The following is a 70,702-nucleotide window of genomic DNA, read 5'->3' on the forward strand; positions in this document are numbered from 1 at the left end:
CCTAAACAGGCGAGGAACGATAAGGCTACGAAGACCCGTATACACATAACGAACGCAACATATAGTGAACAACCGACAACCAGAGGGGAAACAGAGGGATATAAATAGCCACAGCCAAACAAAACACACCAGGTACAAATCAGTAATTAGGACAGACAAAAATGCATACAAAAACACCAGAGGGCGCCAAAGGGTCGCTCCACAATAAGATTGCTTCCCCAAACCTTACAGTGCCCTTACAGAATTTGGAGGAGTGGGCTATTATGTGTGTCACTGCCTATGCTCTGTTTCTTCTACAGGCACCTATGGAGTCAGTCTTGAATTGGTCCGACACTTCAGTCTCAGTGTGCAGAAAAATACCTACAGTAAGTGACACTTGTAATTATGGATATTAATTATTCATGAAAGTACTTGTGCCTTTACTGAGTTTCTATGAAATATGATAATCTCCCTCCCCCTGCCTCCCTTTGTCTGTTCTCTGTAGAGTATGTGAACGCACAGGAACTGTCCACAGATATGACGTCCGTCACAGACAGAGCTGCTCAGACACTTTTGTGGACTGAGCTCTTCAGAGGCAAGACACACACCTGTCATACACACACACACACACACTATACTATACTATACACATGAAACAATATCTCTGTGCTTTGAACTCACCTCAGAGCAGAAGCCTGAGAAGCCAGATTTCATGATGATTAAACTGTCTTTATCTGTACACACACACACACACACACACACACACACACACACACACACACACACACACACACATAAACCTGCAGGATTAGCGATGACTATGAGTTACCTCTTCCGTGAGCCTGCCACTATTAACTACCCATTTGAGAAGGGTCCCCTGTCTCCGCGTTTCCGTGGCGAGCATGCCCTGCGGCGGTACCCCAACGGAGAGGAGCGTTGCATCGCCTGCAAGTTGTGTGAGGCCATCTGCCCTGCCCAGGTAGACCACACACACACACACACACACACACACACACACACGCAAGCTTAAATAAATAATAACAAATGGCCAAATTATCACAACTACTCTTTAATTTGGTAAATGAATAAAGGTCATTAATTTTCAATGACCTACATAAAACATCTGGGTACACTCTATTCCAATAGTCAGCAACTCAACTGTGTTTGTTCTTTACATCCTACTGGAGAAAATGAAAAGCGTTGGAGTTAAACAATTGGAGTTTCAAAACACTTCCTGAATTGATGGAATTGAAAATGAATGTTGCCCCAACCCCGCTGCTCATGTCAGGTCATGCTAAGCCCAATCTACTGCTCTACTCTCTGTGTTTGCCCCAGGCCATTACCATCGAGGCAGAGACTCGGGCAGATGGCAGCAGGAGGACCACTCGCTATGACATTGACATGACCAAGTGCATCTACTGCGGCTTCTGCCAGGAGGCCTGTCCCGTCGACGCCATTGTGGAGGTGCGTTCCACCATGTTCTGTAACTTCACTGAGTGGCAGTGGACAGGCTATGACACAATTGTTCCAGTGTTCCAGATCCTCACTTATCTAGGAATTCTCACAGACAATATTTCCCTCTACCCCCCCACCCCCCCCCCCCCCTCCCCCACAGGGACCAAACTTTGAGTACGCCACAGAGACCCATGAGGAGCTTCTGTACAACAAAGAGAAGCTTCTCAACAATGGAGATCGATGGGAGGCTGAGATAGCTGCCAACATACAGGCAGACTACCTTTATAGATAGTTTGTCCGTATGATGGTCGATCTGTAAAGGTAGCTACTAGACTATGATAATGGACAAATACTATGTATAAACAATAAACAGCCTTTACCTTTACAGAAAATCCAATGACAGACCCACAAAGTAATAGATAATACTTGCAGCCTGGGGGCCTGTTGTCAAAGGCACATAAACACGCACAAATGTATACGCACTAATCGTTATTTTATGTTAGTGTTTGATTTAGGTGCATAAATTCTCATATTGTCATCAATGTAATCTTGCATCGTTGGTTCATAATCAACTTGTAGACCTTTCTTGTAGGCCTTTATTTTTTAAAGAAAGAATGTTCTGAGGGCTGTTTTTGGCAGTGTTCACAAATATTATGAGTTATGTATTGCTATCACATGGGTGCAACTGAAGATGAACCTGAATGAATAAAGATTTCAAATATATGTACAGTATGCATCCATATGTATTTTTTTGAAGGAAATGTTCTGAAGGTCTCTTTTCAGCAGTGTACACAAAATAATGCAATTCGTGTTTTAATTATATCATATTGCAATCACGTGATTGTTCATAGGACATCAGTCAATATGAATTTACAGCTGATCTATATGTCATTTAGTGGAATTCAATTAGTTTGGCTACATATGAATCGCTTTATTAAAAATACATTTTATATTGTGTCTAGCGAGAACATTCCATGGTGTATTGTGTTTTACACATGGTGTGTTACGTTTTCTAAATAATATCTATTGGCTAGACATGAATGTTGCATCAAAGTAGTTTGTGCGTCACAACAAAACCAAAACGCAGTTGAGCCATAGATGTTACCGCTCGAGAGGATCACGTGATATGGGCGGAAACTGATTCGCTGTCCACGCTGAATCTCCCGCGAACGCTGCCATTTACTCTTTCCCTCTTCGCTTCAACGCCGGGTGAGTCTCAACATTTTCCCTGATGTCGTGTTAGATCAAATTCAATTATTAGTCATTGTGAAGCAAAATTGGAACCTTTAGATACACACCGGTATGTTCTGTATGTAGTTGTACACTCAACGCAATAGTTACTTTTGTCGACGTGGAAAGTTATTAACCCAGCTTTTCCGCTATTGATTTCTCCAACCATGCTACCACGTTAGCCTAGCTTTGTGATAACAAGAGTGACTCCCGTTGCCTTGCTAACAGGATAGCATAGCGCACTTTACCTCGTTGGATTGCATTGTTCGGGCTCGATCATTCTTGATTGTTGTGTAAACAAGTTACATTTGCTACAAGTTTAACGGTTTTAACGGTTGTTAAGAGAACAACGCCTTTACTGAAAGCGCATCTAGTTGGTAAAGCAGGTAGATACTGTTAGCTGGCTATGGAACATGTTTGTGTGCTGGACAGACATTGTTCCAGTCGAAACTAGAAAAGTGCGGCAGCTTGCTGACTGTGGCGCACTCCTCGGATGCTAGCTAAATGCTACATGCTACCGCTAGCTCTGCCTGTCTGCTCGGCTAACCAGCTAGCTTGGCTACGTCAGTTTAGATAAAAGATTGAGAACTTCAATTAAGAATAGTTGGTCGCATTCAGGACATAACGTAGGCCGCGATCACCCACACTGCCAATTAAATTCTATATCATATTGGTTGACTGTCTGACACAATTTGCGCCATGATTGACTGTTGCATAAGTTACTAATACTATTACCGCCCAAAAAAAACAGAGCAGCTAGCTACGTAGCCAGCCTAGCCAGGGTGCTGGTCTGAAAGCGTGCTGCTGTCTCGTTGTCCAAACAAGTTAGCTAGGCTACTAGCCTGATTGTTCCAACGCTAACTAACCATCCCGCCCGGCTGTGTTTCAGGAGACCATCACAAACTGCAACAGATTAAATAATGGCAGAAAGCGAGCCACAGGTCCAGTTCAAGGTGAGCATTTTCATCATGTTGACACGTATCGGCCCCCTCAAGTTCAACAGCCTTGTTCAGCTGTATGATGTTCGGTGTAGCTTCCCAATGTGGAGTTTGAGGAGAGCTTAGCTAGCCAAGCCTGACAACTCTGTAACCCTGTCCTAGCTCGTGTTGGTGGGAGATGGAGGAACCGGAAAGACGACTTTTGTGAAAAGACATTTGACGGGCGAGTTTGAGAAGAAATATGTTGGTAAGTTTGTATTTTCCATTAATAACATGTATCATTGTATGTAATTACCAATGCCAACTCTGTATAAGAACCTCTGCTACTCCTACATGAAGCTAGGTGTTGGGCCTCTGCACAGCCCATAGTTATAAAGTGCTTAATCATAGTTTCAATCATTGGAAGAGAGCCATGTTGGCAGATTCAATTGTCAATGCAGAGGCATCCACTAGTGAGGATTAGAAACGTGGAGGCATCTGATAAGAATGTGCCGCAAGGGTGAGAAATCCAAAATGGAATTGAACAGCCAGCATTTCTCAGCAAATTGGCTGGTAAACATTTTTTTTACATGGATTGACTCTTCTCCTTGCCCCTTATCCTGTGTCTAATCACCCTATTTGATCTTTTTTCTCTCCGTCGGTTAGCCACTTTGGGAGTGGAGGTGCACCCACTGCTCTTTCACACCAACAGAGGGGCCATAAAGTACAATGTTTGGGACACAGCCGGACAGGAGAAGTTTGGTGGGCTCCGAGACGGCTACTACATCCAAGGTATGCCCACAAGCAGACCTCATGCACTGTGCCTGTGAAGTGTTAGCCAGTTCTCTAAACCTCGGGATAATTGGTTTTGAATTATTTTCACCCTGATGTTCGACACCCACATTGTTTAATTGTCCTGAAGCTGGATACTTGAGATACTAGCACTGCTCTAGCACATTTGAAGTTGGCCCACAAGGCCACAAAACGCTAGTTGGGACACATGGTGACTGGCACAAGCACTTCTTACATTTGGATAACTCTTAATTATTAATAACTTGGCAGTTACGGTGCAGCTATGTGTTAGCCATGTTGACGCCTTTCTCTTGCTTTTTTCTGCCGCCCACTCCATTTTTAATTCTTTTGTTCTTTCTCCTTCTTGTCCCCACTCTCCCTCACCTTCCCAAATTCTATCTAACCATCTCCTACCCTCTCAGCCCAGTGTGCAATTATTATGTTTGACGTCACCTCCCGAGTCACCTACAAGAACGTCCCTAACTGGCACCGTGACCTGGTGCGCGTCTGTGAGAACATTCCCATAGTCCTCTGCGGCAACAAAGTGGACATCAAAGACAGGAAAGTCAAAGCCAAGAGCATCGTATTCCATCGCAAGAAGAACCTGCAGGTAATACCAACACCTTTAGTGTTTTTGTTTTGTTTCATTTGTGATATTGAGGTTGTGGACTGGTGGCCATTTTTGCTTGACTACTCCATTGCATGATTGTGACGGGAACCATTCTTTCTCTCTCCCTCCCACAGTACTATGACATCTCAGCCAAGAGTAATTATAACTTTGAAAAGCCCTTCCTGTGGCTAGCAAGGAAGCTGATCGGCGACCCTAACCTGGAGTTTGTGGCCATGCCCGCCCTCGCACCCCCAGAGATCCAGATGGACCCCTCCCTCGCCGCCCAGTACGAGCATGACCTTAAAGTGAGTATGACTGCAACACACGTCTGTTGCCTCACGGCATCTACAACGTACAGTGATCGATACTAGACGAAACTGGATATGAATAATTAATTAATATCAGAAGTTAGTGCACCATATAGATGCCGTCGATGGAACCGTTATCAATTTCTTTCTCTCTCTCCTACCCATCCCCTCAGGTGGCATCAGAAACAGCGCTTCCAGATGAAGATGACGACCTTTAACCTGTTACCCAAGACCCCCCTCCCCTGGCGGTGAAGCATGAAGTTGCTGGAGTTTGGCCCCTTTACTGTAAAATCCCCGTTGCAGATTTTTTTTATTTTTGAATTATTATTTTTTTCTGTTTCGTTTGTGTTTTAAACCTCAAAAACAAAAAGACAAACTTGGTGAAGTCGTGTGGTTCTCTAATTTCACTGTAAAACACACCCACTTATAGTGTTGGCATGGCAATGTGCTGTTTGTCATCATCATCTAGCACCATCCTCTGACCTTACCCAGCACATACGCTGGAGTAAGGCCAACCGGAAGCACTAGGGGGAAATAAACTTTGAATAAAAACATTCTGAATATAAGATGCTTTTTCTCTGATTCTTTGAGTGTATGATTATTGGAACATAACCCTATGTTAGTGTATACACCAGCCTAGGATGGCATTCCATCAATGTTGCCAAAAGAAAATCCAGTCTTATTCTGATAAATTAGTTATCAAAAATCAGCCTGGATTTTCCTTAAGCGATGTTGATGGAATACCCCCCAGGTAGACCGCAGTAGGTATTCAATTATTGCCCATGATAATCTGATAATCTCGGTGGCCCTTTTTCAATTGTAAGAAACTAAATTCTTCACCACCTCTCCTGATCCTACATCTTGAGTAGGAAGCAAGTGCAAGAATCGAGTTTAACAACTGAAAGTCATAGCCACCTCTGCACTCTACAGCAGGAAGCAATAGGGACAAAAACTGTTAGAGAAACTTTGATGTCCTCTGTCCCCCTGTGTTTAGCCCGAACCTGCCACTGTTGGCAATGCACTTCATATTGATGCCTGTGCTTTGATATGAACGATATGAACACCCTGTCAGGTTTCAAGAGCAGATGTGATGACCCGGGACCCTGGTGAAATTGGGTGAGAAAGGTTCAGGTGGAAGGCAGGTAAACTAGTGAAAAGTGGAATATATGAACATGTGTATTGAATTAGAAACACATTATTTTAATCGCCTGAAAGAGCTACGCTTAAATATTAATTTCTACATCCACAATACTAGTGTCCGTCACTTTTGTGGTATACTGTCGCACATCATTACCTTGTGATTTTATGCTTATGCTTTTTTTTTTCTTTTTTCTTTCCTAACACCAGGGGAGCCACCCCTCCTAAATTTCGTTGTTTGGTACCTGTACTGTAGCAATGACAAATAAAGTCCATTCCATTGTGCTTATTAGGTTGCAGTTCCACACAACGGCCGCCAGGCGTCTGTCTTCTAACAGTTTGCACACAGAAACCACGATTAGTATACACAAAATGTATGAAGCTATCATTTTCCTCTATCCGCCAGCAATTTGGATTTGAGATCAAATTAGGCAGAAGTAAATACTACTACTAAAAAAGTGAGAATAAGGTCTTATGGTGAATGGTGTATTTTAAAGAAGCACAACTCCGGCTCCTCAGTCCACCTAGGCGACATTCAGTTAGAACTTCCAAATAACAACATCATTCCTAATACAACCCCCCCGAAATTGACTTGCAGTGTCAACCTTAGCTGTTGTTTCTATATGCGCGCACGATTCTAAGAGACAGAAAGGCGAAAAACAACGAGTCCAGTCCCCTAGGACACCGCTGGCCAGATGGAGTTATACTGTATACACAAACCATGTGGCGTACCTAGAGACACTCCGTTTTATAAAGCGCTTGTTAGGACCAAAATAGCGTTCGTAAATGAAACATTTCTTTAAAGGGATCTCATTAGAAAGCGTGAATGTTATATTGTATGCACCGTCCCGGGTCAACATCTTTTGTTGTAGCCTCTGAGAACTCTCATTCTTTATGTGATTCATACATGGACCAGGATTATACTTCATCATGGAAGCATCAGAATGAATTAAGACGTGTTTAAAAACATGCTATGAGTCCTTTGAGACGTCACCACCTGGTCCATCACTGTCACTTCACATCACTTCACTATCTATGCAAGTTAATAAAGGTGTCCGATTTATTTATTTGGGTTTTAGTTATTTTAGATTATTTTAAATAATTGTGTGTGCGCGCGCGCGTGTGTGTGTGTGTGTGTGTGTGTGTGTGTGTGTGTGCGTGTGTGTGTGTGTGTGTGTGTGTGTGTGTGTGTGTGAAAGAGGGAGGGAGAGAGAGAGAGAGAGAGAGAGAGAGAGGAGAGAGAGAGAGAGAGAGAGAGAGAGAGAGAGAGAGAGAGAGAGAGAGAGAGAGAGAGAGAGAGAGAGAAAGCCATGTTACATCTCCAACCTTCTGTTGCCTGTAGCTTAGCCATTCCTATTAGTGTTGGTGCCATGATACACAGCAGCTATGGTCACGGGTAGTAATAAATGATTTCCTTATCGGCTTAACAGACAGAGAAAGAGATGGCAGATGATGTGTGTGTGTGTGTGTGTGTGTGTGTGTGTGTGTGTGTGTGTGTGTATACGTGTGTATGTGCGTGTGTGTGTGTGTGTGTGTGTGTGTGTGTGTGTGTGTGTGTGTTTAAGGGGGACGGGCGGTTAATGAACGTTGGAGTCCCGATTAGAATATAGGCTATAAACATCGATTTTGTGGTTATCTAATTACGCGCACACTCCCCGTGCGTAAATACGCATAGCCCATGCAGAGGCGTCTCTTGTTTGTCGACAGCTCAAATGCCACACACGAATCATATGTGAACCAGCTATTTTTCCCTTCTTTTTCTCTTCTTGTTTTTAGTATATTAGTATTTTTTTTCCTAGCACCAGGGGAGCCCCCCCTCCCAAATTTCGTTGTATGGTACCTGTACTATATCAATGACAATAAAGACCATTCATTCATTCATTCATTCATTCATTCATAATGTCACAATGAAATGGAAAAATGTTTGAGGCTGCGTTCCCTTTAACTTGGCACGGTCGGTCAACACTCAGGTATCACACTGGCCAGGGCGTGGCCGCATGGACGACAAGTGGACGAGGAGCCTCTGCGCATGCGTGATCTAGAAAGTGCGTTTTAGAACGATTACTGGGGACGAGCGAAAGAGAGATTATACGGGCTGTGCACAACTGTTGTTTTAATCCCCGGAGTTGAGAGATTTAGCACAAATAAACACGGTCTTCTTGCCCGCAGCCATATTGTATGGACAATTGTCGGAAAAGCAGTAATTTATCAGCAAAACAACATTTAAAGCAGAACCTTGTTACCAATAGTTTTAGAATAGTTGACTTTCAACTCACTGGCGGTGGGATACCGTTCTACGGCTAGCTGTCCAGCTGGCGGAGGAATTGACAGTTCGAGGATCAGACCTCATAGTTTATCGTATAATATATCTAGATTAATTTATTTGTTTTAGCTTGTTTTATTTATAGTCGGCAGGATGAAGGACCGATTGGAGCAACTCAAAGCGGTAAGTGTCGGGATGTTGCATTTGGAGTGTTAATGTTAGTGACACCTTTTCCTGAGCGAGACAGATGTTTTGTATTCCAATTATTTGGTCTGTTGTTCAACAACATCGGTACTTATTCGATGCAAGCTGATAGTACTCTACGGCATTTGAAGCCCCAATGCATTTTGATACGATGACATAACTACATCCTCGGAGATAATCAGCCTCAATTTAATCAAAGAGGATTGATTCGCAATTACATAGAGAATAATGGTCCCGGGAGGTTCGTTTTGTCGGTGTGTCTCTTGGGGGCATGATGACACCCAGGACAATTGCAACTACGGTAGGGGTTAAAACAAGGTAACGGGTGACAACAAGTCTGTGTCGTCCCTCGCGCGATATCCATATTTAACGGGAAATATGGCATAGCAGTGCCCACGTCATCAGTTAATTATTATTTTAGGCAGGTAGGCCTGACAATACAAGTGGACTCATGCCATCGCCACCTTGGACAATTACAACTTTACTAATGTTGTAGTAGGCTACCCTCGTTGTTTCAGTGTATTTTTCAATGGATTCGTTTACACCACCCAGGCTACTCAAGCTGATCGCTTGTTGGCCGAGTTTCCAATATACAATTGAACCAGGATGTATAGATCTGTTGTTCTGTTGTAAAGTGGTTCATGTGGGGTGAGGCTCCCGTTCTGATCCAGCGCAGCAGCGTCAGGATGTGTTGCCATGGCCACCTTTTACTTGTTGGCCAAATATTTGCAATGTTTAAGTTAGTTTGTCAGCGCTGTCCACAAGCATTGTTATCTTACAGGCAGCTGCAGTTGGTGTCCCTCAGGATAAGGAAAGCAAAATGGAAATGCACGCATGGTCCATTAGTTATTTGTTTACAATTGAACTTGTTGAACAACCATTTACATAATATCTGCAAGCCATTATGCTGGTGGTTTAGCTCTCTCTCTCTCTCTCCCTCTCTCTCTCTCCCCCCCCCCCCTCTCCCTCTAATGTTTAACTTGCTGGTGGGGTTGTATTGTTGAAATGCATGCTCATGTCAGGTGCATGATCAGGTCAGCTGACAGATGCTGTAGACTAGGGAACAGTCTGAAACAGGAAGCCACAGTCCAGTCTCCACACCCAACAGGTCAGTCAACAGGTCAGTCTCAGGCACGCAGTGTTCTGTACCAAACTCTCTAATCGGACTGCCGAGAAACCACTGTCTGTACAGAGACAGATTGCATTATACTGATACAGGACTGAATATGTAGAAGACGTGCCAACTGTCAAGAAAGAAGGAGTATCTCCATCACTCCACATTTAAGTGCAGTCTCTCACAGTATCCTTCCACAGAACTAACCCCCAGTGCAGTGAGTGTCATACTGTTGCACAGTACATTAGAAATGGCTTTGGAATTGCATAGCACTAATGATGTTGAGTAATTCCATATGCCATACAATTACCAAACGACTACAAACCCCATGCTAATACAAGTGTGACTAATGTGGGATCATGTGTTTAATGCAATCTCTCACAGTCGTAGAGGTCAGCAGTGGGAGAGGAAAAGTCTTTATCGTAAATCAGTTAATCGTTAATCACACAGTGTCTCACATTATTTCTTTCTATCTGTGATGGAATTCAGTCATATTTTACAGGACTGAATCTATCATATGAAAAATGAAAATAAAAAATGTAATAGTGTCAGGAAGAGTGGGATGAAGCACTGTGAAGATTTTATGAAAAGAGCCAATGAAAAGACACCATTAAGGAGGACCCTAGAGTCCAATCACATGCCTTAAGAATCAGTGAAGCACCACCATTGGCCCAATCCCATTTCTTATTTTTACCCCTCCACCTCGTTTTCGAGTGCCCCTCACTTTTTTGACTTGCCCCTTGGAACAGAGTTACAAGGAGTAGTGGTTGAAATAACCTTGTTAGTGGTTGAAATAACCTTGGTAACGCAGGTAGCTAAGAGGTTAGAGTGGCCGGCTAGTAATTGGAAGGTCGCTGGTTCGATCCCCACCTCAGGAGGGAGCTGCATGTGAGCTGGTGACTGGAGGGTTGCTGGCATCATATCTAAGGTGTTGACCACTGCCATTGTGCCCTTGAGCAAGGCACTTAACCCCTAATTGCTCCAGGCTGACCCTGTGCCTCGAGCAAAAAAATAATTTTGTTGACTGCAATGACAAAAAGGTTGAATCTAATAAAAATCTTCCCTTATGAAATGGGATGACCCTTCAAGACCCTGATACACCATCAGTAGTATCATAGAAAAGAATGGACGTTTGTGGTTCGTTCACAACATTATATTATATGTTTCAAGCTATCAATCGATCGAACAAGTCATCAGATAAAAAACAACAATGCTTCATTACCAGGCCACTTCATGACAGAATAGTGGTGCTCTGTAGGCTAGCAACCCGTGCTCCTACCCTGCCAGTCTGCACTGATATTAGAGGATCATCGGTAACAAGTGCAGCAACTTCGCTTCTGGACTTTAGTTAAATTCTGGGCGTCATATGCCATCAAAGGGGGGAAATGCGACATGGAAATATGTCAAAATGCAGGACTGTCATGCACAAATCAGCCTTAAAACAATGTTGTAACGTTAACTACCTAGCTAGAGACATCAGCATACTAGCAATGTTTTGTTGTGCTTGTCTATAATACATTGAAATGACATTAAATTATAGATAATAGGATGGTTATCATAATTTGAAAATCTTTACTACCGAAGAAAATACATTACATTTGTGTTTTTCTTTTGTTGCTTGTGCATTCACCACTATCTTGCCGATGATTCGCAAGGCATTCTGGGAGATTTTAGCATAACACTCGATTTTGCGTGTGCCTCTGAAGAAACTCAGTTTGGAGGGCCATGTAGCTCGACCTCTTCGCCCTACCCCTCTATCCCAACAACCCCACCCCTAACTTGCAAAATGGAGGGGTAGGGCTAAATTGTACAGGGGCAAGGGATTGTCCCGTTGAGGAGAATGTGGCTGGACGTAAATGTCTTGAGGTTGCACAGCAGAGAGGTATTATCTAATCTCAATAGCAGGTGAAGCGAAGTGAAGTCATAATAGTCACAAGATGACTGAGGTTTATGGGGCCAGTCATGAAAGTTTCCTAACAGACAGATGACTAAAGGGAGACACTGAAACCTTCATACCCCGTGGTTTCAGTGTCAAACTGACACAACTCGTTCTCAATGCGTTCTCTCTTTCTCTCTTTCACTCATTTCATTCCCTCTGTCCCTCATTTTTGCTGAATGAGTGAGACTTAGAGCACAGGAAGGAAATTGTGCTTTGACTAGTCTTATCTCACTACTGCAGCTGTGTGTGTGTGTGCGCGTGTGTCTGTCTAAGTGTTTTCATTAGAATTGTAAGATTCATACATTGCTATTCAAAGTGGAGAAGAGGAGGTTGACACTGAGCACTAAATATGACCATGTAGGTATAGTGATTTTTTCTGTCAACATCAAATGTCTACTCCAGCTATATACAGTATATGGTTTCAAAAGTGACTATATTTGATTGCTTTTCAGGAGATGAAGCCCCAGGTTTTCATGTGGGCCCTGTAAGTTAGTTGTACAGTTACAGGAGAATCAGCTGACTCAGGACAGTGTTGGATCTCAGCTGATGGGTGTGTGAGGTGGAGGAGGGAGGAGGGAGGAGAGGAGTGGAGGGGAGGGAACAGAGAGAAGGAGAGAATGAACACGTTGCTCTATGTCTCCTTGTCTTGACTTTGTTTTCTGTTGTTTGACCAAGAAAGTAAACTACTCCGACTTTGGACTACCGTAGCCCTGTAAGACATAAACGGTAACATCGTAACAACAGTAAACTGTTGTAACTGTTGAACAGTGCATGCATTACAATGAGCCTGTCCTCTGCTTTCTACCTCCACCAGCCTCCATTGCTAAGCATATGTATTGCCCTGAAAGTAATACAAGAGTGAAGCATTTTTTCTATCAAACAATGACTGAGGTTAAAGTAGAATAGATTTTCACAGCTTTTATTGGGTTCATATTTGTGTACTGGTTTCACCCTTTAAAGTGGCTGATGATTAGGGTTATTATGTATATCTTTACTAGGGTTTCTGGTTAGTCAGGTGTGTTCTGACACATCATTTGTGTAGGCATAAGAGAGTTGTCAATGTCTAGTATTGATTCTAGGCGTTATGTTTGCCTTTGGAGTCTACTATTATGTCTGTCAACATGAGGACCAAAGAGATGTCAATGAAGGTCAAAGAGAAGCCAATATTAGGCTGAGCATTCAGATAAAAAACTAGCAGAAACATACCCAAAACCTTAAGGCCAATGCACACAGCCCCGATTTTGTCGCACCTCTGAATTCGATTCCATTGTTTTGAATGAGACAATGCACACGGCGTGCAATGCGATTTTATCGCACGACAACATTCGATTCTCCATTCACACCAATTGAAATAATTCAAAGAATTGAGAATCGAATGTTGTCGTGCGACAAAATCGCACGCTGTGTGCATTGGGCTTAGGCTTGCCCAAATCAACAGTTTGGAACTAAGCCTAATTTAAAAGAGAGACAAAAAGAACTGGCGAGCTTATATCAAACAGCCTGGTAGGCCAAGGAAGACTTGTACAGTGGATGACTGAAAAATGTTCCCCAAAACAACTGTCCCACAAATCAGGAACAAGGATGCAAGCGTGAATATGTCAGAGACTACCGTTTGCAGGATCCATCCCCAGCCGAGGGGTTGTTGTGGTTCGGGGGCCTGTATAGCTGCCACTAGAACTGGCTCACGTCGTAATAATCGATGTAACTATCTACAGAAACATCATGTCTGCTCGATTGCAAGTAAATGCCCTCCGGATGAATTTGAAGGCGCTTTATCATTCAGTAAGACAATGGCCCAAATGATACTACAACTAGGGAGCTTTTCAGAGTGTAAAAAGTGGAAAGTTCATGCATTTCATTTCTGGATGATAATGGCTACATAATGGCTACAGAACAGGGCTGGCAGCTCATCACTACAGAATATGCCCAGCGGCTGGTGGAGTCAATGGGTCGCAGACTTCAGCCATTGTTATTGCATACAAAGGATTGTCGACCACATTTTGGTGTCCTGAAATAGGGGGGGGACTATGTATAAAAAGTGTCAATTCAAAGTGGTGACACCCATATGCTACGTATTGTAATTTTGTCATTAATACCGTCAAATAAAAGCTGATCATCTATAACTTTAACCTCCTAGTAATCGTTTGATTTCAAATCCCAACTTTTGGATTATAGAGCCTCCCTGCATGCCTGCCCTATAAAACGATAAGGGGGGGCTTGAGATAATCTTAATCATCTCCCAAACTCGGTTATGTAATGGCTAATACCCTCCTCCCCATCCCAATAGGGCACTCTTTATCCAGTGACCCTCCCATTCTCTCCCTCTCCAATTCTTTCTCTCTGTTTTCACCCCTCCTCCTTTTGTCTCTACCGTTCCAGCTGACAATACAGCCCAGTATTCTGTCTGTTTACCCCTTTATCTGACATTTATCTGACGTTTATTTAAGAAGGAGAGGTCAACTAAGAACTGGTTCTCCTCCTTAGCTTTGCCCTCGCCCTTCATAGTGCAAATATCAGCACGGGGTGGGTGGGTGGGTGGGTGGGTGGGTGTGTGTGTGTGCGTGTGCCACACTCAGCACCGATACACCATGTTGTGTGTGTGTGTGTGTGTTAGTGTACTGATGCCAGTTTCTGTTCATTTCAGACATGTGACGTTGACGACGAGGATGTGGAGATCGCTGTGGACAACGCAGCGTTCATGGACGAGTTCTTCTGCCAGGTGGGTGTGTGTGAATGTGTGTGAGTTTATTTTTTCTATTGACGTACTGTGTGTGTGTGTGTGTGTGTGTGTGCGAGCATAAATGCATATGTACATAACTCTCTCTCTCTCTGTGGTTCAGATTGAGGACATCCGGAACAGTATTGATAAGATTGATGAGAATGTGGCTGAAGTCAAGAAGCTCTACTCACTCATCCTGTCTGCCCCCACGTCAGAACAGAGTAAATACTGCCTATGCCGTCTCTCTCTCTCTCTCTCTCTCTCTCTCTCTCTCTCTCTCTCTCTCCCCCCCACACCTCCCTTTCTACCTATCTCTCCTTCTCTAGATTTCTTCATCTCTCTCATTTCACCTCCATCTCTTATCTCTTTTCTTCTACTGTGTATGACTCTTCTGCGTCTCCTCCTCACCCTCCACCTTAGCTTCTCTTGTTCTCTCAGTGTATTATCTCCTTCACTGCTTTCCCCACAGAAACACAGGATGAGTTGGAGGCTATCACCACCGACATCAAGAAGATGGCCAACAACGCCCGCAACAAACTCAAGAGTGAGTCAAACTCCCCACAGGACGGGACAGAAACTGAGTGAATGCTCATTGGCTAATAGTGATTTTACTGAATAGTTACTGGTTGATGAATCATGGTTAATCAGGCATGTTGATTGGTTCTCAGCCATCGAGAGGAATCTGGAGTCTGAGGAGGAGGAGAGAGTGTCAGCTGACATGCGGATACGTAAATCACAGGTCAGAGTTCATCTCCCCTCACCCTTTAACCAGATCTTAAGCCAGCAGTCCGGTTTGAGCCAACAGTCCAGTATAGTCTTATTGGCCAGGCCCTAAAGAGCCCCATGTAAGATCTAGCTGTCCAACACCACAGTGTAGCAGGATTGTAATGCAGTGTAATGCACTTAGTACAAGGTTTCCCTAACTGGGATCCAACAGGGGTACAATCCTACCTAACGTAGTCGGTCGACAACTCGGCATTGTTGGACCACGACACACTATTTCCCTCAACACTGAGCCTGCCGCCCAAATGTAAGCCTGTCAGTAGGGTCAGCATTGCTCCACGTGACCCCCCCCCCCCATCGTCTGTTTCCTGTTTGCCCTCCTCCCAGCATGCCGTGCTGTCCAGGAAGTTTGTGGACGTCATGACCAAGTACAACGAGGCTCAGGTGGACTTCAGGGAGAGGAGTAAAGGACGCATCCAGAGACAGCTGGAGATCAGTGAGTTGCATGCACGGACGCCACGCACACACACACACACGCACGCACGCACGCACGCACGCACGCACAAACACACACACACACACACACACACACACACACTCGCACACACACACACACACACACACACACACACACACACTCGCACACGCACACACACACTTACACACTTACACACACGCACGCACACTCGCACACTTACACACACATTTATGAATGAATGAATGAATGGTCTTTATTGTCATTGCTACAGTACAGGTACCAAACAACGAAATTTAGGAGGGGTGGCTCCCCTGGTGTTAGGAAAGAAAAATAAAAAATAAAAAAAAATAAAACTTTAAAATCTAGGGTTGTCATATTGCACATAGTGTTATTGCACATTTATTTAAAGTGTCGCAGTTTGCAGGCTTGAAATGTACATATTTGTGCCTCAGCACTCCACCTGATTTTTTCAGTCCAGCAGCTGCCATCAATCCGTCGGACGGCACACACACACACACACACATGCACACACACATGCACACACTTGCACACACACACACACACACACACATTTACACACACACATGCACACACACACGCACACACTTGCACACACACTCACACTCACACGCACACACACACACACACACACACACACACACACACACACACACACACACACACACACACACACACACACTGTATGACATGTTTCAATTTTCTTCCCCTCTCCAGCTGGTAAAGCAACAACAGATGAGGAGCTTGAGGAGATGTTAGAGAGTGGAAACTCAGCTGTCTTCGCGGCAGGGGTAAGTGTGCGTGTGTGCGTGCTTGTTTTGTCTGTCTGTATATACAGGGTTCCCACGGGTCCTTGACATCCTTGAAAGTTTGTGAATTTGAGAAAAAGAAATCAAGGTCTTAAAAGATTTAGAAAATAGACATGGGTTATTGAAAGTGCTTGAATTCCCCTCTCTCTCTAAAAGAAATCTATTATTCAATTTGTTTTTTTACATTATAGTAGATAAGTCTCTGTATTGCTTAACTTAACACATTAACTTTACACATATTTCACAATATATTGTTTTGCTGTGCTGTGGTAGAGAAGGCAAGAGACCATCTAGTGTTCACACATTCAAGCCTCTCTTTTTAATTGTTGTCTGTGAGTGGATAGTTCCTATTATATAAACTCTCATCTAGATCTGTCTCAAACTATGCCGTGTTGGGTCCTTGAATTTGAGGGAATTGAGTCTTGAAAGTCATTGAAAGGTGCTTGAATGTGTTGTTTCAGAAGATGTGGAACCCCTGTATATATCTTGTGTGAGTGTGACCTCTGACCCTCTCCCTCCCCTGGGTAGATCGTGGACTCCGGCATCTCCAAGCAGGCTCTGAGTGAGATTGAGTCCCGGCACAAAGACATTGTGCGTTTGGAAAGCAGCATCAAGGAGCTGCACGACATGTTCGTTGACATCGCCATGCTGGTGGAGAGCCAGGTACACTTCCCTGCCTCAGTCATCCATCCCTCTATCCACTCATCCATCCCTCTATCCACTCATCTGTCCAACTATGCACTCATCCATCCATCCATCCATCCATCCAATCATTGGCCCCACATGTTTACCCTGCTGTGTTTAACTTTGTTTCTTTCCTGTTTCTCTCCTTCCCTCCCCTTTTTCCCCCCGTTTTCGTCTGTCTGTCTATCTTCCTGTGTCTCTCTCTTGTCTTTCTCTACCTTTTCCAGTCATTCCCTGGCCTTTGTCCACTTTTCCTGCCTTCCTCCTCTCTTCACACACTGGCGTGGGGCTCCCTTGATCTTTCTCTCCATCCGTACCTCCCCGTCACTCTCACCTTCTCATCACTCCGACATTTTGGAGAAAGTCCATGAGTTTAGTTAGTAAGTCACATCTATTCAACCACACACTGTAAACTAGTCACCACTGCTACATGTATGTCTCTGTAACCGCATGTATCTTGTTGGTTGTCCTATGCTTTCTGAGGGAAAGCCGTGTGTAAGGTAAGAGTCTTACGTTGTTCCTAAACTTTCATTCTTTCTTATGCTATGTTTTGTTGCTTCTCTTATGCAATCAGTTATGTTATAAAATCAATAATCCTGCTTTGTTGTTTTTGCTTGGTTCCTGTGTGTGTGTGTGTGTGTGTGTGTGTGTGTGTCTGTATCTGTGTGTGTTTGTGTTTGTGTGCGTGTCTGTGTGTGTGTGTTTTTCAGGGTGATATAGTCAACAATATAGAGAACCAGGTGTCCAAAGCTGTGGACCACATAACAGTGGCTAAGACAGAGACCAAAAAAGCCATCAGGTACCAGAGCAAAGCACGCAAGGTACTGTACTCCATCTTTACCCAAGCTACGCTCTGATGGTGGTCTTCTGCTCACTCTATCTCTACTCTACTCTATCCCCTTTACTGCAGTACAAAGTCTCTAGACAACATATAAAAACATTTCGGACACACACAGCAACGTTTTGGCATGCTTTCATATTTTAAAACCACACACACTATATAGTAGAGCGAACATGCACACTACTGGTCTCACACACACACACACACACACCACCGTAATACAATCTACATGTCTTCTGCTTTTCTTCTGCACTTCTTTTCTCCTCTTCTCTTTCTCTTTCGCTACTGCTCCACTCCCTCCCTCCTCCGCACATCGTTTTTCCTTCCGACGTCCCGCCCCCTTGTCAGGGCGGAATGATTGAGAGGATTGAGAACAACATGGACCAATCGGTGGGCTTCGTGGAGCGGGCGGTAGCTGACACGAAGAAAGCCGCCAAGTTTCAGCAGGAGGCCCGACGCGTGAGTGACCAGAGGAAGTCCCTAGCCCCGCCCCCTGCCTCTGATGCCCCGCCCCCTGCCTCTGATGCCCCGCCCCCTGCCTCTGACGACCCCCCTCCCAAGGATCCTACAACCCCTCCCACTCCTTCTGCCCAACAAACCCAGACCCCTCTTCCAGATCTCTACCCCCCAAGAGCTACAGACACACACACACACACACACACACACAACATTCGCACAAATACCACGCTTAAGTCTTTCTCTGGCTCTCTTCATTTTCTGTTCTCCCTCAAGCTGTATATAATTTCCTCTTTTCCAACTGCAGCTACAATAGCCTGCCATGTCATCTGATGCATGACTGTAGTTTGAATGTCATGATTTTTTTTAAACCAGTCTTATTTTACTCAAGAGGTTTTGTTTGTCTATGCGTGCGTGTGCTTATGTGAGACTATTTGAAAAGACATGTTATTTTGTTGTCGATGGCTTTACCCTGGAAAATGAGAGGTAAAATTAGGAAAATGAGTGGTAAAAGGAGTGGAGTAGACATGACTGTCCTGCATAGTGGGCAGGTAGTAGTAAAGGTTCTCCTTTGCCACAACAAAGGAGTGGACACAGTGTTGTTCCATTCGCAAAGTTGTTGTGATGTCAGACGCGTCTTCGTTCATCGTAAATGTTCATGAAAAAATGGTCCTAACAGAGTCCACTTGTTCTAACCCTACAGAAAATTATGATGATAGCTGTGGCTGTGCTAGTCTTGCTGGCCATCATAGCTCTGATTGTGGGCTTGGCATTAGGCCTGAGGTAACAGTTGTGTAAAAGGGTGAGTAACATTGGGAGTGCAACAGGGTGCTTTTGGAGCTTTGGCTCGACGTTCTAAGGGTGCGAGGGTTAGTGTGTGTGTTGGTGATTTTTCCCTCTTTTGGGCTTTTACAGGGTGTGTTTTTATTTTAATTTTATTTTTTAATCTTTGGGTGTGTTTACTTTTCTCTTGTGTGTCTGGGATTGCCCTTGACAGGAACACTGTGGAGGTGCACTTATGGCACTATCGTGCCCGGCTCGGGTCGGGTCAGCTCGCTTCGGCACGCTTCGGCACGCTTTTGAACAGTTCTGGGTATTGGCGCTTTTCCACTATACACAAGAGACCAGGAACGAGTAGGAGGAGTAGGAGGAGTAGGAGATAGTAGGCGGAGTTACGCGTCATAACAGCGCGCCATGGTGGTGACGTATATTTTCACGAGACACAACACAGCCACAACAATAGCAACATGGAGGAACTTGAAGCTATCGTATACTTTTTCCTCGGCATGTGGTATATTATTAACCGTGGTTTTTTGGAGAGAAAGAGAAAGAGAGAGAGAGGGAGAGAGAGAGGAAGCTATGTACACATAATAAAGTCATGTTTTTTGAACCCTTAAAACCACTGCCTTCACTTGTCTGCTTTATGAACTGTATGAGCATATGAGATGGCTACTGCCTGATCGATGTCGACACTGCTCGTAGTGAATATAAGCACTTGACGCATGTTGAACTCCTGGTTCATAGCCGGTGTTATTAACGGGCAAAGACGGTGCCCGGAGGCACCCTTTGCGGGTTAATAACTGTGGTTTACCGTGGGTTACGGTAAAAATTCAAACGTGTCCCAAGAGGGGAGAGGACAGGGAATCTAGAACCATTTGAATGGTGTCGATACGACACTCTTATCACGGTCGACACAGCGCGGAGCGAATTCCCGGGTAGAAATTGTCTGTCCCCCCGCTGATATCCTCCATGACGTGCTGCTGCTTAGAGCAGCGGGTGAACTCCCGGTTCATTAAGTTTACGGTTAAAAGCATAACTTCTCGGGGTGTCAGCGCGGTGGTTAAGGGCTCAAAATGACCGTATACCGATGGTGAAGTTAGCAAAGGAGTATTGTGTTTGTACCACCTTCATAGCCGGTGTTATTCACGGGCAAAGACGGTTCCCGGAGGCACCCTTTGCAGGTTAATAACTATGATTTACCGTGGGTTAGGATAACAATTCAAACGTGTCCGGATAGGGGAGAGGACAGGGAATTTAAAACCATTTGAATGGTGTCGATACTACACTCCTATCACGGTCGACACAGCGCGGAGCGAATTCCCGGGTAGAACTATTCTCTCCCCCTGCTGTCAACGGGAGTTTCATCCAGCAGCAAGCGGTGCTGCGAGCAGCAGCGGGTGAACTCCCGGTTCATTGAGTTTACGGTTAAAAGCATATCTTCTCGGGGTGTCAGCGCGGTGGTTCAGGGCTCAAAATGACCGTATACCGATGGTGAAGTTAGCAAAGTAGTATTGTGTTTGTACCACCTTCATAGCCGGTGTTATTCACGGACATACACGGTGCCCGGAGGCACCCTTTGCGGGTTAATAACTGTGATTTACCGTGGGTTAGGATAACAATTCAAACGTGTCCGGATAGGGGAGAGGACAGGGAATCTGAAACCATTTGAATGGTGTCGATACTGCTATCACGGTCGACACCGACATTATTTATATATACAGCATATGGATGTTACCTGCCTGTTAACTGCCGCTTTCAGTTCTACAGGACATCGCCATAATAGCGATTTTTTGTTATGCTTGTTGTAAATAAAAGTTCTATGATGCATTGAAATGACATTAAACTAAGATAATACGATGGTTATCATATTTTTTCAAATCTTTATTAATACGTTATTACAGAAACAGTAAGTGACATTTTCCTAGAGCGAAATCTGTTGTGGTATTTAAAAATGGCGGTTAGTGATGACATCTATGAACATGGGATGACGATTTCCATTGACCAATCAACGGTGTGCAGCGTCACACGTCACACGCAGCCTGGCAAAAAAGTACCTTTCGGCCCTGTAGTTCCTGCTCTTGAAGGGTAGCTAAAAAAGTACCTTTCGGCCCGGTTCGGCTCGCTTCGGGCCAGCTCGGTTGGCAATGGAAAAAGGATAATAAACAGGGCTGACCCGGGTCGACCCGGGCTGGCACTGTAGTGGAAAAGCACCATTAGTTGGAGTGGTTCTTGTTTTTGCATTGTTTTGGTTCTTGTTTTGTCACTATTTGGGCTCTTGTCATCTTGTGTTCATGGTGGCCTTCTACAGTGATGAGTCACTGTGCTATGATGGGTGGGATCTTGGCTTTGCTGCCAGTCATGACTCATGTAAGCTCTGTACACTCTGTCTCAAAGGGCTCCATGGACCATGACATGACGTCGACCGCCCATCATGTGTCAAAGCTTCATTTCCTTCAGCAGTTCTTGTCTATGGTTTACCTCTTCATATGTTACCGTAAATACTGATATATTTGTTCTCCATTTTTCTCTCCCCCCTCTGTAGAAGATGATCATTATTGCTGTGGTATGTGCCGTGCTTGCCATCATCGTCGTTGCCATCATCCTATCAGAGGTTTTATAGAGGAGCCACGCCTCCATCTAGCCATCCTCCTCCTCCTCATCACTCCATCCTACCCTCTTCTAGCTGTTTAAGCCTCAAAGGGCGAGGAAGACTCAACAATTCACTCCTCTTGCACCCAGACACTCCCCCCCCCCCCCCCCCCCCCTCCCTCACTGTATATCTGACCAATAGAACAGGTTCAGCGGGTGTGATTGCCTGGTCAGAGCAGGCTGGTGTCCTCTCAGAGGTGGTTGAGTCTCTGATTGGTTTGGAGACCTAAAGAACTAAAGAGACCCACACACCTGTTATAATGGAAAAAGGGAGTCTTCGAAAATGTTTTAATGCCTCAAACAATGCCTTTCATTTCTATGAACTGTTTTTAAATGTATTTAATAATGTTAAGCTATTTAATTCCTTTTAATTTATCTTCAACCTGTCGAAAGGTATCAATCCCTTCATCCCCCATGACCCACGCCACCCCTGCCTGAAATGGCATGCCATTATGAGTGTGTAGAACTGCCTCCTTCCCCCAAGCAGGCAGAGGAATGGTGCGTTGTTTAGTGTACCTATGATTCTGATATTGAGGCGGAAGCCCAGTGGATCAGTCTGGATATAAAGGCTGTGATGTTCCTCATGGACCAGAGAGGTTGATGCCACTCAAACACTACCGTGTCTTCTTTTTTCTATTCGTCAAAGCGCACAAAGATTCTGATTGATTTCCACTATACTCTGTTCCCCTCATTATATACATCCTCTACAATCACAATGCCCTAATGTCCGCAAGTGGCAAATGACAAGACTATGAATGAGACATTGAGTGTCTGGGGAATTTTAAGCTGTTCTTAACGGCTGTTTTAAATGTAAGCTATGTTTCTATGTTTGCCATAATGTTATGGTGAAGGCCAAAGATTGTAATGAAGGAATAAAAGATTTTATGTTTTTTAATGGTTTGGTGGTGACTGTTTCATCTGCATGTGCATCTGCATCTAAGGCATTGTGTAGTTAGTTTTTTTTTCTGTTGTAAATTGTGCAGTGTGCAATATTGAGATGTGTGCCTGTGAACGAGTCATTCGTGAATGATGCATATATTTTCTCTTAAAGATAGTTGTTTACATTTGAGTCCTTTAGCGGATGCTCTTATCCAGAGCGACTTATTGTGAGTGAAACAAGTAAGTGAAACAACTGTCACAGTCATCATAGTCAAGTAACATTTTCTATAACAAGCAGTCAGTAGTGCTAGAGAAAGTTCAGTTCGATCATCAAGTAGTTTTCACACACACACACACACACACACACACACAAGCAAATTCACACTGATGCTCTCCCCGCCCCCCGTCGCCCCCCTCCCACCCCTGCTGACTGGTCGAACCTGTTTTCTCATTTGACTGTTCATCTCCAGTGAAAAAAAGTTCAACCATTTAGTTGAACGTTGTTTATTGTATTACAGATACCGGTATTTAGGATCCATGATGTCTTCAGATGATTAGGAACCAAATATATGATACTTCTTCATTTCATGTCTTCTGCTCTCTTTTACCACCTCTCATACTTCTCTTGCTCTTCTTTGAATCTGCAGAAAAAGATGATGATTACATTGTGCTGTGCGATTATTGGAATCGTTGGGTTCTCCTATCTGTACAGCTTCTTCTCGTAAAGGATTTGAACAGGTAAAGGCAAATTCAGCAAACGCAAATACATCAGAGCACCTCTATATCCATCCAGCACCGTTTAGATTATGGTACATATTATCCTTGCAGAAATATTTTTATTTTTTTTTGCTTTCAGAGTGAATTACCTGTTGGTTTTCCATGAGCCAGAAGATGTATGGCTGAAGTGCCCCTGTTAAGCACTCAATCCAAACTTAAAAGAACATCAAACCAGAGACCTCTCTTCTCCTTGTCCCCTTTCCTCTTGCTGTATGAATTGTAGGGAACATTGTTATAGTTATTAAATGTCTTTTAATTTAGATCACTGCTCTAATGTGTTCAGCAATTCAATTCACCAACTTTAATTTAGGACCTCGGACTAATCCTGATTTAGGATCTTGGACTTTTGAGAATCCAATGGACTACGTCGCCCCCTGGCCGTGAAAGGAGGACATAGTATTATTGGGATAAATGAATTGAATAGGTCATCAATGATTGAAATGTAAGCATAACAAAATATGTGTTATATCTGAGCAACAACATTCTAACTTCACAATATAGTCATAGCTGTGCTTTATGGTTAAAGTCCTCGATCTACTAATTCTTTAGCGTGTATTTGTTAGTTTCTTCATGTATGGTTGATGTGCTTGATGTTAATGTAATGTTGTCTCTATGCTTTGTCAGTCAGTATACGTACTGTACTGAAATGTGATGTAGGCCGTTGTCACTCATCCAGCGTGGTGTCAACCAAGTAAAGCCTGTTATGTAATAAAATATGTTGTGTTCTTGGTATTACTGTGCCTCTTGTCCATGGGATTCTCTTTATTGCCACCTCCACCCCCCAATTATGTTATTATGCCATTATAGCATGTGGTATCAGCGACTAGTAGCAACCATTGTCCGTTTATTATGTCCCGTTTTTCCTAATGCCATGGGATCTGTCCTAGGATATCTTCAGCTTTACTATGGTCCGATGTGATTGGTTTAGTGTGCCTTAGATCCTCCCCTTGCTGGCCTGACGATAGGCTTTCACGTTGACCCCATTTTAACACCCTAGCGAATAGGTGTTTGCCCATCTGATTGCCCTCTACGGCCATTGGCTACTTTGTCTCATTGACACCACGTGGGCGCGGTTTAAACGCCTCGTACTCACCCGCCCCTTTTGAAGAAGCATAATTTCTACCCAATCACAACGTTCTGTTGTTGATTAAGCAATTAAGTATGCGTAAATCGGGGGCGGGTCCTTCTCTCTCGGGTAGTGTTGTGTGTGTGTATGAGTGTGTGTGTTTGGTGCTCAGCTGAAAATGGCGGCCCGAAGCGGATCGCCTTAACTTTATCGCACAATAACAAACGAAACGGACAACAACATTACACTGAGATGGACACAAACTTCAGCGATATGCTCTATTAGCCGGTCTTCAGGACGACATACAGACCACAGCGACCGAAGGAGTTGGCGTATCGGTACGGCGAAAAGTTACCTCACAACAACAAACCGCCGTTGAATTTGGCTAGCTAGCTAGCTTCCATTGGCTAGCTAACATTCGTTAGCTTAGCTACACAGCCAAACGCTGCCCGCTACGCTAGCCTGGCTAGCTAGCCAGCGTACCTAATGGTGTTAAGAAGGGGGGTCGCGCTAGCCTGTCCGGAACTCGTATTGCCCCGCAGAATTGTATCTTTAACAAAAGCTTACGAATAATGTTATTTTTGATGATGCAAGAATGCGTTCAGTTACATGATCTAGCTTAACCAGCTCCGTGAGCTGATATCCTCCGAGCGTGTAATTGTTTGTATGGGCATTTGGATTCGCTCGGACAGAGGACAGAGACAACAAGCTATTATCTTACGAGCTGTTAGCTAGTTAGTAAGATTGGTAATGCTACGCTAGATAGCTTGTCTAAGCGTAATTATAATATATGTCAAGTTGTATTACCTCACGTAACGCTCTCCCGGCCTAGCTAGGCTAGATACATGCTATAGTGCTATTCATTTACGTGCACTAGCTATACCGTATACGTAGTACTACTATTTAAATAGCTAATGTTAATGGTCATTGTTTATAGCTGATGTTGATATGAATACAGCATTTTTCACTTGTCTGAATAAGGAGCAGTAACGCATGTGTGTATTCAAAAAAAGCAGACATCAATCGAACCTGCAAGTAGGTTAATTTGTTAGTAGTGGCCCCCTGTCAAACAATCGGTTGCCGTAGTTTTTCCACAGGACTCTGTCGTTTGCCATTTAACACATGGAATGAAAGTAGCTAATGCAGTGGAATGATAGTAGTCTCAATGCTGTTAATCACGCTCAATGTTGTTGTCCTAGATCATGGACGACCAGCACCCACGGTACAGCAAACGCTTGGTAAGTACAATTCTTTAGTAAAGCAATGCTGGCTGGGTTGCAAGCTCGATGAATGGGTTACAGTTTTATGGCATGACAATAGACTCGACGTGTGTCTGCGGGTTCGTCGGAAGTTCAAGTTCACTGTTCGATCATCCGGCCCTTTAACTCAGAGAGCGACCATGAGCACAGGGACGGAGCCCACTTGCACATACCATCTTGGTAGACACCAGTGTCGGCCTCAGGAGTAGGCTGTTACTGGGTTACGGTTTGTTAGGGGTGGGCGTATTATTATTATTTTTTTTTCTGTTGTCATTTTCTGCCTTTTGCTGATTATTACGAATGATGAACTATTATTATTTTGTGCTGTTTAGTGTTAGAATCAGAATCAGAAGACTTTATTGCCATGACATGTAAACATGTTAGGAATTTGGTTTGGGACAATGGAGTACGGTTTACAGCAGGACAGGTGCAAGACAGGACAAGACAGTGCAAACCAACATCAAAGTGCAAGAGTAATAATTAATATAAATATAAAGTGCATAGATCAAGTGTTCAAGTCTTCAAGTTAGAATGTGTGTGTGTGTGTGTGTGTGTGTGTGTGTGTGTGTGTGTGTGTGTGGTGAAAATATCAATCCTGTTTTTGAGATGTCTTAGTGAAATGGCGTGAGATGTGTCTGGGATTGAGATAATAACAGTGTTGATGGTAGAAGGGGGTGGGGCGGTGATGCTGGTCCATCTGTCTAGCCCAGCTAGTGAATGGGAGGGAGGGGGATGGGGTGAGGGATAAGCCCCTCCTTTTGTGGTGCCCACATCATGAGCTGTTGGATAATCCGCTAACTGTCTCTGGTATGGACACATCCATACGTTAAGTATGGTATTAGCTTCCAGCCCATTTAAAGTGAACTGTAGCCTCTGTCCTCTTGTTATTAGCGTACAGGTACGCGGCGGCGTTACCAGGACGACGGGATCTCGGACGACGAGATCGAGGGGAAGAGGTTGTTTGACCTGGATGAGAAGCTGCAGAGCGAAAAGTTCAACTCCATCCTGGTTAAACATATGGACGGAAAAGGTCAGAGGTCAAACTGTGATATATACTGTCTCACCAAGTTTATTGGACGTGATGATTATGGCCAGCAGTGTTTCCTGACCTTGTTAGCAAAAAGAACTGTGGGCCCTGAGTTCTCCAGGTCAGAAGAAAACTGAATTGTTGCATCTAACATGTTTCACTGTGTTTGTTTGCAGACTTTACATTCGAGTACATCCAGAGAGGGGGGCTACGAGACCCCCTGGTCTTTGTGAAACCAGACGGCCTTGGCATAGAGTATGTCCTTCTCCTTTTTAGTACTTTAATCAAATTCCCCCCAGTGTAATTTCTGGATAATATGGAAGTCACCTGACTTTTAGAAGATAACTAGGCAGCCTTACTGAATCCCTCTCTCTTTCTCAGGATGCCAGACTCTGATTTCAGTGTCAGTGACGTCAAGCTCTTTGTAGGTAAGGGGATCCAAGCTACGAGAACTCTATCCCTAACCACAGCTTGCTTAGATTACAAATTGAGTTTGAGTCCTTCAAGACGTCCTACCCTCTTTTTTTCCATTTGCCACGTATTCGTGTGTGTTTTTTTTTCCACATCAGTGTTAATGTCATAGTCTTTAGATGAAGATGCACATTACTTTTAGTCCCATTTAGCTATGTTGTCCTTTCTTAGTTTTAGTTGGTGAAAACCGAAGACATTTTAGTGTAGTTTTAGTCATCAACAATGGCTAAATGTGACAGAAACTAATGTGCTTCTTTGTCTAAAGACTAAGACTAAATGTAAAATAGCCTGCCAAAATGAACAGTTTCATATAGGTCTTTGTAGTTGAATGTGGACCCAGTTGATGAGTCCTCCTCTCTTCCTTCTATTCTAGGTAGTCGGAGGATGATTGATGTGATGGATGTGACCACTCAGAAGGGCATAGAAATGTCCATGGCCCAATGGCGGCGCTACTACGAGACCCCGCCCTCCAGGCGAGAGAAGCTTTACAACGTCATCAGCCTGGAGTTTAGTCACACCCGGCTGGAGAACCTGGTGAAACGCCCAGCCTCGGTGAGCCCCGCACCAAGCCCCGCACCAAGCCCCGCACCAAGCCCCAACACCAAGCCAGAGAACCATCCAGACACTCCACTCCAGTATTCATTAGAGACCCAAGACGTACACACACTCATAGTGCCATCACACTAATGTTGCAGTACCACAATAGTGCTGCCATACCAAAAATAGCTTTCGGTCAAAATACAGTTGTGCTTTCGGGAGTACTTTTTAACACATCCAGTATGAGGCATTTGTGAACAGTACACTGTACGGTATGTTTCTATCTAAGATAATGTTTCTATGTATGACATTGGCTGGTTGCCTCCTAGCAAAGAGGATACACCGTTGCTACGTTGAATTGGCCTGTCTCGTTCGAAATTCACGTCTTACGTTCCAGTTCTGCCTCCGGTCGAATGCGTGATTCAAGTAAGCTCGTGCAAACCCAGGACATATGTGAAGAAAATGCAACCCGGTAATCTTTCGGCATTTAGCTGGTGTGTGAACGGCGGAAAAAATCACTGGCGGAGCCGAGTTGCGATTCCATGTAATTGACAGGGTACTATGTGTGAAAGGGGGGGCTTTATGTTGTACTTTTTTGAAGTTGAAATTGTCTTTCATTTCCTTCCTTATTTGATCCCTAATTCCTGCGTCTCCAGGTGGACCTGATAGACTGGGTGGATAACATGTGGCCGCGCCACCTCAAGGAGCGGCAGAGAGACTCCACTAACGCCATCATAGACATGCACTATCCCAAAGTACAGAAGTGAGTCCCGTGTTGCCGTTGGGTCATGCCAGTTAAAGACGTGTTGTGTTTGTCCACCATCACCATGTTACGAACTCTCTCTTTCTCTCGCTCACTCTACCCCCTCTCTATCTCTCTACCCCCCCCCTCTCTCTCTCTCTCTCTCTCTCTCTCTCTCTGTCCCTGTCTCTGTCTATCTCTCTCTCTCTTCTCCCTCTCTCTCTGTCTCTCTCTGTCACTGTTTCTCTCTCTATCTCTCTCTCTCTACCCCCCCCTTCTCTCTACCCCCCCTTCTCTCTCTCTCTCTCTCTCTCTCTCTCTCTCTACCCCCCTCCCTCTCTCTCTCCCTATCAGGTACTGTCTGATGAGTGTCCAGGGTTCCTACACAGATTTCCACATAGACTTTGGAGGCACGTCGGTCTGGTACCACATCCTCCGTGGGGGCAAGGTAAGACTGAGGCCCCTGTTTACCTTCCAACCACCACCACCACCCCTGCCAAGCCCGTCACCCCGTTGAAGTTGAGATTTAAAACAGTTAAGTTACAGCGTTCCACATTAACGCTTGCCCGCTAAACGTATCCAGGATCCAGCAGCGTCGTCGGGCTCGCGCAAACAAACCCGGAGAATGTTTTACTTGCTCCGGGCAAGCGTTACTGTCGAACCCTGGGCTATTATACGGTTTAAGGTAGGGTCACCCCAAGGTTCCCGCTTAGCATATACTCTATACCAGTTCTAGATCCAGATATGACATGTTCGCCTGTTCCATCTCCTCACCTTTAACCTCTGACTTTTGCCTGAACTTTTTAACCCTGTCGCCCTGCAGGTGTTCTGGCTGATCCCGCCCACTCCCCAGAACCTGGAGCTCTTCGAGACCTGGGCGTTGTCAGGGAAACAGGGGGACATTTTCCTCGGAGACAAAGCCATGGACTGCCAAAGGATAGAGCTTAAGCAGGGGTACACCTTCATGATCCCCTCAGGTACACGCACCCCCCCCCCCCCCCACACACACTTAAACATTCTCTAACACGCCACACATACACCACTCATTCTCTACACCGTCTCGGTCCAGGCTGGATCCATGCGGTGTACACCCCCGTGGACACTCTGGTGTTTGGGGGGAACTTCCTGCACAGCTTCAACATTCCCATGCAGCTAAAGATCTACAGCATCGAGGACCGCATACGAGTGAGTACCTGGCTGCAGGGGTGGAGGACGAGGACACACCTGTGAGCTTCTCCCTTAAGCCCAATTTATACTTCTGCGTAAAATCTAATAAAGATTAGAAAAATTATGATAACCATCTTATTATCTTAGTTTACTGTCATTTCAATGCATTATAGACATTTTCTTTACAACAAGCATAACAAAAATACGTTTTTTTGATCGCTATTATGCCGCTATGAGTACACCGACCAACGCGACGCAGACCGACCAACGCAGAACTATAAATTGGGAGAGCCCTTGCGTAGGCGCGCATAAATTCGACGCAGAAGTATAAATTGGGCTTTACCCCGTGACAGTGTCTCACGCCCCAGCCCTGCTCTCCCACCTCCTCCCACCTTCCACCAGGTCCCGGCAAAGTTCCGCTACCCGTTCTACTACGAGATGTGCTGGTACGTGCTGGAGAGGTACCTCTTCTGCCTGACCAACACCTCCCACCTCACTCCTGAGTTTCAGAAGCACTCCCTCGGCGTCGGTGAGTTTGTCACACACACACACACACACACACACACGTTGCCTCTCCATCTCCCATGTTTCCCTGTCTCCCTATTTCTCTATTTCTCTCTTTGTCCTGTCTTTCATTCCCTGATCATCCGTCTTGTTCTGGTCTCTCTCCCCAGGTCTGACACGGGAAGACTCCCCCGTCAACAGTCTGGAGAGGAACGGCACGTCGGAGAAGAAGGAGGACGACGATGGTGATGGTTGTGAGGGAGCCGCTCAGGAAATCAAGGTCGAGGAGGAGGAGGAGGAGATAGATCAGGCTGCTGATACTGATCGCTCCCCCCCCCCCACCCCCGGGGTCAAAGCCAACCTGACTCCCTTTGAGTTGGAGGGGCTGTGGAACCTTCTAGGGAAGCTGGAGGAGCTGCCTGACGCCAAGAAGTCTGTCCCCGCCGGCATCCACAACGCGCCCGCTCTGCTCCACGGCATACGGGTGCGTTAGTCCCTTCATCTGTTCATTTTGGCACTATTCAAACTTTTTAACACTTGCATCTTTTAAAATAAGAATTGAAACCTCATGTTCGTTATCTCCAGCACCATACCAGTGTCTTGATATGTGAAAACGGTGAAAAGTTATGAAGAGAAAAAGTGATATGGAAATGATTGATTTTTCAATTCAGTGAGACCCCCCCCCCCCCCATACATAGACACTGGCATGGCACTGGAGATGATGATAGTCAGAAGTATTGAAGCTGCTCTCCAACATAGCTCTTGAGTGTCTATCTCCATTTGGTCTTCCTCTTTTGTTCAGGCGCTTCTGGAGGAGCACTCCAACGACGACGCCAAGCTGTCTTACACTGGGACGCCCATCGTCAAGTGGCCCAAAAGGGTGAGAGCCTGGGAGCGCCTGTTCCTGTGTGTGTCCGGAACACACCCACTCCAACGCACGTTCTCTCTCAAACTCACCTGCGCTTAACCACAACCACACTCAACCACAACCACACTCGCATAGGTGCAGAACACAAACTCATCCACACATCGATTACCCCCCAAAAACAACTCTCTCTCTTTCTCTTTCTCTCTCTCTCTCTCTCTCTCTCTCTCTCTCTCTCTCTCTCTCTCTCTCTCTCTCTCTCTCTCTCTCTCTCTCTCTCTCTCTCTCTCTCTCTCTCTCTCTCTCTCTCTCTCTCTCTCTCTCTCGTGTCTGTGTCTCTGTGCAGCCCTCATGGTACCAGCCCCCCCCTCCTCCCCCTACGGTGCAGTACCGTCCACAGCTCTCTTCCTCTCTCGCCCGGCCGGTGGTTCCGCGGCCCACCAAGCCCAAGTCCTCCATCGCGCAGCTGCGGCGCCGGCGGGTGCGGTGTAAGCGCTGCGCCGCCTGCATGCGGACCGAGTGTGCCGAGTGCACCTACTGCCACGACATGAGGAAGTTCGGAGGTCCCGGCAGGCTCAAGAAGAGCTGTGTGATGCGCCAGTGTCTCTCTGTGAGTCATCCACCTCTACCCGGGTCCCTGTGTCTGTCCGTGTGTGTGTGTGTTTGTGTGTGTGTCTGTGGCTGGTGGAGGAAGAAATGCATGGAATAAGGAATGGTTTAAAACAGGTGTGTGTGTGTGTGTCTGTGTGTGTGCGTGTGTCCGTCTGTCCATGTGTGTGTCTGTCCGTCCGTGTGTGTGTGTGTCCGTGCGTGTGTGTGTCCGTGCATGTGTCCGTGCGTGTGTGTGTCCGTGCGTGTCACCGTGGTGACCCCCTATTGTCTTCTCTCTAGCCCGACCTTCCTGCCACTGCGGTGTGCGAGGTGTGTGGAGAGGGGAACCCCGATTCCGGAGACGGGACCCCGTCCCTGACACTCATGGAATGTTCCAACTGTGCTCAGATCGTTCACCCCGACTGCATCAAGGTGAGGAGGCTCTGCCCCGCCCCAGGGCTCGGACCACACCGCCCTCCTCTTCACTCACCACTCCAGGGTTCCCACGGGTCCTTGAAATCCATGAAAGTTTGTGAATTTGAGAAAAAGAAATCAAGTTCTTAAAAGCTTTTGAAAATAGACATGGGTCATTGAAAGTGCTTGAATTCCCCCATCTCTCTATATATATTAAAAAATGTTTTACTTAGCTCGTCAACTAGTTCTGTCTCAAACTATGCCTTGTTGGGTCCTTGAATTTGAGGGAATTGAGTGAAAGTCCTTGAAAGGTGCTTGAATTTGATGTTTCAGAAGGTGTGGGAACCCTGCCACTCTCTGTCAGGTGTTGCTGTGTGTGTCAGGGGTCATGAGCGTTTGTAACCTCCGTCTCTCTCTGTGTCAGGTGCCTGGGGAGGGCAGGATCAATAAGGATCTCCCCAGCTGCTGGGAGTGTCCCAAATGTAACCAAGGCAAAGGCTCTACCTCCGAGGTATGTGCTTTCTCTTTCAGTTCTCTGCATGTTTCAAAAACCTGCTTTTAAGTGCCAAAGAATTCCAGAACACTCACCACCCGGGGCGCTTGTGTGTTTTATGTGGTGTTTACTTAGCAATCAACTTAGTTTGGCTACCAAAGGAAGCATCATCATTCATGCAGGTATCAACCTGTCCCCTCTGCAGATCTGATTGAACCTGCTACTTGCAGGTTTGTGTCAGGCTGGTAGGAACATTATAAAGCAGGTATTTTCAACGATAGCAGGCTGTGTACTTTCACGATTAGTCTGACACCAAAGAGGTGTCAATGAAAGTCATTCTTATGCTGAAAAATCTGAAAGAAATGAGTAGAAACATAGCCAAACCCATAGGCATGCCACCATCAACACTTTGGAACAACATTAAAAAGAAAGTAAAGCACAGGCTCAGCAATTGCAAACAGGCTGGAGGTGTCAAAGAAGACTTCTACAGTGTCAGAGAAGACTTCTACAGTGTCAGAGAAGACTTCTACAGTGTCAGAGAAGAGTTCTACAGTGTCAGAGAAGAGTTCTACAGTGTCAGAGAAGACTTCTACAGTGTCAGAGAAGACTTCTACAGTGTCAGAGAAGACTTCTACAGTGTCAGAGAAGAGTTCTACAGTGTCAGAGAAGACTTCTACAGTGTCAGAGAAGACTTCTACAGTGTCAGAGAAGAGTTCTACAGTGTCAGAAGACTTCTTCAGTGGAACAAATCCCATGTAACTGCCACTAGAACTGGCAAACCTTTCTTAATGGCTGGTGCAGCAGCAGGCAGCATGTATTCTGAGGTGTACAGAAGTATCTGGTCTGCTAAGAGTACAAGCAAAGGCCTCCAAATTCATTGCATTGTGCTTCAACATACAGTAAGACAATGGCCCAAAACATACTGCCATAGCAACTAGGGAGTTTTTCCAGGGCCAAAAAGTGGAAAATCAACCAAGTCAATCTTCAGATTAAAATCCAATTCAACATGCATTTCATTTCCTGATGATAGGATTTTAGGGGGAAAAAAACCTCAAAACAAACAACTGAAGATTACCTCAGTACAGGCCTGGCAGAGCATCACCATGGTTACAGGACAGGCCTGGCAGAGCATCACCAGAGAATAGAACCCGTGTCTAGGTCGCAGTGGGGTCAACGGGGGAAGACTATAGGCCGTAAAAAAAAAAACATCTTTTACTGATCCATTACTTATGCAGGGCACTATATTTAAGCGTTATGGAAGGAGAAGCCGTGGTATATCACGGCTTCTCGTTCCATAACGCTTTTATACAACGGTTGCCGCATTTATCTATCAATATTTCACAGAAGAAAGACAAGACAAACTTTTCATTAATGTATTTTAATGGAACTCTGTTTTATTGTAAGTGTATTCATCCGCTGAACAGTTGTTTATTGGCTGCTAAGCAACGGTAATAATGTAACTTCGATAACGGTAATATATACAAACTCGGAGTAATATGAAAAGATGTGTCAACATTCCATTTAGCCGTGCGTATGTCATGGATATCAGCACGGCTGGAACGCAAACTGACCAATAGAGACAATGGACCGGATCTATCCGTTGTATAAATATATATATCTGTATATAGTTTAGTTTTTTAGGTTTACTGCCAAGGCCCAATTGACAGTACCACTCAATTATCTCCACCTCTCTGTCTCTCTCTCCTGCGCTGTCCTTCATCATCACACAATCCTGTGGCACAGAAAACATTATTATTATTTCATTCTTGGCGGAGGTGTTGACGGTGTGGTTAACGATGGTGGGTGACAGTGGTGAGTGACATGCCAATCTCTCCCTCCTCCCTCCCCTCCCGTCTCAGTCCTCCAGTGACGACGACAGCGTCGCCTCCGCAGGCTCCACGCCGAGGCCCGCCAAGGCGGACCACCGGGAGGGCGCAGGCGAGGCGGACAGCGACAACAGCGACGCTTCGGCAGGCTCCGTCTCCACATCGAGGCCCGCCAAGCGGGCCCACCAGGAGGGCCCATCGCCAGGCCAGGCCAACAGAGGGGCGCGGAGGGGCCGACGGGGCAGGCCGCCCACACCACACCCCAGCCGGACAGCGCCCCCTCCCTCTCAGAGGCTGCTACTGCAGCAGCAGCAGAACAGGAAGAGAGCAGGGGCGCTGGAGCTAAGGAAGAGGAAGAGGGTAAGGAAGGGAGGGGGGTGTGTGTGTGTGTCGGGGGAGGGCGGGTCAATAGTTTAAATGTGCCGGTTGCCTTTTGGTTAGGTGTTCCAGTTGGAACTCTCGAGTATTGCTATGATGTCATAATCGTTCATGTCCGTTTTCTTTTTCCTCTTTCTTCACGTCAGACACAGCGGGAGCACAGCAAAATCTTACAAGTGGTAAGCATCACCATGTCACCTCGCAGTCTGCCTTGAACCAGCCGCTACAGTATCAAAGAAAAACCAGTCCGCGTTTACACAAAACGCTTATTTGATAATAATTTTTTTCGTACTTGGTTTCAATGCCTTGGTCCAAATGTGAAGAACATTAAAAAAAATGAATGTTTCACTTTGACTGCCCCTTTAGAGAGGTGGACACGGTCACACTGGGTTAACCCTTCAAATGTCACAACCACTTAAATGACTGCTTTACCCTCCCTCCCTCCTCACTCCTCTCTTCCCTGTCCTTTTCCTCCACGTCTCCAGAGACAGACCTCTCTGCACCACCTGACTTCTCGCTCCCCCAGACGCAGGCTGCTCCGAGGCCAACGCGCCTGGAGAGGCTCCCGCTCTGTGGTGCCCCCGCCCGAACCCTCCCCCAGCCTCACCCTCACCGAGGCCAGGGGAGAGAGCCGTAGAGGGCGGGGCAGAGGGGTGAGGCTCAGGGGAGGACGAGCAGGGAGAGGGGGGAGGATAGAACGACAGCTCCAGGTGGAGGAGGAGAGTGACAGCAGCGAGAGCGACGACAGCGAGGAAGAGGAGGAGGAGGAAGCGGAGGAGGAGGAGGAGGAGGAGGAGGAGGAGAGGAGGGAGAACGGGAACGGCGTGCGGGGGGGCAGACGGGATAAGGAGAACAGACCGCAGAGACGGGGAGGGAGAGCAGCCAAAGAAGAAGACGACGGAGAGGACGAGGAAGAGAGCGAGGAGGCCAACCAAAACCCAGGGGAGGAGGAGGAGGAGGAAGAGGAGGAAGAGGAGGAAGAGGAGGTGAAGGATATGGACGAGGGGAGGGAAGGGGGGCAGGCGCAGGAGGAACCGCCCACTACCGACGACCTCACGAAAGGCTTGTATCAGACGGTGACTCTAAAGCGTCCGTCGAGGACCAAGCGCGACCCGGGGGCCATCGTGCCCAAACTGGAGGCGGCGGTCGCCCCCCGGACGCCCCCCCCCCCTCCCAGCCAGAGCTTCATCCGATGCAACTCCCTCCTCCGGCCCCCCATCAGGACCCACTGCACCCCCTCCCCTCACCCCCTGGCCCCCTGGCGCAGATTGAGACCCACTTACACGCAGGCCAGTCAGACACACCTCACCCCCTCCTCCCGCCGGGAAAGACACTTGTACACGCAGGGCAGCCAAACCCCCCCCCCCGCCCCCTCCTCCCGTCGAGAGAGAGACACACACACGCAGGGGAGTCAGACGCACGGCAGAGCGCGCGGCGCTCCTCGAGACCACCGGGCAGAGGAGCAGAGAGGAGGGGCTCGGACGGGCAGGCAGGAAAGGACCAACAACGGTGCTGCCGCCGCCTCCTCTTCCTCCTCCTCCTCCCTCCTCCGCGTACCCCCCCTGCGCATCCCTCTGTCCTCGCTGCAGGACGGGGGGAGTGAGGCGGCCGGGGGGACGGAGCCGGGCTGCGAGAGGGAGGTGTGGGTGTCGGTCTTCCGCTACCTGAGTCGGGCCGAGCTCTGCGTCTGCATGGCCGTCTGCATCAACTGGTACAAATGGTAAGAGGGCAAAAATGACGAATCTATGACGTTCCATTCTAATATACATACACACACACACACACACACTCTACTGCTGACTTTTTAGGGTGCAGGTTAGGGTCAAAGGTGACACTGAAAAAGGTTATTTGACTGCTGCTGCAATTAATTGAGCGAGTGTGGGTTCTTTTTCTCTAAACGTGTACATGATCACAGTTTTGTGTGTGTTTGTGTGGTCCTGTAGGAGTATGGACAAGAGGCTGTGGACGCGGATCGATCTGAGCATCAGACACTCCATCAGCCCTCAGACCCTGCTAGGCATCATCAAACGCCAGCCTGTCTCTCTGGATCTCTCCTGGACAACCATCTCCAAGAAGCAGCTCAGCTGGGTCCTCAACCGCCTACCAGGTGTGTGTGTGTGTGTGTGTGTACACATCCACACACACACACTCTCTCTCACAGCTACACACATGCCACTAAACGCACACACACACACACACGTCACACCACCGACTGACACACACTCACTTTACCAAACTGTCCAACGATATTATCCCCTTCACTCTTTTATCTATTCATCTGACCGTGTCTACTTTTCATCCGCAACTGCAGAGCAGATAATGACATCCATCTCTCTCTGTGTCTCAGGACTGAAGGATCTCGTGTTGTCCGGCTGCTCGTGGACCTCCATCGCGGCCCTCAGCTCGCCCAGTTGCCCCCTCTTGCGCACGCTGGACCTGCGGTTTGCCAAAGGGGTGAAAGACGGACAGATCAGGGATCTGCTGAACCCCCCAGGTGAAGATGACCACCCACCCCTCTTCCTTCAGTTATAGACACAGGGTTCCCACGGGTCCTTGAAATCCTTGAAAGCTTGTGAATTTGAAAAAAAAAAAAAAGAAAAGGTCTTAAAAGTTTTTGAAAATAGACATGGGTCATTGAAAGTGCTTGAATTCCCCCCCTCTCTGAACATGTATTTTTTACTTAGCTCGTCAACTAGTAAATAAGTCTCTGTATTGCTTAACTTTACACATATTTCACAATATATTGTTTAGCTGTGCTGTGGTAGAGAAGGCAAGAGACCAACTAGTGTTCACACATTCAAGTCTCTCTTTTTAATTGTTATCTGTGAGCGGATAGTTCCTATTATATACATTTTCATCTAGATCTGTCTCAAACTATGCCGTGTTGGGTCCTTGAATTTGAGGGAATTGAGTCTTGAAAGTCCTTGAAAGGTGCTTGAATGTGATGTTTCAGAAGGTGTGGAAACCCTGTAGACACTTTGTTTTGAGGGTTTGGACTGTGGGCTTTATACATCTGGTTCACTCTTCTTTCTCTCTGTTCCTCTCTCTGCTCCCTTCACCACCCCCCTCCCCCCACACACACACACACTTCCCTCATCTTCCCCTCATCTCTCTCTCTCCCCCTCTAGGCTGTGATAACCGGAGTCAGCTGAGGAACATGCAGTGTTTCCGCCTGGCAGGGCTGGAGATCTCAGAACCCACAGTGAGGCTGGTGATCAGACACATGCCCCAGCTGACCCACCTGGACCTGTCCCACTGCAACAGCCTCACAGACCAGTCCATCAACCTGCTCACCGCCGTGGGCTCTTCCACACGGAACACGCTCACAGAGCTCAACCTGGCGGGTAAGACCCACGCACACACACACACACCCCAAAGGGTTCAATCTTGGGGGTAAGATGGAAGCGATACAGTACACACTCTGATATTCCAATAGGTGTGCATATAAATGGAGTTCTAGCATGATGTTGTTGTTGTTATTGAGTGAGTCTCTCTCTCTCTCTCTCAGGCTGCAGTACGCTGTCAGAAGCATGTCTGTGGTACCTCCGCCGGCTCTCCTGCCTCTCTTTGCTGGACTTGCGAGGCTGCAAAGGCATTCCCCGCCAAGCCTGCGAGGCCTTCATCTCTGAGCTGTCTGTCAACACCCTGTACTGCCTATCAGAGGACAAGCTTATCCAGAGGATATCGTAGAGCCCCGCCTCATCTGTGGTATATGGGTGTCGGGGTGAGGGACGGGGGACTTGCATTCCCCTGACTGTGAAGGGGAAGGGAGGCTTAAAATCGCCTGCACTCTGAAGTGAGAGGGGAAATGGAGAGCGCTTACACACTTGGTTGGGGGTGGAGCAGGGTTCTTTCAATGTTGTATAAATTTCTTTTTGGAGCATAGAGAAGAGACTCAGATGTTTGGGTTCAGGTGACATATGGGGGTTGGAGGGAGAGTTGGGGGCGGGGGCGGGGAAGGGGGATCTCGTGAGCGGGTAGAGGGGATTTCTTATCCCCGATGGGGTCTCCTCGTAGTCCTCCTCACCCAGGGGAGGTTCTAAGTGCTTTATGACAAGACCGTGTCCACTCAAAGGTGTTGGCTGTTGGCAAACTTCTCAAGGAGTACTGTGGTCGCCCCACCCTGAGTCAGAGAGGTGTGGCAAATGGGTTCAGGGACTGTGCGAGAGGGCAATCGACATGGTGACGAGACCACACCCAATTAAGGGCAGTTGGAAGGGGGGTGGGGGCAGGGTTAAATGGTGCAATCTCAAAAAAACGCTAGAATTCAGGTGCTATCACTCCTAAACCTTTCAGATATTTTTTTTTTTACAAAAATGAATGACAAATGTCAATACATTAGGAAATACCTTCTTTGATACACTGTCTGTTTTACATGGACATGCGAGTTCCGTTTCAATTCTATGTATTAAATTCAGTGTAGAAATGTATAATTTACTCACATTTCAATCCTTTTACCCACTGTTCTAGTGCTTCTAATGAGGGATCCTTTTCCCTTACCAACCCCAACTTCTCTCCCTGCCATATCTTAAAGAATATAAATATATATAAATATATACTTTTGTGTAAATGTTCCCCCCTTTTAGAAGAACGGTAGCAAAAAAAAAAAAAGCAAAGGTAGCATTGTAATTATTTTCAGAAGCCTTTTTCCACTTATGTTATTGTTTTGGTGTTTTTTGCAAGAAAAATAAAGGTTTACTACTGTGCCAGATGCGAGTGCTTTTTTAGGGTAGGATGCGGGTAGTGAACTCCTTCAAGACTGCTGATGTCTGATCAACAGTGAAGATAACCGATGATGATAACCAGGCTGTCAAGTCCGTCTGGCTCTGGTCCAACTAGCTCACTGGACAGCAGTCAACCCTCACACAGCTGAATGACACAAGTGACTGTGGGCTTGTGTGATGACCACCGCCCCTTATAACCTGGAACTAAACGGGGGGGGGTTGACATGTTCCCTCCAGAGGACTCTGTTGATGCTGTTGAACAGACGTCTGTGTGCCATGTGAATGTTGCTGTGTGATGCGAGCTACAACACGAACACTTGACTACGAGCCTCGACATCGCAACAATCGGCGTATCCTCGACTCGAGTGACCTGGATGTGAAACCGAATCTCCTTCTTTTATTTTGGAGATCATAGCAAAACATACGAATGCGAAAGGGTGATGAATAGCAGTTGCTGGCTGGCTAGCTAGCTAACATCACATCATCAGCAGCTGACAAAAGAGGACTCCAACGCTTTGCTACACAGACAAGATCCATCGTTTCACATGATGGACATGCTCAGAAGTGGGATGTTAGCCAGCTGCTGGCGTATTTATATAATGTTGTTTCTAGCCAGTTAGAGAGCTAACCTGGCTGTAGATAGAAAAGGGCTTAGCTATGTATTTTAATCGGCACATCCTGGCTTGCTAAACACGCTAGCGAGTTAACTAGCTACCTATTTATACACTGACACATTGTAGCCAGCTATCGAATATTTATTGAACGTTTCTATTTGTGGAACTAAGCTAGCCGGCTAACCATTTTGATGTCGCGTTAATTACTAAGCTACTACTTAGCAGGTGTCAGGCGCCGTGGTAACTCGACAACATTGCAATTCGCAAGGAAACAGAAGACTGAAGACTGCCAAGTAAGCAGCCAGCTCAGCTATCCTCTCATCATCATACAGCCTAGATAGACACAATGGCTCAAGAGGCTTCGTTTCCTTTACATGTTCTGGTTTGGAATAATCACTACCTCGAGCTTGACCGGGAACTACAGAAAAAAGAGGTAAGTCAGTCAACCCGCCAGCAACACCGTTTTTTTTTGTTCGCCCAATCAGCGCTGTCGCTCAAAGTTTCATTAAAATATATATATATATATATATATATATATATATATATATATATATATATATATTTGGGAGTTGACAGTCTCTCTCTCTCCTCTCACCGCGCCCTCGGTTCGTTGTAGTGATGCGCGGTGGGGTGTGTTGTGTATTGTGCAATAATACTATGTGCAATATGACAACCCTAGGGTACATAAGGTTCAGCGATAGGAAATGTTAGGATATTTATAGCATAGCATAGAGTACAGCACAGTGTTTTATTTGTATAGTATAGTGGATAGTGTACATAGCCTTTATTTATGTAAACCAGCTCTTTCCCTTCTTGTTTTTAGTATTTTCCTAGCACCAGGGGAGCCCCCCCTTCCAAATTTCGTTGTATGGTACCTGTACTATATTAATGACAATAAAGACCATTCATTCATTCATTCATAAAAAAAAATCTTCTTCCGCAGGAGGATGTAGAGCGCATAGACCCGCGGGGGCGCACCCCGCTAGAGCTGGCCGCCTGTCTGGGCCACCTGGAGTCAACGCGTGTCCTCCTCAGATACTCCGCAGACCCCACCCACTGCAACGCGCAGAGCTGGACAGGTGAGTGCGGTCAATACCACCTAAAATACCATATGACAGAACAGGGGGGGCATGCTAATGCTATCTGTAAGCTAGGGTGGTAGAGGTTGGTGATTTGATGTTCTTTGTTCAGTGTTGCAGGAGGCAGTCAGCACCGGGGACCCCGAGCTGGTGCAGTTGGTGTTGCAGTACAGAGACTTCAAACGTGCCACGGAGAGACTGGCCGGGATCCCGGAACTACTCAGCAAGCTCAGACAGGTAAACGCGGTTCACTTTGTGTGCTGAATTACAGGTAGTCATCACAGACGGGTAACGCCGGACGCTGTGCTGCCGTAAAAAACACCTGTCAATGAGATATAGCCCACCATAGTGACCTGTCACCTCTTTCAGGCTCGGGATTTCTACGTGGAGATGAAGTGGGAGTTCACTAGTTGGGGTGAGTTTTGTTTTTCCTGCTCACTGTAACCAGCTTCAGCACCTTTCCACACATAATGGACACAACTCCCGCCGGCGCAGTCACTGTATCGCATACAAGTGTCAAACGATTCGGATGAAAGATTTTGAAACAATTCTCCCCCCCCCCCCCCCCAACCCAACCCTAACTTACACCCACCCAGTGCCCCTGGTATCTAAGGTGTGTCCCAGTGACGTGTATCGTGTGTGGAAGAGCGGCTCGTGTCTGCGGGTGGACACCACTCTCCTGGGCTTCGAACACATGACCTGGCTGAAGGGGCGACGCAGCTACATCTTTAAGGGGGAAGGTACGACCTACGACCCCGCCGGCTGGGATGACGTGGTTGTCGGGTTAGCCTCATCGACATGGAATTCCATTCAATCGTTTGCCCTCTGCTTTTCTCCACCATAGACATAAGATAGGGTCTTGTCATTGAAATGGTGTGTGTGTGTGTGTGTGTCAACTAGGCTACAAATGTCATCTTTTGAGTTTTAATTTTTGTCAGCCTGGGTCATGTTCACAAGCTGGTGGTTAGGGGCCTTCAGATGGCCCACGTCTCCAACAGAAAGGCTAAACAGTTAGCAAGGTACTGCTCCATATCTGCTATTATCGGTAGCCGCTCAATATGGAGACGGCGTTACTTTTTGTACCCTTAGAGTAGATATAGTTTTACAGTAATGCTATTGTACTTGTTAACCCACATTTGAAACATCCTCTGTGTTAATATCGTATGTGTACGATGGTTGCTGTACAGTCACACACGTAAATTAATTTCTCCCAATGAACTGATAGTGTTTGTCCTTAATGCACTTTGTATTTATGTGGACATAAATAAAGCATTTCAAATGTGTGTGTGTGTGTGTTGTCTGGTCTCCATAGAGAGCGGTGCCGTGGTGATGGAGGTGGACCATGAGAAGCAGGTGGTGTACACAGAGCCTCTGTCTCTGTCCCCCCGCGACGCCCCCTCCCTCCTGGCCGCCATGCTGCCCTCCCAGGAGAACACGGCCCAGAGGCTCACCTCGCCCATCGTCTCCACGCACCTCAACACCCGCAACATCGCCTTCGAGAGGTAACACGCGCACTGACTCACGCACGCACACCACACCACACCACACCACACCACACACACTCTCTCACTATCTCTCACTCGCGCACACACACCATACCACACCACACCACACACACTCTCTCACTATCACTCACTCACGCGCCCACACCACACACACTCTCTCACTATCACTCGCTCACTCACGCACACACGCGCACACACATCGCACACACCACACATCACACACACACACACACACACACACACACCACACACACAGGTTATTTTCCTCTCTTGCTCTTTGCTGCTTAGGAACAAGTCTGGCATTTGGGGCTGGCGCTCTGAGAAGAGTGAAGCTGTCAGTGGGTATGAAGCCAAGGTCAGTCAGTACATCCAGAGGGTTCTATCTGAGACCCCTGTGGCAGAGGGGTACAGAGGTAGCCTGGGGGTTTTCAAGTTACTTTTTTTTTTATCAATTATTTATTTCTAAACAGTACACATGACAAACGCACAATTACAACACCAAACAAAATAAGCGTTTGTCCTGACTTTTCTTCTTTATCTTACCCCCCCCCCCCCCCCACACTATAAACACCCAAGTAAGCCCCCCCCCCCATGGCGATAACATCCCTCCCACCCCCTCTCATAGATATTCATTACACTATATTTGATAAGCACATAACAGTACAACATTTACAGGTTCCATCCATATACAACACAGCTTACAAACACAGGTTTTCAAGTTACTGAATCCGTTGTTTGGTCTCTGGCTGGTTCAGGTGTACAGCGCTACTAACGTGGAGCTGGTGACCCGGTCTAGAACAGAGCACCTATCGGACCAGGACAAGTCAAGGAGCAAAGGTACACACATACATACACACACACACACCAACACACTCTTGAAAAGTGTGTTTTTCTTGTTTTCTGTGTTTTATTTGCAAGTAACATTAAGTCTCCTCTGGCTTCCTTCCTCTCTCAGGCTCTAAAACTCCTCTGCAATCCTTCTTGGGGATAGCAGAGCAACATACCGCTCATAATGGGGTGAGTGTCCCTAAGCGCGCGTGCGCGCACACACACACACATTTTGTATATATCAGGGTTCTCGCGCTGGTCTTAAACAGCCTTAAAGTATAAAATCCAGCAATCCGATCCATAAGGCCTAAAAAGGGCAAAAATGCATGCTGTCAGGTCAAAAACAATTAGGTGCTAGGTCTTAAAAATAAGATTAGCTTGTCCTGCAAGGAAATCAGTGCGACCACATCTATTTACGCGGAAATTAATCAAGCTAGTACCAAAAAATGCCAATTCGCTGCTCCCGGGAGAAATTATTGGCAAACAAAGCTCTCATGGCAGTGAAATCCCTAATTTCATCACTTCGAGGATGACAAAAAGCTATCACATGGTGTCGCGAATAGGTCTAAAATGCTATTCAAAGAGGTCTAAAAAAGGTCTAAAAAGGTCTTAAATGTGACTTTTTTAAACTTGTAGGAACCCTGATATATGCACACACATTCTCTTGTTGGATTTGTGGGATAAACTCTCTTGATAAACTGATGTTAAACTGTGTGTGTGTGTGTGTGTGTGTGTGTGTGTGTCAGAGTAACGTGTCCCAGTGTGCCAGCCCCCACAACCCTACGGACATCACAGCTGAGGAGTACTTTGACCCGGAGTTCGCCCTTAACGGCAGAGACATCGGACGCCCGGTGGAGCTCACCAGCAAAGTCCAGAAGTACGTCACACAGCACAGCACCACCACCTAGCGACAGGCTGCCAAGGCATCTCACCACCGCTGTCTTTGACGGCGCTAAGCGTCTCTCTCTCTCTCTCGCCCTCTCCAGGTTTAAGGCCACTCTCTGGTTAAGCGAGGCTCACCCCCTGTCATTGGCTGAGCAGGTCACGCCCATCATCGACCTCATGGCCATCTCCAACGCCCACTTCGCCAAACTACGTGACTTCATCACCCTGCGTCTGCCGCCCGGCTTCCCCGTCAAGATAGGTGAGAGGCAGGGCGGTGGTGGCGTAGCGGGCTAAGCGTCGACCACGTTAACCGCAGGGTTCCCGGTTCCATTCCTGTTCATGTTCCTGCATGTCATCCCTTCTCTCTCTCACCCATCCTTCCTGTCAAAATCTCTACTGTCTCGATCACAATAACAAAGAAAAGAAAAATATGCGTGGGACTACCCCACTCCGAAAAAATTACTTAAAAAAGAAAGATAGGTGAGAGAGGGGGCTCGATCCCACGGCCCGACCCAAGTTTTCCACTTCTTTTGTAGATGGAAAGGGACCACTAAATGATGGGTTGTAAAATCTAGGATTGGGCCCGAGAATATGGAGAGGAAATTGGGAGAGGATGAAACGGTTGATTTTTCTCTCTCTCTCTCTCTCTCTCTCTCTCTCTCTCTCTCTCTCTCTCTCTCTCTCTCTCTCTCTCTCTCTCTCTCTCTCTCTCTCTCTCAGAGATCCCTCTGTTCCATGTGTTGAATGCCAGAGTGACCTTCAGTAACCTCTGTGGCTGCGATGAGCCCGTCAGCTCTGTCACCGTACACACACCAGAGGGCTCTCCTGAGGCTGGTAATAACCCCCCACACACACACGCACACCAACCAACCAACCAACCAACCAACCAACCATAGGGTACCGCTTACAGTGCATATCAGTTGTGTTGTAAAGCTGTGTTGTCTGCTACACTGTAACCACCCACACTAACCCCCCCCCCCCCGCTCCCAGGAGAGGCCCCCCCTCCCGTTCACTGCGAGGTCGACCCCTCGGTGTTTGAACCCCCCCCGGACTACGCCACGCTCGGTCCCGGCCGCAGCGAGCCAATGAGAGACGAGGATGATAACCTGCTGCAGTTTGCCATCCAGCAGAGCCTGCTGGACGCCGGGACGGAGAGTGACCAGGTGACCAGCTGACCACCACACCTGCTTTACTGCTTTACTGTGCACACGCTTCATCTGTCTCTCCACATGAGGACATCTTGTGTTCTATGGCTTTGGAGGGCAGAAGCATTCGTCTAACAACTCACTGTCACCACACTCTGCGTCCTGATCTCACTCTTCCACGAATGCCTCCTCTCTCCCCTTTTCTCTCTCTCTCTCTGTCTCGCTCTTTCTCTTCCTCTCCCCTTTTCTCTCTGTCCCTTTTTCTCTCTCTCTCCCCTTTTCTCTCTTCCCTTTTCTCTCTCTCCCCTTTTCTCTCTCTGTCTCTCTCTCTGTTTCTGTCTCTCTCTCTGTTTCTGTCTCACTCTCTCTGTTTCTGTCTCTCTCTCTCTCTGTTTCTGTCTGTCTTTCTCTCTCTGTGTCTGTCTGTCTTTCTCTCTCTGTCTGTGTCTCTCTCTGTCTGTGTCTCTGTCTCTCTCTTTCTCTCTGTCTGTCTCTCTCTCTCTCTTTCTCTAAGGGGCGGCTGTGGCTCAGCCAGTAGAGCCGGTGTCTAATGCTCGCATGGTCGGCAGCTTGGTTGTTCAAACCCCAGCTGGCCACGTGTCGAAGTGTCCTTGATCGAGGCACTGAACCCCTAATTGCCCCAGGGTCGCCTTCTATGGCTCTGACGCCTAGAGCTTAAAATACATGTTGTTGTACTACGTTGTACTTTTGTGCAATGACAAAGGTTGAACCTTCTTCTTCTCTCTCTCTCTCTCTCTCTCTGACTGTCTGTAGGTGACTATATGGGAGGCCCTGACTAACAGCCGTCCGGTGTCTCAGTCCCCAATCTACGAGGAGGACCAGCTGGAGAGGTGAGAACAATGAAAAGAAAGAGGACACTTCTCTATATCTGCTTTTCCTCCGGCTCCTTTTCCTCACAGCTGAGGTCGAAGGATTGGCGAAGTCAACAGCAACATGGCAGCAACTCTGCCCAGCTAGCAACACTTTACCCCTAGCACAGTGTTTTAGGATCAGTGGTCACAGAGGAAGGAGGGAGGGAGGGAGGGAAGGGAGGGAGGGAGGGAAGGAAGGAAGGAAGGAAGGAAGGAAGGAAGGAAGGAAGGAAGGAAGGAAGGAAGGAGGGAGGGAGGGAGGGAGGGAGGGAAGGAAGGAAGGAAGGAAGGAAGGAAGGAAGGAGGGAAGGAGGGAGGGAGGGAGGAGGGAGGGAGGGGAGGGAGGAAGGAAGGAAGGAAGGAAGGAAGGAAGGAAGGAAGGAAGGAAGGAAGGAAGGAAGGAAGGAAAGAAAGAAAGAAAGAGGGAAGGAAGGAAGGAAAGAGAGAAGGAAGGGAAGGAAGGAAGGAGGGAAGGGGAAGCAAGGTCATTTCAGAGTGTTTGGGTGTAGCCAGTGTCATTATCAGCTGCTGTCACTGCTTCCATCATCCCTGACCGTCTCTCTGCACTACCTGTTCAACGGTAGTCTCTTGTCCCCCTCCTCTCCCCCCCCCAGGGCCATCCAGGAGTCTCTGTCCGTCTCATTGGCTGACGGAGAGGAAGGGGAGCCGCCGGCGCCCGCCCAGCCCCCGCCAGTCTCCCCGTCGGAGCCTGCAGCCAGCTCCCCTCCCTCTTACAGCTCAGTGGCTGAGCCACGGTTGCCGGGGCCGTTTGCCGTGGCAACCAGCTTTGACGAGCAGCTACGCATCGCCATGGAACTCTCGTGTAGGGAGCATGAGGAGATGGACAGGTGAGAGATGGAAACACTGAGGTTAGACACACAGAGAGAGAGAGAGAGTGTGTGTGTGTGTTGGTCAGTTTCTGGGACTGAGGAGTTTATTGTGTTTCCTGTCCCAGGGCGAGGCAGGAGGAAGAGGAGGAGCTGGAGCGGATCCTCCAGCTGTCACTCACAGAGAAGTAGCCGTGACGACGGTGGACATTGGGGGTCTCTTCATTGGGGAACAAACTTGGTAATTTATTCTTTATTTGTTTTTGTTTTTTTTATCCTGTAATGTTAAATTATTCTTATGACTTTGTTCACTTGTCTCTTTTCTTTTATGATCTTATCATAATAATGAGCCACTGAGAGAGAGACCAGAGGCGAGACAGACACATACAGACAGACAGACAGACACACACACACAGACAGACACATGGACAGACAGACACAGACGGACACACAGACAGACAGACAGACAGACACATGGACAGACAGACAGACAGTCATACACATGGACAGACAGACAGACGCATGGACAGACACACAGACAGACAGACATACACACACATGGACAGACAGACATGCACATGGACAGACAGACATGCACATAGACAGACATACACATGGACAGACAGACATACATACAGTCATACACATAGACAGACAGACATACACATGGACAGACAGACATGCACATGGACAGACAGACAGACATACACATGGACAGACAGACATACATACAGTCATACACATAGACAGACAGACATACACATGGACAGACAGACAGACAGACAGACACATGGACAGACAGACAGACATACACATGGACAGACAGACAGACATACACATGGACAGACAGACAGACATACACATGGACAGACAGACAGACAGACACATGGACAGACAGACAGACAGACACATGGACAGACAGACAGACACATGGACAGACAGACAGTTTCATGGTGAAGACAGAACCATTAAACACCTTAAAAGGAGAAAGAGGGAAACAATGAGAGAATTTGTCTTTCTGTTGCTTTATTTTTTACCACCCTGCTGTTGCATTTTCTGAGTGATGAAGATCCTGCGATCTTGAACCTATGATACACACGAATGATAATGGAGATTACAAGATTTAAACATGCTGATATGAGATCATTATTGATAAAAAATATAGAATTATGTTTGAAACAGAATTATGTTGGTTGACTCTTCAGTGTGACTTGGACAATAAAGTTATTAAATGTTCCTGAAGTCTTTGTGTGGTCGCCTGCATGTGTTAGTGGTTGTGTGTGAGGATGGGGAGGGCAGAGTTCATCACGCACATCCGTGGTTAATTTTTAATGCAGGTTTTTATTACTTGTGCAAAACACCCAATGCAGAACAGAAGGCCCTTTCAACTGTCTGATGAATATCCCCAGAAAGCTAGGAGAAGGTGGCAAAATGGAAAGGTTATTTGCTACTTCAGTTAGTGTAAAATAAAAGTTTTCCTATAATAGAGCAACCATAAAACCTGGTGATATATTCTGAATTAGCTTTTGTTATTACTATTATTATTTTATTGTTTTACTTTATTATAGATACATACTAGATTTAATGAACTATGCACAACTAACAAAAGTGGAGTAGACTATCTACACTGAACAAAAATATAAACACTTTTGTTTTTGCTCCAACAAAGCCTTTATTTTTGCATATTTTTGTTCAATGTAGATGAAGCCAATCATGAGTTGACAAAAAAAGACAAACATGATTATACATTACATATAAAATGTTAACCACATAATATTACAACATATATATTTAACTTAATTGCTGTTACAAGTACAAACTCCACTACTTTTATATGGCACAGCAACTTTTATGGTGAAAGTCCTGTAATACATTAGACAGCAAATGGAAGCTGTGTGTCCTGGTTTTACCAGTGTTCAATTCCGGCAAGTGAGTTTTTCTGTGTGCGCTCCTTTTGTGTTCTTTAATGCAGTTGTTTTAGGGAGAGTGTTCGTGTGTTAAATCTGTGTTACTATACATTGCCGCCCTCCTAACTTTTAGTGCTGCGCGAAGCTCGTTATCCATGTCTTCTCGTATGGGGTCTGGGGAGGAAGGACACAAACAAAGATCAAAGAAGAGGTCAAGAGACTACACACGCCCCCTAGCACAATTCTCTCTACTCTCCATTTGTTGTCTGTAGCTCTCTAGGTCGAATATTAAGATACCACACCCCAAACCTACCAACACGCACCTTTCTTTAATATGTCGTTTGGTTCCATGTATGCGTTTTCCCAGGCCGCCGCGGCTTCGGGTGGACGCTGGCGAGCAGGTAGAGGAGGGAGGTCTACTGGTCTCTGTGTGTGGATCATCGGTGCCACTCTGGCCCGGGGAACCGGTTTCGGTGGCGCGGAGGAAAACCTGGGCGTTTCAAGAAGTGGCAGCTCTGATGGACACATGGTCACACACACTGTCAGGAGTTGTATTGATTTATTTCAGAAGGTCATGAGTTCAAATCCCAACTGGGAACACCACCACTAGTGCACCCTTGAGTAAGCTTAGTCCTAAATTACTCCAGGGAGACTGTCCTGCCTGTGATCTCTAATGGACCTATTGCTAAGCCACGGCCCTTTGAAAACTCGGACAAACAAACAACGCTTCACTGACAGTGACTGACCGACCGTGACTGAATGACATTCAATGACTTACAATGGCAGGAGTTGGCAAATTTCTGACAGCAAGTAATAGACTTTTTTTTTTTTTTAAAGATTACAAGAATATTTAGTCTAGAAGCTTTTCACTATCAGATATTAGTGAGTTGTTTGTCTGAGTTTTTTGCCTGTGGTAACTTTTGCTGTGATATGATTGGACAATTTCTATTTCGGGGCGTGGCTTAGCGATAGGTCCATTGTAAATAGATAGAAGTGTCTACTAAATTGTTAACATGCTGGTAGAATATGGAGGATGGGCTCATTGTAATGTGTGGAATAAAGAAACGTGTGTTTCTAATTGGCCAATTGGATGTCGGATATGTACAGTGCCCTGTGGAAGTAATGGGACGACTGTTCCACAGATCAGCAACACCTTCCAGTAAGTAGGCGGGACTGTGGCATAGACTAACATCTGCAGAATACGTCATCAGCCCAACTATAGAGGCTTCGCTGCAAGATGCAAACCGCTAGTTTTCCTCAGAAAGGATGGTCAGGTTACAGTTTACTAACAGTAGCTAAAAAGCCTGCAAACTGCCTGGAAAAAGTGATTGTGGAGAGATGAGACAAATATGATTATGCACCAGAGTGATGGCAAGAGGAAGATTTGGAGAAAAAAGGATCTGCCAAAAATCTACAGCATGGTGGAAGGGGTGTTAAGGTCTGGGTATGTATAGCTGCCACTAGAACTGGCTAACTTGTCTTAATTGATGTAACTTCTGATGACAGGAGCAGTAGGTATGCTGATGTGTACAGAAACATCTTGTCTGCTCGAGTAGAAGCAAATGCCTCCATTGGACGGTGCTTTATCATACAGTAAGACAATGACCCGTCTGCTGCCTTCGACACAGTAAACCACCCAATTCTTCTCTCCACCCTCTCAGAACTGGGCATCTCTGGCTCTGCACTCTCCTGGTTTGCATCCTACTTGGCTGATCGCTCTTACCAGGTGATGTGGAGAGGATGGTCACATGGTTTCTCCTACCACTGCTTCACAGACGACACTCAACTCTTCCTTTCTCCCCCCCTCTGACTCCCAGGTGGCAACACGTGTCTCTGCGTTTCTTGCAGACATTCCTGCTTGAATGTCAGCCCACTACCTCAAGCTCAACCTTAACAAGACTGTGCTACTCTTCCATCCTGGCAAAGCCTGGCCTCTCCAAGACTTCTCCATCACAGTAGAGAACTCTACTGCATACCCAGCATCTTGTGGGGTCAATGGATGCAAAGATGTCAAATACTAAACATGACTGCTTCATTTGGACGTATGAATCTGTCTTTTAAATGACTTTGGTACCCTGAAATAAGGGAACTACTCCCAATATGTACACAAATACCATCAAATAAAAATGGAGAATCTCAACTTTAACCTCCTAGTAATTAAAGTATAGAGGCAAAAGAAGAAAAACAATTATGTTACTGAAAATATTGCTGTAGGTTCAGTTCCAGAAGATCTTTCTCACCGATGCGGGTGTCATAGTGCTGGGGCGTCAGGTACGGATGCAGACGATATTCGATCTTCTCTAGGAAGTAGTTAATCACCGCCTTCAGGGAAGGGACAGTGACCTGACCAAACAAACAGACATCCGTTAGAGCCACTTTACCACTCCGGACGACCGATTACCTCATACACCAAACACATGAAAGATACTTTGAGAGTTGAAGCTTTCAACAGGTGTGATTACACAGATTGCATATACAGATTGTCCGAGCTCATTCTGGTGGAGAGGTTTGTCCCGATCCAGGTCCTGAGGCAGATCTTACCGGGGGCTCCAGCTCGATGACAAACTCCCCGTCTTCTGAACGCAATCTGTAGTTCTTCATCACGGGGGGCCCGCTGAAACACACCAGGATTCACAGGACAGAGAGATTCAAGGTGAGGGCGTCTCCGGTGTTAAAGGTCAGGGAGTTTGGGGTGTTCCAAGTTTAAGGGTTCTGACCTGGTGGTGACCTGCTGTCGCAGGGTGAGGGCGTAGTTGTTGGGGGTGGTAGAAGGGCGTAGGATGATGCTGCCGTAGTCTGGGTTCTGGTTCAACATCTGCTCTGCCTCCTGACGGGACACGTCAAAGAAACAGCTAGAGAGAGAGAGAGGAGGGGTGGGGAGATATTAACCAAAACAAGCAGAACTATTTGAGACTCTACACTGGTAGTTCAGAATAGATTTCAAGATCCTTCTGCTTGTTTCTAAAGCTCTCACTGACACAGCACCAGAATATCTGAAAGACCTTTTGCTAGCATATCAGCCCAATAGAGCTCTCAGGTCTTCTGACGCTGGTTTTCTCTGTGTACCACATGTACAAAAGAAGAGATTTGGTGAAGCTGCATTCTCATTTTATGCACCCAAATTGTGGAATGCACTGACAGTTTACATTAGGGATGCAACCTCAGCACATTATGTTCAAGTCAAGACTAAAAACCCATCTTTTTAATATTGCCTTTAAATGAAAAAATATTAAATGATGATTATATAAAGATTGGAGCACTTTGAGCTGCAACGTTTGCAAGAAAAGCGCTATACACATTTTTTTTTAAAATTATTATTATTATTAGATATTACATTCAGTATTAATACAATGAACACAGGTTGTACAGAGATGTGTTCTCTCTCTCTCTCTCTCTCTCTCTCTCTCTCTCTCTCTCTCTCTCTCTCTCTCTCTCTCTCTCTCTCTCTCTCACACACACAGACCCATACTCACGGGGGGAGTCCAGAGAAGCCATCATCATATGTGGGGGAAGAGGGGGGGATGAAGGATGTGGGGGAAGAGGGGTGGATGAAGGATGTGGGGGATGAAGGAGTGATCCCGCAGTGCGGGGTGGGAAGAGGAGGGCGAGGGACTTGTCTTTTCTTCTCCTGATCAAGAACATCAATCAGCATCAAGATCTGACCTGGGAGCAGCTGCAGCTTAGTGGGGATCTCCCTCTATAAGGGACATTATCATCATCATCATCATCATCATCATCATCATCATCCCCCAGAGGTGTATGCTCAAGTGTATCATTGATACTAAACCCCTCAAAAAAAGTTCGGAAACGCTTTTCTTGTTGATTATTCCTCCCCTTTAATAATACCAATTGGTATTGTATTTTATATCATTGGAAAGCCTGATTGGTCACCTTTATAATGAGGTACAACTTGTAAGGATCATACATTCATGGAATGAGTAACACAGCTAAACGTGTGGGTAGCGGCCCAACATTTTTTGCCAAAATCCCCAGCAATATTCTTCTGTTGGTATTCACTCTCGTTTTGAGCTTCAAGTGCTGGCAGGTGTATGTCAGTCACAGGTGTGTGACTGGCACCTGAATGGCACCTAATTGACAGGAATGATATCCTGGGGCCAGTGGCGATCCCATATCTCCAGAATCTGGGACCTAACTCCATCCTCCATGATGACAACGCTCGCCCCCACAGAGCCAGGATCATCACAGAGCACCTCCAGTATTTGGGAGTGGAGAGGGTGGAATGGCCTTCCGTGAGTCCAGACCTCAACCCAATTGAACACTTGTGGGATCAGCTTGGGCGTGCTGTACGTGCCAGAGTGACCAACGCAACCATGTTGGCTGACTTGCGGCAAATCCTAGTTGAGGAATGGGATGCCGTCCCACAGCAGTGTGTGACCAGGCTGGTGATCAGCATGAGGAGGAGGTGCCAAGCTGTTGTGACTGCGTATGGATCTTCCACACACTACTGAGGTCCCTGACAATGTAAAATGAATAAAGTGTAAACATTTGTTGTTTTTTCCTTATTACTGTGGGAGAGTGCAATCATCCAATCCACCAAGCAACTCAAAACAAGAGTGAATACCAACAGAAGAATATCGGGGATTTTGGCAAATATTTTTGGGCCGCTACCCACACGTTTAGCTGTGTTGCTCATTCCACGAATGCATGATCCTTACAAGTTGTACCTCGTTGTAAAGGTGACTAATCAGGCTTTCCAATGATATAACATACAATACCAATTGGTATTATTAAAGGGGAGGAATAATCAACAAAAAAAGCGTTTCTGAACTTTTTTTGAGGGGTTTATATGACACACATTCTAATGCTTTAGTCCTCATATCGGGATCCGAATGTAATGATCGGACTTTTCTTTAGAAAAATGTGAACATATTTCTGCGTTGTTGAAAATCAATGACACGTTGCTAGTCAACTGACAGCTTGTTTTGTGAGCCTGCTAACAATGTAAAGTAGTGTTCTAGTTAACTAGGTAGCAGTGGGGATTACTCACCCAATCCATTGCTTTGTTGCAGTATTTTGGCTTGACTAGCGAGTTTGTGTTGTGATTCTCAACAACGTTGAAACGTAGTTCCGTATTTCAAAATAAAAGTCTGAACATTTTGATTGGTTGCCGACATGGGGACCAAATGATCAGACTGTGTCACATATTATTAACTGATCTGCTAATGTTTTATGTCTCTGCTTGTTACTTAGTGAAGTAGTGTATAGGTATTGCCAGCTCCTGTATAGTTCCCCAAAAACCCTTGAATCATATGGCATGAACATGAGAGGTGCATCCTATTTGGAAATTAACCACATACAAAACAAAACATTTACAAAAAAGAAAAAGAACACAGAAATAAGAAACAAATAAATGAAGTAGAATTGAGAACAATACAACCTAAAAAACGGAAGCCCAATGACACAAATTGTACTTTCTGAATGGTGAAACCAATATGTACACAAATACCATCAAAGCAAAAGCTGAGCATCTCTACTGTAACCTTACAGTACAGTATGTGTTGGAGAGAGATAATTGATACTTCATGTTATACTCACAGTAGCTACAGTCATGATGAAACCTCTCCATTCCTCTCCAGTGTCGGGGTTATCTATCTACATTGACACACATTAGTAAACACTTGGTGTTCTGCCTTTGATAACTGCAATATTACATGAGCTTAGAATGATAAGGTTCTATCTCCGTTTAGGGTAGTTCAGAGATATTGAGCGGCAAAGTTTTTACATTCCATTATGTTTTGTGAGATGGAACCTTTGTATTTTATGACACCATAACATATCTAATAACACCACACAGGCATTAATAAACACCTAATGGATCAGATTATGTAAAAAGAAAATGGAGATAGAACCTTATAATTCTAACGTCACGAATATTCAACGGCTTTGAAAGTGAACAATAAACATTGCCTGTAAGCAGGGATGAGGTGGAAGGTGGATTTCCCCTGAACACCGTCTATTGAACAGGCGGGTAAACATGAACATATCAGAAAAGGTGTGTAACCTGAGTTTACTACGTTCGTACCCTCCACTACATGACTTCTTGTAAAGACAAACATAAACCACCTTTAGCTGAACTTCCTCTTTGTGGAAGGTGAGAGTGTAGATCATCGGGCTCTTCTTATTGCTCTTAGAATCCGTCGCCATCGACTTCAACATTTCCAGGTTCAGTTTCTCTGAGTACTGACAGGACAGAACTCAATCAATCGATTAATCATTCAATAGATCTATCAACGATATACCTTAATAAACCCAACACTATGGACAATGTTTTTCATTGTTTTATTGCCATCATTTTCTATTGTTAGTCCTGTCTAGATGATGTACTATCAGACTTTAAGTCTTATTCTGATGTGTTGTATTGTACTGTGTTTGTGTAAAATGTCAAATACATTTAAAAAGAATCAATAAGTCAATAAAAATATAAATACAATGAAGACACTCCTCTTACAGCTTCATGGGTGACATCTGTATACAGGAAGATTGTGGATCCCCGAAGCTCCCCAAAAAACCTCTTGAAGTCCTGGAAGAGGCGGAACCAGACACAACATTCTGTTTAGGAGGCTCATACTGTGGCTCCCAATGGATATCCTTCCCTGCTCTTTAACCTCTCCTCATTCTCTTTCTCCTGTTCCTCACCTTCTCTCATTCTCTCTCTCTCACCTTCCTTATCCTTCCTCTCATTCTCTTTCTGTTTCTCATTCTTTCCCATTCCCCTTCTTTACCTTCTCTCCAGTGTATTTCTTCAGCAAGGGTCCGGAGTAGTACAGAGGCAGAGCTGTAATGGTTCCCCTCCTCTTATACATCTTCCTGGTTAATGTTGCCATGGTTCCATTCAGTCCTGGTCTGGCTTTCTTTGGTTCAGATTCAGGTAATCCCAACCAAACTAGTTCTCTGAAATAGTATTCCTGTCTCTCCTGTCTCTGGTCAGGATAGGGTTGGCCCCTCTACTAGAATGAGGAAGCAGTTCAGGTATTTACTGGGGGGAAAGTAAAAAAATAAATGGGTAGGATTGACCTTTAGCACTTTGGAACTGTGAACTGTACTTCACTGTGCTGTTTTTATTAACCTGGCTGAGGCCTTTGATTCCATAACCACAGCATCCTGCTCAACAGACTCAGTGACCTAGGATTATTATTATTATTATTATTATTTCTTTTTTTCTTTTTATTGTCAATGGTCATTGGTTTCAACAATCGTCATTACATTCAACATATCACAATCAACTCAGTTCCTATGACCAAAGTCTTTTTTTCTTTTTTAAGTAAAACAAAAACAAAAACAAACAAAGAAAAAAAGAAAAGAAAAAGAAATAGCGAGTGAACGACCTAGGATTTTCAGACGTTTGTCCAACCTGGGTTTGAAAACGACTTCAAATGTACAAAGTGTCAAATCAGAGGACCTGCTTTCTATCCCATTGGCAGCATCTATGGGAGTCCCACAAGGCTCCATACTTGGACCTACTCTGTTCTCTGTATACATTCATAACGTTGCACAAGCTGCTGGTGACCCAGTCATCCACCTTTAGAAAAAGAAGAATGTTTTATTTGCCCTGCAATCAACTTGTCAGTCAATTGTTGGAATCTGTTTTTTGCTCTAGGCACAGGGTCAGCCATAGTCAGCGCCCCTGTAGCAATTAGGGGTTAAGTGCCTTGCTCAAGGACACATGCTGCTCCCTCCTGAGGCAGGGATCGAACCAGTGACCTTCCGATTGCTAGCCGGCCTCTCTAACCTCTGGGCTACCGCCGCCCTTTATGTCAATGACGTATCTCAATATCACCCCCACCTGGGGTACACTGACCCTGTGTCTGCTGGTTGTACACACCCCTCGTCAATGTGAACACTCGATTACTCTTTGCACTACTGCTGTTTACAAATACTACCATTGCACAAACCATATTTTGGCACATTGCACATACCTCCTTTGGTATAGCCACTATTTATACATCTGTACATACCATACTGTACATAGCTACCTTAACTGTACACAGCTCATAACTGTATACACCTCTAACTACCGTACTGCCATACTGTACCTATCACTATTGCTGTTATGTTTTATATCACTATTTTGCACTTCTGGTTAGATGCTAAACGGTGTTTCGTTGTCTGGTACTTGTACTCTGCAATGTCAATAAAGTTGAATCTAATCTAATCTAATAGATTTACAACATAGCTTTGTTGTCATCCAGCACGCCTTCTCTGACCTTCACCTCCTTCTTAATACCAACACATAAGACGCCAGACCCACTGGTAGCAACTTATTGAGTCCCTCATAGGCTCCACAAGTCCCCCCTCTACCAGCTCACTCCTTAACATATCCGCTACCAATCCCAACCTGTGGGCTGGTAGATATATCTCACCGGTCATTCCAAAAACCAGCACTTCTTTTGGCCGTTACTCATTCCAGTTTTCTGCTGCCAACAACTGGAATGAGATGCAAAAGACACCTAAAGGTAAACATCCCAGCACACTTCTTCAAAAACACATTACCTGACATGCTAACTGATCACTGTTGCAGCTGATTTTCACAATCTTCTGTGTTGCCATTGCTGCCTAGTATATCGTATCTACCTTTCCAAAATAAATAGTGTGCTTTCTATTTTACTTTTTGTTTTTATTGTTAGTTATTATTTAATGTCTGGTTAATAATCTGGTTAAATATAGGTGATGATCGAATCATGCACACCCACCCACCCACACAATGCACTCTTTTAGTCTTGTCTTCTGAAACGTTAAGTGCCATTGCCATGCTTCCAGCATTGGTGGTCAGCTTGATTCATATTTTCTTATTTTGGCTCATATTTTCTGTCATGTATTTGGATATTAGATTTGTATAAATTCATTATTTTGGACTACAGTAGGCTACAGTATGTCCTTGTTAAGTGTCTGCATTTAGAGAGCAAAATGGACAACGTTGTGCCAGAATTGACTAGCTGGTTGTGGATGCTTGGAGATGTTGAAAGGTCCGCATGAGTATCCATGTGGATGCAGCTACTGCCTAGCTTGTATCCACAGCCCGATGAACATTATGGACTACTGCTGTCCACAGTGTCCAACAGAATTCAGATAGGACACGCACCTTATCAAAAACTATAGGCTGGTGTTACGACTGAAGTTCTAGGACATGTCAGTCATAAACAAAGTGCTGCCACAAAGCCATAAACATAAGAACGCCTCTTCAGAGAGGACAGTCACTGGGTACCAATACAAAAGTTTTTTTTTTTTACAAAAACACTAGTGGACCACTACAAATAGACACACCCATAATACAGTCCTGCCTAACATAACACTAACCTAAACACACACAGGGCGGCAGAAAAAGACTAAGAGAAACTAAGACAGCATTAAATAAGGCTATTAAGCTATGCTACTAAGTAAACAAAAGGAATACTAGAAGAAAAACCTAAGTCAAAGGAGGAAACACAATTACTCACTGCCCTGTGATATGAACTAATCTAAATTCTACCTAACAAAAACGTAATCCTAAACTAAACCCATAACTCCCAAACAAAACCCCAAACAAAAACAACAACAAAGAACAACACAAACCCTAAGGCTTGAGCTAAGAGGCGGCAGCAACACACAGGCAGGGTTGAGCCGGAGAGAGAGTCTGTGTCTAAAGGCTGCAGCCTTTATAGAGCCAAGCAGCTGATTCTCAGCAGGTGGAATGCGTCTGCAATCAGCCCCTAGCAATTAGCACCTCCTAATAACACACCTCCTCAGGAAGCCATCCTCAAATAAAACATAGAACATAATAGGGCGGGGGCATAATACTGGCTAATACTGTCTACACTAAACCACCCTCAAGACCACCAGGGCCAAGCTCCGGACCTGGGGTGATGGGGCCTTTTCAGCCGCAGCCCCGTCCCTCTGGAACGCCCTCCCCAACCACATCAGACAGGCCAACACCCTCCCGACATTTAAACAGGCCCTCAAAACCCACCTCTTCAAGCTCGCCTTCACCAGTTAACCCTCTCCCCCTCTCCCCTTCCCATGTGTCCCCAGCACTATTAGGCCCCTATACGTTCTTTGATTTATTTTGGGTTTCTTTTTATTATTACTACTCAATCTTTTCCGTTTGTAAAGCGTCTTTGAGTGTCTAGAAAAGCGCTATATAATTCTAATGTATTATTATTATTATTATTGTGGGCTGGCCACAGCTGATTTACATTCTATTAGCAATCACTGCCGTGAGTAGTACACTGAACAACTCTACCCATTTAAATGATAAATGGGATATAAAGATGAACATCATTTGCTATTCCTTAAGTAACTCAGCCTTTGGATCACCTATGAAGAGCACCTCTCTGTGGAACCTCACAAAGCAGCAAACCCACCCTGCAGATCTATCAAACCAAGTATATGTGTGTGTGTGTGTGTGTGTGTGTGTGTGCGTGTGCGTGTGCGTGTGCGTGTGCGTGTGCGTGTGCGTGTGCGTGTGCGTGTGCGTGTGTGTGTGTGTGTGTGTGTGTGTGTGTGTGTGTGTGACAGCTGAGATGAGAGCTGAGAGGGCTGGCCCCTTCATGGGGAAATAGTCTTTCTGGCCAATGTTTTGTAAATCCTCCTCTTGTTCTTGTTACAGAACACCCACAGGGATGGTCTCTGTGTCTGGAGGAGTCTGGGTACTGATGTCTGTGTCTGGAGGAGTCTGGGTACTGGTGTCTTTGTCCTTCTGGTGTGTTTGTCTGCTCCTCTGGGGACTGTGTTGGCTTGTCTCCATCATTTACTCCCTGATCTATGTGTGTGTATCATTCATCATTTCCTGTCTCATGTTGGTTATCATCCTGGTGTGTAAGGTTAGACTACACTATACAACTGATGTGTGTATATGTATAATGGCTTCCCTTCCTATTGAGATCATGGTCAATATATAGAATGCAGAATGTAGAATCTATCACTTAGAACTCATGTAAGGGGTTAGTCACAGTATAGCACATGGTTTTTGGGAGTGTGTGCATTTGTGTGTGAGTGTGTGCATGCATGCATGTGTGTTAGACTAATGTCAACTAATGTCCAAAGTGAGCTGGATGTGATAGATCTCTCAGTGCCGTGCCCTAACCCCTGAAAAGTTGGTTCGCAGCGGGCACCAAAAAATAGTGGTTCTCAAGTGAAACAAAAACGCGAACCGTGACGTCGTCAGAGGGTGTGTCATTCTATCAATAAAATCCAGCTGGAAATACGAGAAAAGAAGGAAAAGGAGAACGAAGCGAGAACGACAACATAACTAAGAGACAAAGAAGATACAAAGAATAGATAAAGAAGAGATCAAGAAAGACTGGAAAATGGACAGAAAAATCGTGAATTGGTCTGCCGCGGAAACGCAGTGTTTGGTGGCTATCTGGTCATCAACAGAAATCCAAGACAGACTGGAGGGCAGCACAAGAAAGGGGAAGATTTATGATGAATTAGTACAAGAGTTGGCGAAGGCGGGGTTCATTAGGACATCAGAACAAGTCATAAACAAACTAAAGAAAATTAAGAAGGATGCTAAGAAAGAGTTGGCCAAAAGCGGAGCTGGACGGGGCGACACATGTCCAACCTACGACATGCTGGACAGTGTAATGGGTCAGACATGCTGGACAGTGTAATCATGGACCAGACGCCCCCGATTTCCGGGGACAGCCCCCGGTTTGGATGACCTGTCCCTGGCAACAAACTGTCCCCGGAAAAGTCCCCGTTTCAAGCATTTCATAATTTTTTAAAATCTTGGCTTGTATTGTCACCAAACCTGCTGCCAAGGGTCCTACCCATGGGGTCCTCCACCCCTTTATAACGTCAATGTATGCATATTACCCGTTAATGGACGATCGTTACATTCAATAGAAAGCATTTCAGCCCCGATTGTTCCCCATTAACGAGCTCATTATGATTGAATGGAGCAATAACAAGGTCATTCTTCACCACTCAGTGAATTACGTCCAAGCGTGGGGAAAGCACGCAGACAGTCTCAATGACATAAACTGTCTACTTTCCAAGGTTTCTGCTCTGCTCGAATATACACTCTTCAGAGAAATATGCTCATTAGGTGAGAGAGAGAGAGAGATAGAGAGAGAGAGAGAGAGAGAGAGAGAGAGAGAGAGAGAGAGAGAGAGAGAGAGAGAGAGAGAGAGAGAGAGAGAGAGAGAGAGAGAGGGGGTGGATGATTAGATGAGTGAGAGAGAGGGATGGATGATCTGAGACTTAACACAATGTGTTCCTCTAAGGAATTAATTTTATCAGTGCAGGTTATGGGCTATATTTTATTTTGTGTAAAAAGCAAATTACAGAATTCAGAAATATTAAAACGGAAAAAACGGAATTTGGGAAAAAATAAAATGCCTAATTTCCATCAGGCATACAGCCGGTCCTCCACCAAGTGCATCAGCCGCCCGCCAAACTTTACCTGCTGAATAAACTGTGGTAAGTGCTGTGAATCTTGATGACAGTAAGCACCAGAATGTTCATGACACGTTATAAATACAGAATAATCTGCTGATTTTGAGCTGACAATGCTTCGTGGTGTTTGTAAAGAGCATTGTAAAGAGCATACTTTAGCTAGTGATCACTTAACCAGCCACGCTGTTGTGTGAAGCGTTACGTTAGAATTATAGACCCTATTATAATGTCAATGTATGTATGCATATTACCACGTTAATGGGCGATCGTTACATTCAATAGGAATCATTTCAGCCACGATTCAGTGATTGTTCCCCATTAGCGAGCTCATTATGATTGCTAGCTTCTGTTTGTATAAATAGTGCGGTTGCTGACAGCCTCCTTGTCATTTGTTCCAGTGACTGACCCAGGCACGGCTTGAGGATTTTCCTGGCTGGAGATACTGCATTTTGGTATGTTTGAATTTACTTTATTTTGTTTAGGACTGGGTTGTGCTTGTACTAGCTGAGTGCTTTGCGTTGTGTTATGTTGTTTGTCTTGCTGGTAATCACCTATGGGTCATTATACGAAAACGTGCCATTTTCCATTTTTAATGTTTGGTTTTCGGAGTATTTGATTTAAAAGTTTAAGCCCCTTTTTGGATGAAGTAGATCCTCACCTCTTAGAAAAAAATGATGTGCCATCTCAGGGTATCTTATTTATTTATTTATTTTCACATAATCAACATGCGTAAGTCTGTTTCGTCAACCCTGTTACCGACATATTAATTAATGTTTGAAAATGTTTTAAATCCATATTTAGAACAAATCTGATATTCTATGAAATATAAAGTCCCCTTTGTTACAATAAGTGTGTTTGTAAAGTGAGAATAATGAGGAGTTAACTTTTTTTCCATGATAAATATGCTCATTTACAATTGACACTTTAACAGCATCTTCTGTTTTAAGAAAAAATTATGGAAACAACATAATAATACCCTGATTTCTTTGTGTGGATTACTGGTCTATTTTACTTTACATATAAAATGAGTTGATTTTGCATTAGTCTTTTCATTGTTTAAATTATATTATAATATTATACAAGTAACAGGGCTGACAGCTCAGTAACAGGGTTGACACCAGTTGGTTGTCAACTGGTTACTGCTTGTTTAAGTTACAGTTATAGGTCTAATGGAGCTTAATGGTACATTCATAAACCTTTAACTCAAAACTACTAATCAGAATAGTCTGGACACAGATTTATTAATAGACGGTGATGAAAAATGATGATAGTATGGATGGAACCAATCGTTTTATTCAAAACTTAGAGCAGTTTTGTTCAAGTGACATAAAATGGCACGTTTTCGTATAATGACCCCTATACATATTACAACAAATGTTTATGTATTTGTATAATAGCCTATGGAAGTGTGCCTTTATTACTTTCTCAAACTAGTAATAATGTCATTAATCTTAATCTGATTGTACTTGTTGTACGGCGACCTTGAGTGTCTTGAAAGGCGCCTTATAAAATAAATGTATTATTAATAGATTACCATGTGTTGTGACAGGATTGTGTCTCTGTTTTAGAAGACTGAACAGTGAAGGAGAGACGACGAGTGGAGGAGAGACAAGAAAGAGGACTGATTAGGAAGAGTGAAGAAGAGAGGAGAGAGGATTGACAAGAGCAGAAGAGTAGGCCTATTGGAAGGAAAGAAGACAGGCTGAAAAGATGGCTCTTTCAAAGAAGAGGAAGTGTCATTTCACTGATAAACTACAAGCAGAATTTCCATTTATTCATTCTTGTAGACCTGGCCAGGCTGAGACCAGGGTGTTCTGCTCCCTTTGTAAATCTTCTTTTTCAATAGGCAGTGGTGGGAGGTTTGCTGTGGTGGAGCACCAACAGACCAAGAGACACAAAAGCGCTATAACTGCCAGTGGAGGTGTTCCCAGTGTCACCACCTTCTTTAAAAGGGTAGAGCCTACCCAACATGAGTACACTGTAATGGGTCAGCGACCAGCAAACCAGCTGACGGGGGCCCTGAACTCAGCCACAGCTGCCACAGCCACCACATCTGAGGACGATGAATCGCCTGGACCTTCCACAGATCACGGTAGGTTGACTGCATACCACTCGTTGAAAATGAAGTTCAGATATTCTATGTTATGTCGATCAAACATTGGAATAGCCTAATTCATCGTATAATAATAATTCATCATTCAAAACTGAAATGTCGCCACGTTGACTGACAATCAATTAATCAATTGGATATTTATGTAGCGCAAAATCTCAATCTCAGTATCTCAATTTCTGTAAGCTCGTGTTGACGTCTTAACATCTTACAAAATGTGCTCTGTTGGCTAATGCATATAATGTTCATTTTGGGGAAACGTAGGCTATGCTATAATCATGCCATCAACTTTCATGGCCAAAGTTTCCAAGCTGTTTATGTTTTGGAGGGACAAGTAGGCAACGTAATATTTTAGATAACCAGCAGGTTATCATTCGCCTTATGTCTGACACGTAGCCTTAATGTCTTTGTGATGTAATAGCGCCTCCAGAATCATCCGCCAACTCCACCAGAAGTGGTTTGGACCCTTCAGAACTTGAAGAGCCTGCCTCACAACCCAGAAAAAGGAAAAGTAAGTATTTGGGCCTAGACCCCCTCCCCTTCTATTGATGATGATGTATGAAGATTGATGGCCTATTACACAACCTTATTTTCCAGTATCCTTTATATTTTCCAAACATATTTGTCATCATGGCTGGCATCTGTCCTGGCCTCATGCACCACCTGGTAAAATGATTTCTGTATTGCTTACTACCTGTTTTCTGTTACCCAGGAAAGGAGAAGAATGGCAATGAAGACCTTATGTCATTCCTGGAGGGCAGAGGAGAGGGAGAAGAAGGCGGCAGACGAGTGGGAGAAGAAGGCAGAGGCGAGGGAGGAGAGGAGAGAGGCGAGGGAGGAGAGGAGAGAGGAGAGGATGCTTGAGCATATGGAGCGGTCCACCAATTACCTGCTGGGGCTGGTGGAGAGGATGGTCTGTGCCATAGAAGCCAGCAGCAACCGCCCTTAAATCTTTATTTATATTTGTTTTACATACAATCTGAGGTCCAGCCCCTGCTCGTCGATGGAGGGAGCGTGGAGAGAGTCTCAACCCTCCGATTCCTGGGGGTGCACATTCAGGAGGACCTGTCCTGGAGGACCAACACAGCAAAGACCTAGGTTCTAGGCCCTGGACAATCTAGACAATTGATGGCAGCTACTATGAATGAATGAATGAATGGTCTTTATTGTCATTGATATAGTACAGGTACCAAACAACGAAATTTGGGAGGGGGGGCTCCCCTGGTGCTAGGAAAAAAAACTAAAAACAAGAAGGGAAAAGAGCTGGTTTACATAAATAAAGGCTGTACACTATCCACTATACTATACTATACAAATAAAACACTGTGCTGTACTCTATGCTATGCTATACATATTCTAACATTTCCTATCTCTGAACCTTATGTACCCGAGGGTTGTCATATTGCACATAGTGTTATTGCACATTCATTTAAAGTGTCGCAGTTTGCAGGTTTGAAATGTTCACAGTTGTGTTTCAGTATTGCACTTGATTTCAATCTAGTAGCTGCCATCAAATTGTAAACATAAGTGCAATATTGAAATACAACTGTGAACATTCTAAACCTGCAAACTGCGACACTTTAATGAATGTGCAATAACACTATGTGCAATATGACAACCCTTGTGTACATAAGGTTCAGATATAGGAAAAGTTAGGATATTTATAGCATAGCATAGAGTACAGCACAGTGTTTTATTGTATAGTATAGTAGATAGTGTACATAGCCTTTATTTATGTAAACCAGCTCTTTTCCCTTTTTTATTTTACCCGTGGCCCTCTTGTTTTTAGTCTTTTTTACAAGCACCAGGGGAGCCCCCCCTCCTTCGTTGTATGGTACCTGTACTGTATTAATGACAATAAAGACCATTCATTCATTTCTTGTACATATTAATTTATATTTGATACATGTTTAAATATGGGAAGAACTTCACGACACACGTACACTTTCTGTTATATTTGTGTTTCTTTATTTTTTGGGTTGAAAACCATTGCTGTCTGATTTTGTTGGGGGGGGGGGGGGGGAAGAAATATAGAAAAGAACAAATGTACAGTACAAGACTAAGAAGACAGTACTTTTCCCCCAGGAAAGTTTATTTGTATAGCACATTTCATACAACAGGGGCAATTCCAAAAAAATGCTTTACATGTCTTAACAAATAATGTCACAAATAAACTTGAAACTGTAATCTGTCCATCAGTCAGAGTTTAAATATTCAAGCAGTGCAGCTCCATCCTGTTGATGTTCCGAGAACACACGAACAGGTGGCTGCACATTCTTTAACAAATCATATCACAAATAAAATACTGCATCTGTCCATCAGTCTGAGTTGAAATATTCAACCAGTGCAGCTCTCACACCAGATCCTTCCACACCAGATCCACCAGATCCTTCCCACACGAACAGGTGGCTGCACATGCTCCATCACTGGAGGGTCTGCCATGTAGCGGTCCCCATGCTCCTCACAAATGTTGTGCAGTACACAACAGGCCATCACCATTTTTTTGGTGAGGTCCAATTTAGCCTGCCATTATAAATGTGTTGCTCCTGAGTCAGTCGGCCTGTATCAGAAAAAGGCTTCATCAGCCATGGTTGCAGAGGGTACGCAGGGTCTCCAATTAGGTAGTGTCCTATGTCACGTCCTGAGGTTTGCGGTGTGCTGATTAAAAAGTTGTCCATCAGTAACAACTTCCCACAAATGAGACTGCCCTTGCCATCAACAACACCCTGAAGTATGATTGAATGCCATCCCTTTCTGTTATAATAGTCACGTGGGAACGCTTCAGGTGCTATTATGGGGATGTGGCTGCCATCTATCGCTCCAACGCATTGAGGTGCCCTCCACCTGTTGCCGAAAAATGTAGCCATCTCCATCAATTTACGGGAATCAGGGGTCTTAATGTGGTCAGGATCGAAGCAGCACCTTAATAACTGCATTGCAGAAATCCTGCACACAAACACAAACAGTAGAAATGCCAATGCCAAAAAGGTGACTGACACTCCTGTAATCATTCTTGGTGGCCAGTCTCCACAGGGCGACGGCAACCCGTTTAGACACAGGTACAGATATCCGGTAGTTGGTGGTCTTCCTTTGCAGGACACGGCCTAGGCGACGACAGATGTAGGTGAAGGACTCCCGGGACACCCGAAAGTTCCTTATGAACATGTCATTGTCGAAACCGGGAACAATGTCATCCCACCATTCCTGTGTCCGTGGATGTGCCCACACCCTCCGTGTTCTCATGGCGTTTATGATTGCCTGTAAAGAAAAATTTTCCATTAAATTTCCATTGTCATACCATGCTTTGTTATAATTAACGTTAGATGATAAATTACGAACTTATTTGCTGACTTGAATGTGACGTTATTTCCAGCGAATATATATAACATTGCATATGCTTTTTACATACCACCCAGTGAGCAATTTTACGTTGATTAGACGTCTAAACAACGTCTAAATGGCCCGTAGACGTCTAGGCCAAATCGAGGCTAAATATCGGCCATTTTGGATATTTAAAAAACGTCTATGTTTAGACGTTGAAATGCCGTTGAAACATAGACGTTGTTTCCCTTTCTATGTTTCAACGGCATTTCAACGTCTAAACATAGACATTGTTTCAATTTCCAATTTAGCCTAAAGTTAGCGTAATTATAACCTAGACATTGAAACACCGGTGTTTAAACGTCTAGGCTAAAACAAAGCCAAATGGAGGTGAAATTGAAACGACTGTTTCTATAGGCATTTCAACGGCAGACTATATATAGCTGTTGAAATGCAGTTTAAACAGACGTTTCAATTTCCAATTTCACATCAATTTAGCTTTGTTATAGCCTAGACGTTTAAACACTTAGTATAAGTAGACAAATACAATTTTCATGAGTAATAAGTAAATTATGACACGGAAATATGAATAGGAACATGTATTTATTTAGGGAAATAGTAAATACGAAATATAAATAAGGAAATAATAATATTAAATATTAAATATTAACAATGAAATAGGAACATTACATACAACATAATAGTATTTATTAACAGTTAGGGAGACAACATTTAGGTTGGGTTATTCTTTCTGTAGCCAGCACTCCCGTTCTGCCTGGGGCCCGTTCTGCGTTGTCTAGCTCTAGCGTGTGCGGAGAACATAAACACAAGTCAGTTGCACAAAAACGTATCTAACAAACGAGCGCTTGCTATAAACAGTTAGTCTACCACGTAGGTAGATAGTCAGCGCTGGATAATCACATTTTCACCACCTACCTGAAATTCAACTGTCGAGTCTATATAATTATTTCTCTTTCGGTAACCAGGTAACCAAATCCTCGCGCACTTCACTTCTTCAAACTGTCTGCCCTTGTCTCTCTGCTCAACTCGACCGGTCGATTTTTGAATTTAAACGTCTCGCCGAACAACCAATGAAATAGACAGAACATCTGAAATGGGTGGGACTTCCATATGAAACAGCCAATCGTGTTGCATAACGCATGGCTCCAAGCGGCATTTTGATTTGATTAGATGATGCAGGTTGTTCATTGGGTGAACCGTGAAGCTGCAAAGCACTTGTCATGTTTACTCGACGTCATATGACAGGAGGGACATTTATTTTATTTAATTTTACGATTTCAATGTATCTACCGGTATATATATATATATATATATATATATATATATATATATATATATATGACACTCTTATAAATTGAAAGTGACCAATTACAAACATTGAAATTAACAATATTGTATTCATTACATTGGCAACACTTCATGACCAATATGTGTCATGACAGGCACAGCCTTATTCAGTAAAGTCAGTAGGCTATTGTTGGACAAAATATTTGAAACAGACACTCAACTAAACATAATAAACCAACAAAGATAAGAAGGCTTTCTTAAGATATTATTTGAGGATATGATTTTATTAGGGTCTCCCATTAATGAAATTGATTGTTGTCACATTTTATTTTGGGGGAAAATACGTTTTTTTGGTTGTTCTTTAGTTTTGTATTGGTCTAGTTGTTTTGACCTGTTATAGCCTACTGAATTTTAATGCATTTAAGATAAGTAGAAAATATGTTTAGACACAGACCGCATTTAGCTGGGTTAAAGGACAGCGATGTATAGACGCAATTTAAACCACCTCTTCTGCATGAATAACTATGCTAGACTACATGGAATCTCAGACTAAATGACGGTCTGGTACATATTTTGACAATCTACAGGCGTTTAGGGTATTAATTTAAACTCAACGTGCTGCTAGACTAAAACAGGTTTAGACACAGACCGCATTTATCTGGGTTAAAGGACAGCGACGTATAGACGCAATTTAAACCACCACTTCTGCTTGGATAACTATGCTAGACTATATGAATCTCATACTACATGACGTCTGGGACGTATTCTGACAGTTTAGAGGGGTTTAATAATGGTTTTCATGCATTTAAGATAAGTAGAAAATATAGCCGTAATATAGCTGGTTTATATTGGTTTATTTATATTGTAGACGCGAGGTTGAAAAGACGTCTATTGCTCAGAGGGCATTCGCCTTAGGCGTAATTGCCTTCTACGTGGTATTCTTCTTTCTCTTGTCTCTTCTGTTGATAAGCAGTTGTTGGGCCATGGATAACTGCGTGAAAACAAATATATGGAGTAACATCAGGAAAGCCATCAGTTGATCAATGCGATCTGCCATTTTTCCCGATTTGGTTTACTTAATTGAGCAACGCCCTCTGCTGATCTTCTTCTTTTTAACGCCCTCTGTGGATGACGCGGATGGTTCCATTTAAATTGGTGTGAACGCGGGCTCGTTTGCCAGACAGCTCCAGGGTTCGCAGGTTTCCGAACGCGAACCGGCACGGTTCTTTGCCGGTGTGAGAGGCTGTGTTACAGAACCAACACACACAGAGAGAGAGAGAGAGTATAGCAGTGGCGGCTGGTGCAAAACATTTTGGGTGGGGCACAGGTTATGGGGGCATGCTCCACGGGGAAGAATATCAACTTTAAAATCTGGATTTACAGTCGATTTTAGCATGAGAATAACAGTGTTTCCCCTAGGTTTGCTGCCTTGGGGGGGTGGCATGGACCGTGGCATGGACCCCCCCCCCCGGGGGTAAGGCCCTGCGACATACCAGCGTCATGTCCAGGGGGTGTACTAACTTGTACATTAAGCCGCCTCAGGCTACGGAAACAGGAGATAGGCTCCTTCCCTATGGGCCATTAGGCTCGAGAACCATCGGTTCTCAAGGCTTCTTACTTATGTGGTCTTGACTACCTGTCCACTTTCTCACCTGGTTCTTGTTGTCTCTCTCTGGTGTGCCGACACCATCCTGCTCTCTCTCATTCTCTCCCTCCCTATCCTCCTCTCTCCCTCTTTTGCTGTCAACCAAAAGGCAAACATAACAACCAGAGTATTTATAATCTAATAAGAGGTATAAATGGATCCATATCAATTTATAACATAATTATAATTGAATTTTGGATTGCTGTGGGCAATGCAGTCAGATAATGTCATTTTGACTTTACTCTCTCACCTGGAAAAAAAACATGTCCAACTATACTATACAAAACAGAAATTTCAAATGCTTCAATCCACTGTCCATGTACTGTAAATATGCCATTATGGTATTACCAATGAAGCCCAATTCTAGCAGAATAAGAAAGATTGTATATCTAATTTAAGTAAAATAATAAAGTGCATACAGTTAGCTCTTTAGCT

The 70,702-nt window shown here is 45.0% G+C and overlaps 6 protein-coding genes across 6 annotated transcripts in view; 5 read left to right on the top strand and 1 right to left on the bottom strand.

The window, feature by feature from the left end:
• Positions 1-1,867, top strand: part of LOC308152273 (NADH-ubiquinone oxidoreductase subunit 8-like) — a 2,948-nt gene extending 1,081 nt beyond the window's left edge. Inside the window, exons 3-7 of the mRNA XM_080525201.1 lie at positions 300-365; positions 485-574; positions 786-958; positions 1,315-1,443; positions 1,595-1,867. Of these exons, the coding sequence (XP_080381327.1) occupies positions 300-365; positions 485-574; positions 786-958; positions 1,315-1,443; positions 1,595-1,726 (590 nt within the window). The 3' untranslated portion in view covers positions 1,727-1,867. The remainder of the gene's footprint in view (positions 1-299; positions 366-484; positions 575-785; positions 959-1,314; positions 1,444-1,594) is intronic.
• Positions 1,868-2,624: 757 nt separating this feature from the next.
• Positions 2,625-5,851, top strand: ran (RAN, member RAS oncogene family). Its single transcript, XM_080526747.1, has 7 exons — positions 2,625-2,643; positions 3,554-3,617; positions 3,765-3,849; positions 4,248-4,373; positions 4,796-4,983; positions 5,118-5,288; positions 5,465-5,851. The coding sequence occupies exons 2-7, from the start codon at positions 3,585-3,587 to the stop codon at positions 5,507-5,509; spliced, it is 648 nt and encodes a 215-aa protein (XP_080382873.1). The 5' UTR covers positions 2,625-2,643; positions 3,554-3,584; the 3' UTR covers positions 5,510-5,851.
• Positions 5,852-8,844: 2,993 nt separating this feature from the next.
• On the top strand, positions 8,845-23,709 carry stx3b (syntaxin 3b; the record flags this gene model as incomplete). The annotated part of the gene is made up of 11 exons (XM_080525438.1): positions 8,845-8,874; positions 14,593-14,667; positions 14,789-14,888; positions 15,137-15,211; positions 15,336-15,406; positions 15,778-15,886; positions 16,604-16,677; positions 17,224-17,358; positions 18,090-18,200; positions 18,569-18,679; positions 23,632-23,709. The coding sequence occupies 11 exons, from the start codon at positions 8,845-8,847 to the stop codon at positions 23,707-23,709; spliced, it is 969 nt and encodes a 322-aa protein (XP_080381564.1).
• A 1,348-nt stretch (positions 23,710-25,057) lies between these two features.
• kdm2ab (lysine (K)-specific demethylase 2Ab) lies at positions 25,058-39,013 on the top strand. The gene is made up of 23 exons (XM_080527136.1): positions 25,058-25,165; positions 26,027-26,065; positions 26,978-27,116; positions 27,290-27,368; positions 27,495-27,541; positions 27,958-28,136; positions 28,778-28,884; positions 29,218-29,311; positions 29,687-29,840; positions 29,933-30,048; positions 30,433-30,559; positions 30,705-31,018; positions 31,337-31,414; positions 31,746-32,009; positions 32,291-32,422; positions 32,829-32,915; positions 34,757-35,083; positions 35,248-35,280; positions 35,587-36,821; positions 37,045-37,208; positions 37,449-37,595; positions 38,230-38,445; positions 38,610-39,013. The coding sequence occupies exons 2-23, from the start codon at positions 26,030-26,032 to the stop codon at positions 38,789-38,791; spliced, it is 4,257 nt and encodes a 1,418-aa protein (XP_080383262.1). The 5' UTR covers positions 25,058-25,165; positions 26,027-26,029; the 3' UTR covers positions 38,792-39,013.
• A 1,461-nt stretch (positions 39,014-40,474) lies between these two features.
• On the top strand, positions 40,475-48,816 carry ankrd13d (ankyrin repeat domain 13 family, member D). The gene is made up of 16 exons (XM_080527750.1): positions 40,475-40,872; positions 41,383-41,518; positions 41,631-41,755; positions 41,888-41,933; positions 42,115-42,258; positions 42,831-43,020; positions 43,312-43,378; positions 43,779-43,860; positions 43,979-44,040; positions 44,598-44,728; positions 44,838-44,995; positions 45,457-45,570; positions 45,727-45,899; positions 46,656-46,732; positions 47,338-47,601; positions 47,709-48,816. The coding sequence occupies exons 1-16, from the start codon at positions 40,786-40,788 to the stop codon at positions 47,770-47,772; spliced, it is 1,920 nt and encodes a 639-aa protein (XP_080383876.1). The 5' UTR covers positions 40,475-40,785; the 3' UTR covers positions 47,773-48,816.
• An 800-nt stretch (positions 48,817-49,616) lies between these two features.
• On the bottom strand, positions 49,617-56,332 carry LOC308153956 (signal-transducing adaptor protein 1-like; the record flags this gene model as incomplete). The annotated part of the gene is made up of 7 exons (XM_080527138.1): positions 49,617-49,661; positions 49,908-50,002; positions 51,728-51,830; positions 52,029-52,101; positions 52,205-52,339; positions 55,937-56,028; positions 56,231-56,332. The coding sequence occupies 7 exons, from the start codon at positions 56,330-56,332 to the stop codon at positions 49,617-49,619; spliced, it is 645 nt and encodes a 214-aa protein (XP_080383264.1).
• Positions 56,333-70,702: the final 14,370 nt, after the last annotated feature.

This window comes from Nansenia antarctica (assembly GCF_963989245.1).
Source record: "Nansenia antarctica genome assembly, chromosome: 3".
NCBI classification, from domain to species: Eukaryota; Metazoa; Chordata; class Actinopteri; order Argentiniformes; family Microstomatidae; genus Nansenia; species Nansenia antarctica.

Bases quoted from the DNA above. Each gene is read 5' to 3' on its own strand.
- ran (XM_080526747.1), top strand. From the start codon at position 3,585: ATGGCAGAAAGCGAGCCACAGGTCCAGTTCAAG. The intron at 3,850-4,247 runs GTAAGTTTGTAT...TCCGTCGGTTAG, and splicing joins GTTTGAGAAGAAATATGTTG to CCACTTTGGGAGTGGAGGTG. The intron at 4,374-4,795 runs GTATGCCCACAA...CTACCCTCTCAG, and splicing joins AGACGGCTACTACATCCAAG to CCCAGTGTGCAATTATTATG.
- kdm2ab (XM_080527136.1), top strand. From the start codon at position 26,030: ATGGACGACCAGCACCCACGGTACAGCAAACGCTTG. The intron at 27,369-27,494 runs GTATGTCCTTCT...TCTCTTTCTCAG, and splicing joins CCAGACGGCCTTGGCATAGA to GATGCCAGACTCTGATTTCA. The intron at 32,423-32,828 runs GTGAGGAGGCTC...TCTCTGTGTCAG, and splicing joins TTCACCCCGACTGCATCAAG to GTGCCTGGGGAGGGCAGGAT.
- ankrd13d (XM_080527750.1), top strand. From the start codon at position 40,786: ATGGCTCAAGAGGCTTCGTTTCCTTTACATGTTCTGGTTTGGAATAAT. The intron at 40,873-41,382 runs GTAAGTCAGTCA...CTTCTTCCGCAG, and splicing joins GGGAACTACAGAAAAAAGAG to GAGGATGTAGAGCGCATAGA. The intron at 44,729-44,837 runs GTACGTCACACA...CGCCCTCTCCAG, and splicing joins CTCACCAGCAAAGTCCAGAA to GTTTAAGGCCACTCTCTGGT.